The sequence below is a fragment of the Hyla sarda genome, chromosome 8, assembly GCF_029499605.1.
Source record: "Hyla sarda isolate aHylSar1 chromosome 8, aHylSar1.hap1, whole genome shotgun sequence".
NCBI classification, from domain to species: Eukaryota; Metazoa; Chordata; class Amphibia; order Anura; family Hylidae; genus Hyla; species Hyla sarda.
Window position 1 is genome coordinate 219,072,622 of NC_079196.1, and position 62,396 is coordinate 219,135,017.

The 62,396-nt window shown below is 46.7% G+C and overlaps 1 protein-coding gene across 1 annotated transcript; it reads right to left on the reverse strand.

Annotated features, from left to right (window-relative positions):
- Positions 1 to 40,609: 40,609 nt before the first annotated feature.
- LOC130285329 (NXPE family member 4-like) lies at positions 40,610 to 60,649 on the reverse strand. Its single transcript, XM_056536687.1, has 5 exons — positions 60,629 to 60,649; positions 59,307 to 60,046; positions 58,335 to 58,396; positions 53,405 to 53,623; positions 40,610 to 42,296 (listed from the first exon to the last, which is right to left on the reverse strand). The coding sequence occupies exons 1-5, from the start codon at positions 60,647 to 60,649 to the stop codon at positions 41,752 to 41,754; spliced, it is 1,587 nt and encodes a 528-aa protein (XP_056392662.1). The 3' UTR covers positions 40,610 to 41,751.
- Positions 60,650 to 62,396: the final 1,747 nt, after the last annotated feature.

Below are 62,396 nucleotides of genomic sequence, written 5' to 3' on the forward strand. Positions count from 1 at the left end.
GTCAGGAGTGTACCCCTATCCTCTCATGTGATGTATATATATATACCCAGCACTGTCAGGAGTGTACCCTTATCCTCTCATGTGATGTATATATACCCAGCACTGTCAGGAGTGTACCCCTATCCCCTCATGTGATGTATATATACCCAGCACTGTCAGGAGTGTACCCCTATCCTCTCATGTGATGTATATATATACCCAGCACTGTCAGGAGTGTACCCCTATCCTCTCATGTGATGTATATATACCCAGCACTGTCAGGAGTGTACCCCTATCCTCTCATGTGATGTGTATATACCCAGTACTGTCAGGAGTGTACCCCTATCCTCTCATGTGATGTGTATATACCCAGTACTGTCAGGAGTGTACCCCTATCCTCTCATGTGATGTATATATATATACCCAGCACTGTCAGGAGTGTACCCCTATCCTCTCATGTGATGTATATATACCCAGTACTGTCAGGAGTGTACCCCTATCCCCTCATGTGATGTATATATATACCCAGCACTGTCAGGAGTGTACCCCTATCCTCTCATGTGATGTATATATACCCAGCACTATCAGGAGTGTACCCCTATCCTCTCATGTGATGTATATTTATACCCAGCACTGTCAGGAGTGTACCCCTTTTCTCTCATGTGATGTATATATATACCCAGCACTGTCAGGAGTGTACCCCTATCCTCTCATGTGATGTATATATACCCAGCACTGTCATGAGTGTACCCCTATCCTCTCACGTGATGTATATATACCCAGCACTGTCAGGAGTGTACCCTTATCCTCTCATGTGATGTGTATATCTACCCAGCACTGTCAGGAGTGTACCCCTATCCTCTCATGTGATGTATATATATACCCAGCACTGTCAGGAGTGTACCCCTATCCTCTCATGTGATGTGTATATATATACCCAGCACTGTCAGGAGTGTACCCCTATCCTCTCATGTGATGTATATATACCCAGCACTGTCAGGAGTGTACCCCTATCCTCTCATGTGATGTGTATATATATACCCAGCACTGTCAGGAGTGTACCCCTATCCTCTCATGTGATGTATATATACCCAGCACTGTCAGGAGTGTACCCCTATCCTCTCATGTGATGTGTATATACCCAGCACTGTCAGGAGTGTACCCTTATCCTCTCATGTGATGTGTATATACCCAGTACTGTCAGGAGTGTACCCCTATCCCCTCATGTGATGTATATATATACCCAGCACTGTCAGGAGTGTACCCCTATCCCCTCATGTGATGTATATATACCCAGCACTGTCAGGAGTGTACCCCTATCCTCTCATGTGATGTGTATATACCCAGTACTGTCAGGAGTGTACCCCTATCCTCTCATGTGATGTATATATATACCCAGCACTGTCAGGAGTGTACCCCTATCCTCTCATGTGATGTATATATATACCCAGCACTGTCAGGAGTGTACCCCTATCCTCTCATGTGATGTATATATATACCCAGTACTGTCAGGAGTGTACCCCTATCCTCTCATGTGATGTATATATATACCCAGCACTGTCAGGAGTGTACCCCTATCCTCTCATGTGATGTATATATACCCAGCACTGTCAGGAGTGTACCCCTATCCTCTCATGTGATGTATATATACCCAGCACTGTCAGGAGTGTACCCCTATCCTCTCATGTGATGTATATATACCCAGCACTGTCAGGAGTGTACCCCTATCCTCTCATGTGATGTATATATACCCAGCACTGTCAGGAGTGTACCCCTATCCTCTCATGTGATGTATATATATACCCAGCACTGTCAGGAGTGTACCCCTATCCTCTCATGTGATGTATATATATACCCAGCACTGTCAGGAGTGTACCCCTATCCTCTCATGTGATGTATATATACCCAGCACTGTCAGGAGTGTACCCCTATCCTCTCATGTGATGTATATATATACCCAGCACTGTCAGGAGTGTACCCTTATCCCCTCATGTGATGTGTATATACCCAGTACTGTCAGGAGTGTACCCCTATCCTCTCATGTGATGTATATATATACCCAGTACTGTCAGGAGTGTACCCCTATCCTCTCATGTGATGTATATATATACCCAGCACTGTCAGGAGTGTACCCCTATCCTCTCATGTGATGTATATATCCCCAGCACTGTCAGGAGTGTACCCCTATCCCCTCATGTGATGTATATATATACCCAGCACTGTCAGGAGTGTACCCCTATCCTCTCATGTGATGTATATATACCCAGCACTATCAGGAGTGTACCCCTATCCTCTCATGTGATGTATATATACCCAGCACTGTCAGGAGTGTACCCCTATCCCCTCATGTGATGTATATTTATACCCAGCACTGTCAGGAGTGTACCCCTATCCTCTCATGTGATGTGTATATACCCAGCACTGTCAGGAGTGTACCCCTATCCTCTCATGTCATGTATATATACCCAGCACTGTCAGGAGTGTACCCTTATCCTCTCATGTGATGTATATACCCAGCACTGTCAGGAGTGTACCCCTATCCTCTCATGTGATGTGTATATATACCCAGCACTGTCAGGAGTGTACCCCTATCCTCTCATGTGATGTGTATATATACCCAGCACTGTCAGGAGTGTACCCCTATCCTCTCATGTGATGTGTATACCCAGTACTGTCAGGAGTGTACCCCTATCCTCTCATGTGATGTATATATACCCAGTACTGTCAGGAGTGTACCCCTATCCTCTCATGTGATGTATATATACCCAGTACTGTCAGGAGTGTACCCTTATCCTCTCATGTGATGTATATATACCCAGCACTGTCAGGAGTGTACCCCTATCCTCTCATGTGATGTATATATACCCAGCACTGTCAGGAGTGTACCCCTATCCTCTCATGTGATGTATATATATATATACCCAGCACTGTCAGGAGTGTACCCCTATCCTCTCATGTGATGTATATATACGCAGTACTGTCAGGAGTGTACCCCTATCCTCTCATGTGATGTATATATATACCCAGCACTGTCAGGAGTGTACCCCTATCCCCTCATGTGATGTGTATATACCCAGTACTGTCAGTAGTGTACCCTTATCCTCTCATGTGATGTATATATACCCAGTACTGTCAGGAGTGTACCCCTATCCTCTCATGTGATGTATATATATACCCAGTACTGTCAGGAGTGTACCCCTATCCCCTCATGTGATGTGTATATACCCAGTACTGTCAGGAGTGTACCCTTATCCTCTCATGTGATGTATATATACCCAGTACTGTCAGGAGTGTACCCCTATCCTCTCATGTGATGTATATATATACCCAGCACTGTCAGGAGTGTACCCCTATCCTCTCATGTGATGTATATGTATACCCAGCACTGTCAGGAGTGTACCCCTATCCCCTCATGTGATGTGTATATATACCCAGCACTGTCAGGAGTGTACCCCTATCCTCTCATGTGATGTATATATACCCAGCACTGTCAGGAGTGTACCCCTATCCTCTCATGTGATGTATATATATACCCAGTACTGTCAGGAGTGTACCCCTATCCCCTCATGTGATGTATATTTATACCCAGCACTGTCAGGAGTGTACCCCTATCCTCTCATGTGATGTATATATACCCAGTACTGTCAGGAGTGAACCCCTATCCTCTCATGTGATGTATATATATCCAGCACTGTCAGGAGTGTACCCCTATCCTCTCATGTGATGTGTATATACCCAGCACTGTCAGGAGTGTACCCCTATCCTCTCATGTGATGTGTATATACCCAGTACTGTCAGGAGTGTACCCCTATCCTCTCATGTGATGTATATACCCAGCACTGTCAGGAGTGTACCCCTATCCTCTCATGTGATGTATATATATATACCCAGCACTGTCAGGAGTGTACCCTTATCCTCTCATGTGATGTATATATACCCAGCACTGTCAGGAGTGTACCCCTATCCTCTCATGTGATGTATATATACCCAGCACTGTCAGGAGTGTACCCCTATCCCCTCATGTGATGTATATATATACCCAGCACTGTCAGGAGTGTACCCCTATCCTCTCATGTGATGTATATATACCCAGTACTGTCAGGAGTGTACCCCTATCCCCTCATGTGATGTATATATACCCAGCACTGTCAGGAGTGTACCCTTATCCTCTCATGTGATGTATATATACGCAGTACTGTCAGGAGTGTACCCCTATCCTCTCATGTGATGTATATATACCCAGCACTGTCAGGAGTGTACCCCTATCCTCTCATGTGATGTATATATACCCAGCACTGTCAGGAGTGTACCCCTATCCTCTCATGTGATGTATATATACCCAGCACTGTCAGGAGTGTACCCCTATCCCCTCATGTGATGTATATATACCCAGCACTGTCAGGAGTGTACCCCTATCCTCTCATGTGATGTATATATACCCAGTACTGTCAGGAGTGTACCCCTATCCCCTCATGTGATGTATATATACCCAGCACTGTCAGGAGTGTACCCCTATCCCCTCATGTGATGTGTATATATACCCAGCACTGTCAGGAGTGTACCCCTATCCTCTCATGTGATGTATATATATACCCAGCACTGTCAGGAGTGTACACCTATCCTCTCATGTGATGTATATATAAACAGCACTGTCAGGAGTGTACCCCTATCCCCTCATGTGATGTATATATACCCAGTACTGTCAGGAGTGTACCCCTATCCTCTCATGTGATGTATATATACCAAGCACTGCCAGGAGTGTACCCCTATCCCCTCATGTGATGTATATATACCCAGCACTGTCAGGAGTGTACCCCTATCCTCTCATGTGATGTATATATATCCAGCACTGTCAGGAGTGTACCCCTATCCTCTCATGTGATGTATATATACCCAGCACTGTCAGGAGTGTACCCCTATCCTCTCATGTGATGTATATATATACCCAGCACTGTCAGGAGTGTACCCCTATCCCCTCATGTGATGTATATATATACCCAGCACTGTCAGGAGTGTACCCCTATCCTCTCATGTGATGTGTATATACCCAGCACTGTCAGGAGTGTACCCCTATCCCCTCATGTGATGTATATATATACCCAGTACTGTCAGGAGTGTACCCCTATCCTCTCATGTGATGTATATATATACCCAGCACTGTCAGGAGTGTACCCCTATCCTCTCATGTGATGTGTATATACCCAGCACTGTCAGGAGTGTAGCCCTATCCTCTCATGTGATGTGTATATACCCAGCACTGTCAGGAGTGTACCCCTATCCCCTCATGTGATGTATATATACCCAGCACTGTCAGGAGTGTACCCCTATCCTCTCATGTGATGTATATATACCCAGCACTGTCAGGAGTGTACCCCTATCCTCTCATGTGATGTATATATACCCAGCACTGTCAGGAGTGTACCCCTATCCTCTCATGTGATGTATATATACCCAGCACTGTCAGGAGTGTACCCCTATCCCCTCATGTGATGTATATATACCCAGTACTGTCAGGAGTGTACCCCTATCCTCTCATGTGATGTGTATATACCCAGCACTGTCAGGAGTGTACCCTTATCCTCTCATGTGATGTATATATACCCAGCACTGTCAGGAGTGTACCCCTATCCTCTCATGTGATGTATATATACCCAGCACTGTCAGGAGTGTACCCCTATCCTCTCATGTGATGTATATATACCCAGCACTGTCAGGAGTGTACCCCTATCCTCTCATGTGATGTATATATATCCAGCACTGTCAGGAGTGTACCCCTATCCTCTCATGTGATGTGTATATACCCAGTACTGTCAGGAGTGTACCCCTATCCTCTCATGTGATGTATATATATATACCCAGCACTGTCAGGAGTGTACCCTTATCCTCTCATGTGATGTATATATACCCAGCACTGTCAGGAGTGTACCCCTATCCCCTCATGTTATGTATATATACCCAGCACTGTCAGGAGTGTACCCCTATCCTCTCATGTGATGTGTATATACCCAGCACTGTCAGGAGTGTACCCCTATCCTCTCATGTGATGTATATATACCCAGTACTGTCAGGAGTGTACCCCTTTTCTCTCATGTGATGTATATATATACCCAGCACTGTCAGGAGTGTACCCCTATCCTCTCATGTGATGTATATATACCCAGCACTGTCAGGAGTGTACCCCTATCCTCTCACGTGATGTATATATACCCAGCACTGTCAGGAGTGTACCCTTATCCTCTCATGTGATGTGTATATACCCAGTACTGTCAGGAGTGTACCCCTATCCTCTCATGTGATGTATATATATATACCCAGCACTGTCAGGAGTGTACCCTTATCCTCTCATGTGATGTATATATACCCAGCACTGTCAGGAGTGTACCCCTATCCTCTCATGTGATGTGTATATATACCCAGTACTGTCAGGAGTGTACCCCTTTTCTCTCATGTGATGTATATATATACCCAGCACTGTCAGGAGTGTACCCCTATCCTCTCATGTGATGTATATATACCCAGCACTGTCAGGAGTGTACCCCTATCCTCTCACGTGATGTATATATACCCAGCACTGTCAGGAGTGTACCCTTATCCTCTCATGTGATGTGTATATCTACCCAGCACTGTCAGGAGTGTACCCCTATCCTCTCATGTGATGTATATATATACCCAGCACTGTCAGGAGTGTACCCCTATCCTCTCATGTGATGTGTATATATATACCCAGCACTGTCAGGAGTGTACCCCTATCCTCTCATGTGATGTATATATACCCAGCACTGTCAGGAGTGTACCCCTATCCTCTCATGTGATGTGTATATACCCAGCACTGTCAGGAGTGTACCCCTATCCCCTCATGTGATGTATATATACTCAGCACTGTCAGGAGTGTACCCTTATCCTCTCATGTGATGTGTATATACCCAGTACTGTCAGGAGTGTACCCCTATCCCCTCATGTGATGTATATATATACCCAGCACTGTCAGGAGTGTACCCCTATCCCCTCATGTGATGTATATATACCCAGCACTGTCAGGAGTGTACCCCTATCCTCTCATGTGATGTGTATATACCCAGTACTGTCAGGAGTGTACCCCTATCCTCTCATGTGATGTATATATATACCCAGCACTGTCAGGAGTGTACCCCTATCCTCTCATGTGATGTATATATATACCCAGTACTGTCAGGAGTGTACCCCTATCCTCTCATGTGATGTATATATATACCCAGCACTGTCAGGAGTGTACCCCTATCCTCTCATGTGATGTATATATACCCAGCACTGTCAGGAGTGTACCCCTATCCTCTCATGTGATGTATATATATACCCAGCACTGTCAGGAGTGTACCCCTATCCTCTCATGTGATGTATATATACCCAGCACTGTCAGGAGTGTACCCCTATCCTCTCATGTGATGTGTATATATACCCAGCACTGTCAGGAGTGTACCCCTATCCTCTCATGTGATGTGTATATACCCAGCACTGTCAGGAGTGTACCCCTATCCCCTCATGTGATGTATATATACTCAGCACTGTCAGGAGTGTACCCTTATCCTCTCATGTGATGTGTATATACCCAGTACTGTCAGGAGTGTACCCCTATCCCCTCATGTGATGTATATATATACCCAGCACTGTCAGGAGTGTACCCCTATCCCCTCATGTGATGTATATATACCCAGCACTGTCAGGAGTGTACCCCTATCCTCTCATGTGATGTGTATATACCCAGTACTGTCAGGAGTGTACCCCTATCCTCTCATGTGATGTGTATATATACCCAGCACTGTCAGGAGTGTACCCTTATCCCCTCATGTGATGTGTATATACCCAGTACTGTCAGGAGTGTACCCCTATCCTCTCATGTGATGTATATATATACCCAGTACTGTCAGGAGTGTACCCCTATCCTCTCATGTGATGTATATATATACCCAGCACTGTCAGGAGTGTACCCCTATCCTCTCATGTGATGTATATATCCCCAGCACTGTCAGGAGTGTACCCCTATCCCCTCATGTGATGTATATATATACCCAGCACTGTCAGGAGTGTACCCCTATCCTCTCATGTGATGTATATATACCCAGCACTATCAGGAGTGTACCCCTATCCTCTCATGTGATGTATATATACCCAGCACTGTCAGGAGTGTACCCCTATCCCCTCATGTGATGTATATTTATACCCAGCACTGTCAGGAGTGTACCCCTATCCTCTCATGTGATGTGTATATACCCAGCACTGTCAGGAGTGTACCCCTATCCTCTCATGTCATGTATATATACCCAGCACTGTCAGGAGTGTACCCTTATCCTCTCATGTGATGTATATACCCAGCACTGTCAGGAGTGTACCCCTATCCTCTCATGTGATGTGTATATATACCCAGCACTGTCAGGAGTGTACCCCTATCCTCTCATGTGATGTGTATATATACCCAGCACTGTCAGGAGTGTACCCCTATCCTCTCATGTGATGTGTATACCCAGTACTGTCAGGAGTGTACCCCTATCCTCTCATGTGATGTATATATACCCAGTACTGTCAGGAGTGTACCCCTATCCTCTCATGTGATGTATATATACCCAGTACTGTCAGGAGTGTACCCTTATCCTCTCATGTGATGTATATATACCCAGCACTGTCAGGAGTGTACCCCTATCCTCTCATGTGATGTATATATACCCAGCACTGTCAGGAGTGTACCCCTATCCTCTCATGTGATGTATATATATATATACCCAGCACTGTCAGGAGTGTACCCCAATCCTCTCATGTGATGTATATATACCCAGCACTGTCAGGAGTGTACCCCTATCCTCTCATGTGATGTATATATATACCCAGCACTGTCAGGAGTGTACCCCTATCCCCTCATGTGATGTGTATATACCCAGTACTGTCAGTAGTGTACCCTTATCCTCTCATGTGATGTATATATACCCAGTACTGTCAGGAGTGTACCCCTATCCTCTCATGTGATGTATATATATACCCAGTACTGTCAGGAGTGTACCCCTATCCCCTCATGTGATGTGTATATACCCAGTACTGTCAGGAGTGTACCCTTATCCTCTCATGTGATGTATATATACCCAGTACTGTCAGGAGTGTACCCCTATCCTCTCATGTGATGTATATATATACCCAGCACTGTCAGAAGTGTACCCCTATCCTCTCATGGGATGTATATATATACCCAGCACTGTCAGGAGTGTACCCCTATCCTCTCATGTGATGTGTATATACCCAGTACTGTCAGGAGTGTACCCTTATCCTCTCATGTGATGTATATATATACCCAGTACTGTCAGGAGTGTACCCCTATCCTCTCATGTGATGTATATATATACCCAGTACTGTCAGGAGTGTACCCCTATCCCCTCATGTGATGTATATATACCCAGCACTGTCAGGAGTGTACCCCTATCCTCTCATGTGATGTATATGTATACCCAGCACTGTCAGGAGTGTACCCCTATCCTCTCATGTGATGTATATATACCCAGCACTGTCAGGAGTGTACCCCTATCCTCTCATGTGATGTGTATATATATACCCAGTACTGTCAGGAGTGTACCCCTATCCCCTCATGTGATGTATATTTATACCCAGCACTGTCAGGAGTGTACCCCTATCCTCTCATGTGATGTATATATACCCAGTACTGTCAGGAGTGTACCCCTATCCTCTCATGTGATGTATATATATCCAGCACTGTCAGGAGTGTACCCCTATCCTCTCATGTGATGTGTATATACCCAGCACTGTCAGGAGTGTACCCCTATCCTCTCATGTGATGTGTATATACCCAGTACTGTCAGGAGTGTACCCCTATCCTCTCATGTGATGTATATATATATACCCAGCACTGTCAGGAGTGTACCCCTATCCTCTCATGTGATGTATATATATATACCCAGCACTGTCAGGAGTGTACCCCTATCCTCTCATGTGATGTATATACCCAGCACTGTCAGGAGTGTACCCCTATCCTCTCATGTGATGTATATATATATACCCAGCACTGTCAGGAGTGTACCCTTATCCTCTCATGTGATGTATATATACCCAGCACTGTCAGGAGTGTACCCCTATCCTCTCATGTGATGTATATATACCCAGCACTGTCAGGAGTGTACCCCTATCCCCTCATGTGATGTATATATATACCCAGCACTGTCAGGAGTGTACCCCTATCCTCTCATGTGATGTATATATATATATACCCAGCACTGTCAGGAGTGTACCCCTATCCTCTCATGTGATGTGTATATACCCAGCACTGTCAGGAGTGTACCCCTATCCTCTCATGTGATGTATATATACCCAGCACTGTCAGGAGTGTACCCCTATCCTCTCATGTGATGTGTATATACCCAGCACTGTCAGGAGTGTACCCCTATCCCCTCATGTGATGTATATATACCCAGCACTGTCAGGAGTGTACCCCTATCCTCTCATGTGATGTATATATATCCAGCACTGTCAGGAGTGTACCCCTATCCTCTCATGTGATGTATATATACCCAGCACTGTCAGGAGTGTACCCTTATCCTCTCATGTGATGTATATATATACCCAGCACTGTCAGGAGTGTACCCCTATCCCCTCATGTGATGTGTATATACCCAGTACTGTCAGGAGTGTACCCTTATCCCCTCATGTGATGTGTATATACCCAGTACTGTCAGGAGTGTACCCCTATCCTCTCATGTGATGTATATATACCCAGTACTGTCAGGAGTGTACCCCTATCCTCTCATGTGATGTATATATACCCAGCACTGTCAGGAGTGTACCCCTATCCCCTCATGTGATGTGTATATACCCAGTACTGTCAGGAGTGTACCCCTATCCTCTCATGTGATGTATATATATCCAGTACTGTCAGGAGTGTACCCCTATCCTCTCATGTGATGTATATATATACCCAGTACTGTCAGGAGTGTACCCCTATCCCCTCATGTGATGTGTATATACCCAGTACTGTCAGGAGTGTATCCCTATCCTCTCATGTGATGTGTATATACCCAGTACTGTCAGGAGTGTACCCCTATCCTCTCATGTGATGTATATATACCCAGCACTGTCAGGAGTGTACCCTTATCCTCTCATGTGATGTATATATACCCAGTACTGTCAGGAGTGTACCCCTATCCTCTCATGTGATGTATATATCCAGCACTGTCAGGAGTGTACCCCTATCCTCTCATGTGATATATATATACCCAGTACTGTCAGGAGTGTACCCCTATCCCCTCATGTGATGTGTATATACCCAGCACTGTCAGGAGTGTACCCCTATCCTCTCATGTGATGTATATATACCCAGTACTGTCAGGAGTGTACCCCTATCCCCTCATGTGATGTGTATATACCCAGCACTGTCAGGAGTGTACCCCTATCCTCTCATGTGATGTGTATATACCCAGTACTGTCAGGAGTGTACCCCTATCCTCTCATGTGATGTATATATATACCCAGCACTGTCAGGAGTGTACCCCTATCCTCTCATGTGATGTATATATACCCAGTACTGTCAGGAGTGTACCCCTATCCTCTCATGTGATGTGTATATACCCAGTACTGTCAGGAGTGTACCCTTATCCTCTCATGTGATGTATATATATACCCAGTACTGTCAGGAGTGTACCCCTATCCTCTCATGTGATGTATATATACCCAGCACTGTCAGGAGTGTACCCCTATCCCCTCATGTGATGTATATATATACCCAGTACTGTCAGGAGTGTACCCCTATCCCCTCATGTGATGTATATATACCCAGCACTGTCAGGAGTGTACCCCTATCCTCTCATGTGATGTATATATACGCAGTACTGTCAGGAGTGTACCCCTATCCTCTCATGTGATGTATATATATACCCAGCACTGTCAGGAGTGTACCCCTATCCTCTCATGTGATGTGTATATACCCAGCACTGTCAGGAGTGTACCCTTATCCTCTCATGTGATGTATATATACCCAGTACTGTCAGGAGTGTACCCCTATCCTCTCATGTGATGTATATATATACCCAGCACTGTCAGGAGTGTATCCCTATCCTCTCATGTGATGTATATATACCCAGCACTGTCAGGAGTGTACCCCTATCCCCTCATGTGATGTATATATATCCAGCACTGTCAGGAGTGTACCCCTATCCCCTCATGTGATGTATATATACCCAGCACTGTCAGGAGTGTACCCCTATCCCCTCATGTGATGTGTATATATATACCCAGTACTGTCAGGAGTGTACCCCTATCCTCTCATGTGATGTGTATATACCCAGCACTGTCAGGAGTGTACCCTTATCCTCTCATGTGATGTATATATACCCAGTACTGTCAGGAGTGTACCCCTATCCTCTCATGTGATGTATATATATACCCAGCACTGTCAGGAGTGTACCCCTATCCCCTCATGTGATGTATATATACCCAGCACTGTCAGGAGTGTACCCCTATCCCCTCATGTGATGTATATATACCCAGTACTGTCAGGAGTGTACCCCTATCCTCTCATGTGATGTGTATATACCCAGTACTGTCAGGAGTGTACCCCTATCCCCTCATGTGATGTGTATATATACCCAGCACTGTCAGGAGTGTACCCCTATCCCCTCATGTGATGTATATATACCCAGCACTGTCAGGAGTGTACCCCTATCCTCTCATGTGATGTATATATCCAGCACTGTCAGGAGTGTACCCCTATCCCCTCATGTGATGTGTATATATACCCAGCACTGTCAGGAGTGTACCCCTATCCCCTCATGTTATGTATATATACCCAGTACTGTCAGGAGTGTACCCCTATCCTCTCATGTGATGTGTATATATACCCAGCACTGTCAGGAGTGTACCCCTATCCTCTCATGTGATGTGTATATACCCAGTACTGTCAGGAGTGTACCCCTATCCCCTCATGTGATGTGTATATATATACCCAGTACTGTCAGGAGTGTACCCCTATCCTCTCATGTGATGTGTATATATACCCAGCACTGTCAGGAGTGTACCCCTATCCCCTCATGTGATGTATATATACCCAGTACTGTCAGGAGTGTACCCCTATCCTCTCATGTGATGTATATACCCAGTACTGTCAGGAGTGTACCCCTATCCTCTCATGTGATGTATATATACGCAGTACTGTCAGGAGTGTACCCTTATCCTCTCATGTGATGTATATATATACCCAGCACTGTCAGGAGTGTACCCCTATCCCCTCATGTCATGTGTATATACCCAGTACTGTCAGGAGTGTACCCCTATCCTCTCATGTGATGTATATATACCCAGTACTGTCAGGAGTGTACCCCTATCCTCTCATGTGATGTATATATACCCAGCACTGTCAGGAGTGTACCCCTATCCTCTCATGTGATGTATATACCCAGTACTGTCAGGAGTGTACCCCTATCCTCTCATGTGATGTATATATACGCAGTACTGTCAGGAGTGTACCCCTATCCTCTCATGTGATGTATATATATCCAGCACTGTCAGGAGTGTACCCCTATCCCCTCATGTGATGTATATATACCCAGCACTGTCAGGAGTGTACCCCTATCCCCTCATGTGATGTATATATACCCAGTACTGTCAGGAGTGTACCCCTATCCCCTCATGTGATGTGTATATACCCAGCACTGTCAGGAGTGTACCCCTATCCTCTCATGTGATGTGTATATACCCAGTACTGTCAGGAGTGTACCCTTATCCTCTCATGTGATGTATATATACTCAGCACTGTCAGGAGTGTACCCCTATCCCCTCATGTGATGTGTATATACCCAGTACTGTCAGGAGTGTACCCCTATCCTCTCATGTGATGTGTATATATACCCAGCACTGTCAGGAGTGTACCCCTATCCTCTCATGTGATGTATATATACCCAGCACTGTCAGGAGTGTACCCCTATCCCCTCATGTGATGTATATATACCCAGCACTGTCAGGAGTGTACCCCTATCCTCTCATGTGATGTATATATACCCAGCACTGTCAGGAGTGTACCCCTATCCTCTCATGTGATGTATATATATATATATATATATATCTATACCCAGCACTGTCAGGAGTGTACCCCTATCCTCTCATGTGATGTATATATACCCAGCACTGTCAGGAGTGTACCCCTATCCTCTCATGTGATGTGTATATATCTACCCAGTGTTGTTTTGCTGAACTAACCATGTACCTCGAAAGCAAGTGCTGCCAAGATGCTGGGTGTATGATCTTTAGCCTGTGTTATGGCGCGAGGAGTGTGGCCATCATTGCAGCCATTGACATTTTCGGTTGCTTCAAATATGAACTTTGCATCTTTTCCCTGCAGCGCTGACTATTCACATAGAAGATACAGCGTTGGCAGATACATACACGCGTGCCTCCAGCTGTCTAACCACAAAAACAGTTTATCTGTACCGAGGGTGCAAAGACTACCCTATCTGTGACCAATGCATATAGGGCAAGGGGTAAAATAATGGGGAGCTTATTGTACAAGCAGGACGCTCCATGATCAGGTTGAAGGCCGGTGTGCGTAGGTTTGCTGTGCTGCTGTTCACGCTGGCCGGAAATGAACCAGAGATGGCGGTCACGTGATGCAGGAGGGGGGGGAGGTGTTAAATGGGCTCCTTCTCTCCCACAAATACAGGTTAATAATTTAATTGATTAATCTTAAACACACCACATGTACATCGTGCATATACCGCCATACAGGGAGCACCACCCTCCCAGGAAGGAAGCCTATGGCTTGGCCACTGCTGTTTCAGGTGACTCAGATGAAAGCTATAGAGGCAACCTACTGGCAGCCAGTCGGGGTAAAGAGACTTGGTGGCAGTGCCACCACCATCAGACCACCATAGTAATCAGATTTTTAAGGCTCAGATCTTACTGCACAGAGCTGAAGATGTTCTGAGCTTTGTATGAGATAAATCATTCGTCACAATAAGGAAAAGGTCATGGACAATAAAATAATTACCAAAAAATGTCAAACCAATAAATGACGTCTTTTCTGTCGATGCGTTTCCTAGTTACACTTATATAGGTGCACAGTAAATCATTTACAGCATTACTGTTGACACTTCTTACCTGCATAAAGAGAATGTAATGGGTAGTTACACGTACATATATTTAAATACCCACCCTACTTGTCTAAAAGTATGTGCACCCCAAACATCACATTTATAGGTTCTAAGTGAACATGGTAATAAGAAAACAACATATTGATTATCAATCTATCACTATGTTTTCACTTTTTTCACACTTAAAGGGGTATTCCGGCTTTATACATCTTATCCCCTATCCAAAGGATAGAGGGGATAAGATGTATAATCGCAGGGGTCCTGCCGATGGGACCCCCGCGATTTCGGTGCAGCTCCCGGCATTCAGTCTTGGAGTCAGCGCTCGGCACAGAATGCCAGGGGCTGCACCGAGATCGCGGGGTCCCAGCAACGGAACCCCTGCGATTATACATCTTATCCCCTTGCCTTTGGATAGGGCATAAATGTATTTTTACATTTTAATTTTTTCCTCCTCGTCTTCCGTCTTCTAAAAAATCATAACTCTCTTATATCTCCATCCACTGACCTATATGAGGGCTTGTTTTTTGCGTGACCAATTGTCCTATGTAATGACACCTCTCATTTTACCGTTTAATGTATGGCAAAGCCAAAAATATTATCTTTGTGGGTAGATTGAGAAGAACCTCAATTTGGCAAATTTTGGAGAGTTTTGTTTTCACGCTGTACACTTTACAATAAAAATGACATGTTTTCTTTATTCTGTGGGTCAATACGATTAAATTAAAATGATCCCATGTAATTTTACTTTTATATTATTGCGCTTCTAGTAAAACAAAAAAACAAAAAAACATAAATCACTTAATTTTAACCACCTATAACTTTCACATTTTTCCGTATTCTGGGCTGTATGAGGACTCCTTTTTTGTGCCATGATATGTAGTTTTTATCGATACCACTTTTGCATATATGTGATGTGACGGATCCTAGAGTCACCCTACTTACTTGGATGGACTTTAGGATTTCGCTATTTGTACCCCTCAGTTGAGGTTGTCTAGTGACATAAAGCTCAGAGTTAAAATACTTTTATTTACTGTTTTCATACACTTTTTGCACATGGTCTACCTTTTGCACACTGTCGACCTTTTGCACACTGTCCACCTCCTTTACACAATACACCTTTTGCACATGGTTCACATTTTGCACACGGTTCACCTTTGTACAATGCACTAATTCTACACATGCTTCTCCTTTTTTGCACACAGTCCAACTTCTGCACACCTCCACCTTTTGCACTCAAGGCACTCTATAGGGAGAGCTAATCCCCTTTATTGGATTATCTCCCAGACTCACTGTGACCTGTATTGTCTTTACTGGCCCTTCCCCCTGTGATGTCCTTCCTATTAAAGAAGACACTTGTTCCACAATAAAGACTTCTGATTTTATACCTGAAGACTGGTGTTGCCGGGTACAAGGATGCAATAATCTCTAGTTACACAGTATGCCATGGAATAGATGTCCATGCAAGAGAGAGCCTTAATTCATTTGCAGATTTGGGAAGTTGTTCTTGAGGAGTCGGTGAGAAGCCGAGCACAAGCCCTGCCCACCCCAGAACAGCGCTTCAGGGAACAGGTCCACTTGCGGCTTTGCTACCTCAGAGAGCAACCCACGGGCAGCGAAATGGTTGAGTTGCACAGATTGGTGCAGAAAGAAATGGAGCTTGAGGCTCATTACCGTGCCCTGTACTGGTGGGCAAGCTGCAGGTAGTCGGAGCCAAACACAGCCTGTTCTCCGGAAGGGATAGACTTCAGCTGGCCTGGTCTATTGTGGGATGCATTCGAGGAGCATACAGACTCGGGGACATCCAGGACAAGTGGAGAGAGATGCTGCCGCAGTCGGAGGTGCCAGACCTGGAACCGGATCTATCTTGGCTGACGTATCAGGAATGGTACCTTGAGGAAGACTACCTGTCCTTGTTTGAGGGGGATTTCTACGGTCACAAGCCATGTACAGCAGAGGAAACCAGCACAGATGAGACGGCTGGTCTCTGTCTTCCCCTTCCCCTGGATTGCACCCGGGACCGCGACGCTCTAGCAGTATCCGGTCAGGACACCAGGGTGGAAGCGCCGGCATTAGGGCTGAGTTCTGCTACACTCTGTCCAGCATCAGACACCAGTGCCAGCTCTACAGCTACAGAGGGGTCAGTGAACCCTGTACCAGTCCACCCTGGATCGCCGACAGTTGGCCTGGATCCACAGAGACTGTTAAACAGCACAGGAGCAAGCACAGATAGTGTGGCTCCCCAGATGGAGAATTTTACGCCGGAAGATGGAGCGGTCAGCTCATCCCCCCCCCCCCCAGCGCAAGAGGTTGCAACCGGATGAGAAGGCAGTTGACCTCCCTCTCCACCTACTGAGCACAGCCCAGGCTGAAGCGTCGGCTTCAGGGCAGAGTCCTACTATACTCTGCTCAACAACGAATACGGCAGCTACAGAGGGAACCATGATCCCTACACTGGTACAGCCAGGATCGTAGGCAGTCGGCCTGGATCCCCAGCGGCTGTTTAACGGTACTGGTGAAAGCACAGTTGGTGCAGCTCCCCCGCTGCAGAATTCCATATTTGGAGATGGAGTGGTCAGTTTACATCCCCAGCGCCAGACATTGCAAACAGGTGAGAAGGTAGTCGACCTTCCTCCCCACCTAGCGATCACTTCTCCGGCTGAAGTGCCGGCATCAGGCAGAGTTTTGCTACAATCTGCCTAGCACTGAAGACTGCCGGCAGGTCTGCAGTTACAGATGGGACTAAGGTCCCTGCATCGGTCCAGTCAGGATCCCAGACGGTTTGACCCGGATCCCCAGTGGCTGTGGAACAGTACAGGGCTGGCACAGTCAGTGCGGCTTCTCAGTGGCAGATATTGCGACCGAGTGAGGAAGCCCCTGCCCCTTCAACGGGTGACAGATTTGCTTGGGAGTGTTGCTTGGGAGGGGCTCGGAAGCTAGCCTCCTTCCCACAGACTACGGGCCAGGCCAGGCCTTCCCCCTCCCCTTGCCGGGGAGGGGAGGAAAAGCAGAATTTTTTTTGAGGGGAGCCCCAGTAAGCTTCATACAGGGTTTTCTGGTATTGGATTAAATTTTTGCCGCACACCCCCAACCAAGAGGAGGACCAGGACAACTGCGTCTGGTGGTTGAAGCCCGGACAGCCCCAAGTGGATCTGTTGGGATCGCACCGGGTCTGCCGTTTTATTAGGGGGAGCTCTGTGATGGATCCTAGAGTCACCCTACCTACTTGGATGGACTTTAGGACATCGCTATTTGTACCCCTCAGTTGAGGTTGTCCAATGACATAAAGCTCAGAGTTAAAATACTTTTATTTACTGTTTTCATACACTTTTTGCACATGGTCTACCTTTTGCACACTGTCCACCTCCTTTACACAATACACCTTTTGCACATGGTTCACATTTTGCACACGGTCCACTTTTGCACATGGTTCACCTTTGCACAATGCACTAATTCTACACATGCTTCTCCTTTTTGCACACAGTCCAACTTCTGCACACCTCCACCTTTTGCACTCAAGGCACTGTATAGGGAGAGCTAATCACCTTCATTGGATTATCTCCCAGACTCACTGTCATCTGTATTGTTACATAGTTAGTACGGTTGAAAAAAGACATATGTCCATCAAGTTCAACCAGGGAATTGAAGGGTAGGGGTGTGGCGCGATATTGGGGAAGGGATGGGATTTTATATTTCTTCATAAGCATTAATGTTATTTTTTTTCCAGGAATGTATCTAACCCTGTTTTAAAGCTGTTAATTTTTCTCCATACTTTTTGTATGGGCCATTAATATACTTATATACATTTATCATATCCCCCCCTTAAACGTCTCTTCTCAAGACTAAACAATTGTAACTCCTTTAATCGCTCCTCATAGCTAAGATGTTCCATGCCCCAAATTAGTTTAGTTGCACGTCTCTGCACCCTTTCCAGCTCCACAGTGTCCCTTAGTTTAGTTGCGCGTCTCTGCACCCTTTCCAGCTCCACAGTGTCCCTTTTATGGACTGGTGCCCAAAACTGAACAGTCTTTACTGACCCTTCCCCCTGTGATGTCCTTCCTATAAAAGACACTTGTTCCACAATGAAGAGTTCTGATTTTATACCTGAAGACTGGTGTTGCCTGGTTCTTTGGGTACAAGGATGCAATAAGCTCTAGTTCTGCCTGGGGATATTGCCTGTGATAGGCTGGGGCTTGTCATCCGGAAGGAGAAGTCACGTTTGGCGGAGTCAGTCCGTCACATGTGACTTTTTTTTATTGCTTTTAATTAAAAAAAAATGTAAATATGATGTGACAAAATAGCAGCAATATTGGACAGGATCTTTTATGCACGCGCCGATAAAAAAATAAAAAATGAAATTATAAACCTATTTGGTAACACTTTTTTGGGGAAAAGGTGCTGTTTAAACTTTTATTGGGGGAGGAGATTTTTCACATTTTTAAAAAACTTTATTTTTTCGCATTTTTTTTAACCTTTTTTTTTGTCTAGGGGACTATTTATAGCAATCTTTTAGATTGCTAATACTGTTCAGGTCTATGCATATGCATAGCACCGATCAGTATTATTGGCGATCTTCTTCTCTGGTCTGCTTGTGCATTAAGTACCAGGACACCAGAACGTACATTTATTTCCTATGTCGTTAAGAGGTTAATGTTGCTTTTTGCACAAAAATTTTTTTAAATCAAGTTTTTCCTATCATGCTGCACTCATTACCCTATAATGAAAACATAAGAGAATTTTCCAAAATTTCCCATGACCATAAGTATTCAGACCCTTTACTATGACACGTGATATTTAGCTCTGGCTCTTCCTATTTCTGTTGATCATCTCTGAGATGTTTCTCCACTTTGAATTGTCACCTGTGGTAAATTTAGATGATTGGACACAATATGGAAAGACACAGCCCTGTCTATATAGCTGACAATGTACTGTATATAAGAACAAAAATCAAGCCATGAGGAGAAAGAACTGCCTGTAGAGAACAGAATTTTGTGAAGGTACAGATCTTGGAAAGGGACAAAAACAAACATTTCTGCTGCATTGAACATTCCCAAGAGCTCAGTGACCTCCATAATTCTTACATTGAAGGGTTTTTGGAACAAGAGTCTTCCTAGAGCTGGCCTCCCCACTAAGTAGGGCATAGCTAAGAAAGGTGACCAAGAACCCAATGGTCATTTTGGCTGAGCTTCATACATCCTGTATGGTGATGGGATAAAGTTCCAGAAGGTCAACATCACTGCGGCCTCCTCCAATCTAGACTTTATGACAACCATAGCAATCAATCAGATCGCTGCTTTCAGTTTTGAAAAAGGCCTCTGAAAAATATAAGAAGCTATCTGATTGGTTGCTATGGGCAACTCAGCAACTTTTTCTCTGGACAGGTCTTGATAGATCTCCCCCATAGAGTTAAAAAAAAAACCCTAAAGGACTATGAGACATAACATTGACCTTTTTTTTGCCTAGTGAAAACCAGGTACTACCCATCACCTGTCCAATACCATCCCTACAGTAATCATGGTGGTGGGCAGCATCATGTCTGGGGGGGAAACCAGGCACTGCCCATCACCTGCCCAATACCATCCCTACAATGAAGTATAGTGGGGGCAGCATCATGTCTGGGGGAAACCAGGCACTGCCCATCACCTGCCCAATACCATCCCTACAGTGATCATGGTGGGGGCAGCATCATGTCTGGAGGAAACCAGGCACTGCCCATCCCCTGCCCAATACCATCCCTACAGGGAAGAATGGTGGAGGCAGTATCATGTCTGGAGGAAACCAGGTACTACCCATCACCTGCCCAATACCATCTCTACAGTGATCATGGTGGGGGCAGCATCATGTCTGGGGGAAACCAGGCACTGCCCATCCCCTGCCCAATACCATCCCTACAGTGATCATGGTGGGGGCAGCATCATGTCTGGAGGAAACCAGGCACTGCCCATCCCCTGCCCAATACCATTCCTACAGTGATCATGGTGGGGGCAGCATCATGTCTGGGGGAAACCAGGCACTGCCCATCACCTGCCCAATACCATCCCTACAGGGAAGAATGGTGGAGGCAACATCATGCTGTGAAGAAAGGGAAACTGGTTATGGTTGAGAGAAAGCTGAATGGAGCAAAGTACAAATACTCTGGATCTCAGAATGAACAAGGGAATGGGTGAGATTTTTCAAAGGAATAGTGAAGTTGCCCATAGCAGGCAATCTGGTTGCAGGTTTTATAATTTCAGAGGCCTTTTTAAACATTAAAGCTGAAATCTGGTTGCCATGGGCAACTGCACCACTGTTCTTCTGCACAAGGCTTGCTAAATTTCCACCAATAACTGTAAGCACACAGCCGTGACAACACAGGAGCGGCTTAAGGACAACTCTTTAAATGTCCTTGAGTGTCCCAGCCAGAGCCCAAAGCCAATGAACCATCTCTAGAGAGACCTGAAAATGTCTTCCACCGACCATCCCCATCCAACCTGACAGAGCTGAGAGAATCTGCCGAGAAGAATGGCAGAAAATCCCCAAATCCAGGTGTGTAAACCTTGTGGCCTCATCCCAAAGATGGCAGGAGGCCGGAATCACTGCCAAAGGGCCTTCACCTAAGTCCTAAGTAAAGGGTATGAATACTTATGTCACTGCAGAGTTTTAAGTCCTATGTTTGTAACCGCAAAAAAAATAAAATAAATGTGTGTGTGATATCCCAGTATGGGATATAGTCCCATACAGTACCTAGGCCCTGTCGGGTTGAGTCCCTCTGTGTCCTAGGGGCTCTCCTGCAGTGTCTCCCCCATAGTATTAAGTGTATTAGGTGTTAAGGACCTTTGAGTTAGTTATATGATATTGTTAGACACCTGGTAATGTTATCACATGTTTGTTACCCAGAGAACACCAGCTAACCCGGTGACCTGCAGCTTGACCTATCGCTCCTTGCTCAGCCCCCCTTTATAAGAGGGGGAGCCATTACAATCTCTCTCTTACACCAGACTTCTGCTGAGGCACAGGGAAGTCCAGATGTCTCAGAGTCAGTGTCCAGCACATCTGGAGGCCTCAAGCCTATATTCCAGCCACAAGTCAGTAAGTCATCTCTGTCTGCTGTCACTATCTTCAGTCAAGTCTATTATAGTCAGTGTGGCTGAGCTAAAGTCTGTCAAGTCACTGCAAGTCCCAGCAAGCTGCAAGGTCCCCTCCGTTTTACTGGCCACCTCTCTGGCATTCTGACCTAGCTGTAAAGACTGTTCCCATCTGTCTACCTCAGTAAAGCTACTGTTAATCCTAACCTGGCCTTGGACTATTCTTTGCCCTGCTTACCGTTCGGGTGGTTATCGGTTAAAACCACACCCCGGCGTCACGAACAAGAAGGGTTTAACGCCATCCCCCACCATCTCACTTCACACCCCGTGGCTCACCACAGTATGCATTGCACCAATCTGTACTAAATCTGTACACTGATTCCCAGCATTCAATAATGACAACAGTAAGTACTGGGATCCACCATAGAAAAAAAAACTTTTTAATGTTCATGGGTAAAAATATAACAAAAACCCAGAAAATACACATTTAATATTGCCTCTATACATAATTATTTAGATAATATTTCTTTTCTTTTGTACCAATTTGCACATACATAGCATTGGAGGCCTCAAGCCTAAAGTCCGGCAACCACAAGTCGGTCATCAGTAAGTAAAGTCATCTTATTGTCAGTCACCATCTCTGTAAAGTCCATCTGTAGTCACCGTGGCCTGCACAAAAAGTCAGTCTAACTACTGCAAGTCCCTGCAAGCCTGCCGACACGGGGGAACCATCTTAGTGAACTGGAGGGCAGTACAGAGAGACTATCTTCCCCCAGCCATGCATTCTCTTGAGATCGGGGAGTACACGCCTGTGCAGAGCATGAGAGGAGAGGGGGCGGCTGCGGTGCCCCGACCAAGAAATCCTACCCAAATTTGCCTACTTCCTATCTGACGACCCGGATTACTATCATCACAAGTCAGAGACCCCGTCCGAGAGGAGGAAGCCTTGCCTGCTATGGCTCCATAGTACATGCCCAAGTCATCTGATCACGTGCCCAGGCCTACTCCTATGGTCGAGGAGGTTTGGCCTAACCAGCAGGCACCAGCGCAAGTACCTTGGCCTACTCCAACTGTTGCGGAGGTTTGGCCCGCCCAACAGGCACCGACAGTTCTCTAAAGTGAACTCTATAATGTGTGTGGACTGTTGAGCAGTACAATGGACACTAATGTATATTTTGTTGAAAATAACTGGTACTTATGTTAAGTGTATTATAGTTGCCATATAATAAAATGTCTAACTTGTTGTACAGAAAAGTCAAGGTGTACAATGTTTTCTTGGTATCTAGCAATTTTTATAGGAGGTATCCTGATCTATTCGGGAGAGACGACATTTCCACCTCACAGCCAGTACTATGTACAGTTAAGGTATCATACCAAGATCAAGTGTATCAAGTAAAGTCTAGTACTACACAAAGTTACTCAGTACATCTGTAGTCCAGTACACAAATCCGTCCCTCCACTAGGGCTGTAGCATTGACCATATAGCAGTCCACACAAATTGTCATAAGTCTAATGTATAATGTTCTCTTGTGTCTATGTGCCCAGGATGCTTTCCTGGCCACAAGGTATTCCCGTCATCCTGCTATGCACGTATCCAAAAAGTCAAAGATAACAAGTATCCAATGTTGTCTAGAAATGTCTAGTCTAATCTACATATCTAGTGTTCTGGGGAGAAGTGTGTTATACCGACAACGACTTCATAAAAATGGGGGAGTTTGTGGTGTTCCAGTACGGGATGATGTGGCCCCGTACTGTCCTCCTGCCCTGTCAGGCAGAGTCACTGAATGTCTCCAGGGCCCCCCTTACAGTTCACCATGTTGTACATAGGTTTTGTATATATAATCTACTGTTGCTTTAATGTTCGGATCACATGATTGTTACCCAGGAGGCTCCAGGAGCTGCAATCTCTCTCTTAGCACATTGCTTCTGCTGAGGTCCAGTCCAGTCCAGTTGTTCCGGTGTCTGTGTCCAGAACATTGGAGGCCTCAAGCCTAAAGTCCTGCAGCCACAAGTCGGTCATCAGTAAGTCAAGTCATCTTATTGTCAGTCGCCATCTCTGTCAAGTCCATCTGTCGTCACCGTGGCCTGCACTAAAGTCAGTCTAACTACTGCAAGTCATAGCAAACCTGCGAGGCCCCCCTGTGTCACTGGTCACCTCCCTGGGATATTTGGCTGTACGGCAAAGACGATATCACCTGTCTGGCCTCAGTAAAGCTGCCGTTATCCTTAATCTGGTGTTGGTGTCTTCATTGCCCCTGCCTAAACCAGGATCAGCGGTATTACCTTCGGGTGGTTAAGGCTAAACCAAGCCCTGGCGTCACGACAAGAAGGCGTTAATACCACCTGCCCCTTGGGCCATAACATCTGCCCCGCATCTACCTTGCATTGCACCCCCGACACCACACATTGTTTGCACTATCCCTCAGTCTTGGGGTTCGCCCTGACTGTCTGGCACTAGAAAGTGTGACCCCCTGTTCCTCTGGTACTTATCCCTAACCTAGAGTGCTCCTAGACTTGTAAAGTGTCAGAGAGAAAAACTAAATGCTTTGTACGAATAAAGTGCCAATTAAGATATATAACCACAGACGGAACAAACTTGTCTCCAGTGCAGCATTTCACACTCAGATAATTAGTGGCTCTGTTAGTAAGGCGCCACTGCTTCTACCTTGATGAACTACAAATACCAGCTTTTACCTACACTCCTATATATATATTTTCAAATTGGTACTTAAGAAATATGATGAGCGGTATGCACATTTGGACAAAGGTGTGTGCAAGTGCTTAGAAGAAACATTATCTCAATATTTATGCATAGAGGCAATATTATACAGTGGTCCCTCAACATACGATGGTAATCCGTTCCAAATGGACCATCGTTTGTTGAAACCATCGTATGTTGAGGGATCCGTGCAATGTAAAGTATAGGACAGTGGTCTACAACCTGCGGACCTCCAGATGCAACGGCTGTCCGGGCATGCTGGGTGTTGTAGTTTTGCAACATCTGGAGGTCCGCAGGTTGTAGACCACTGTTAGAGGAAGTTGTACTCACCTGCCCCTGCCGCTCCGGACCGTCACCGCTCGTCACCGCTGCCCGGGATGTCTCTTTCCATCGCTGTCGCCACATCCCCGGGGTGTCCCCGACGCTCCGGCAAGGCCTCTGCTTCCCCGGCATCCCCGCTCTGCGTCGCTGCCATCACGTCGCTACGCACGCTGCTCCTATTGGATGACGGGACGGCGTGCGCAGCAACGTGATGACGACGATGCAGGGGATCCCGAAGAGGACGCGCCGGAGCCCAGAGGACAGGTAATTGATCGTACGGGGCACCGTAAACAGCTATCCGGGGGCAGCTGAAGCAGTCTGCGCTGCCGGATAGCCGTTTATGCGATGGCCCCGACATACAAAAGCATCGTATGTTGATGCTGCCTTCAACATGCGATGGCCTCTGAGAGTGATCGTATGCTGAAATGATCGTATGTCGGGGCCATCGTAGGTCGAGGGGTCACTGTACTTGTATTTTGTTATATTTTTACTCGGCACTTTAAAATTAAAAGTTGCGTTTTATCTTCTAAGTCTAATCTCAGTATTTACTGTTGACAATGTATGCATTAACGGACGTTTTTCCATTGAAAGCGATAACTGGAAAAATACAGCAGTTTTTTGTCGGTCTTCTGAGCACATAAAATGGACAAATAACAGCAGTTTTTTTTTTTTTTTTGGTACAGCATAGGGCTGATGTGTGAAAACAATGTGTGAAAATAGCCTCATGCTCTTTTTGAAGACAAACCTATTAACAAATCCTACATAGAGAACATATATAAGGAAAGTACTACTATCTGACATGCATTTCTTGCTTTTCCTTCAAAAACTGCATTAAAAAAATTGAGTGACAACACATCTAAAAGGATATTAGATAGATATGAGATGGATGGGTAGATATGAGATACAAGAAAAATGCAGCAGCACTCCGGTTCAGATGAAAAAGATATGTTAGGCTTTATTCATCAGGTGAAAAATACACAACGTTTCGACTGTCTCTCACAGTCTTGACAAAGACACGACGTTTCGACTGTCTCTCACAGTCTTTGTCAAGACTATGAGAGACAGTCGAAACGTCGTGTATTTTTCACCTGATGAATAAAGCCTAACATATCTTTTTCATCTGAACCGGAGTGCTGCTGCATTTTTCTTGTATCTGGGGGGACCCTCACCAGGGTCAGACCAGCTTGCACCTGGATCATACTACTACGGGAGTGCGGTTCTCCTACAAGACTCTAGATATGAGATAGATATGAGATGGATGGATAGATATGAGATAGATATTGGATGGATAGATATGAGATAGATATGAGATCATCAGAGTAATAATTTCTGCACTTCTGTAGGTGATTTACCTATGTTCCTGGCTCAGCTCTCCTCTCTCCGTGTCCACCTTCTGCCCTGGCTTTCCCTGTGCTCTGTGCCCGTGTACATAGAGATTGTACTTTGTGACTGTATTGTTATAGCACTAAAGATTACAACCTGTTCACGCAGCATCTACATCTCTTTGAGATCACAGGGCTGCTTAATCATTACAGGAGAGATCATACCTAGTCACACACCTGCATTAGATGAACAATCCACCTTCATAGGGATCCCCGCTTCTTAAAGGAGCACTGCAGTGTAAGACGCTTCCGCGACTTCCAGTATTAGCTGTGCGCGGCTAATGCACGTGTCATCGACCTCACTGAGGTTGACGACACGCCCCCTCTATACAGCTCTATGGGAGAGGCGGGGATACATGAATTCTGCATCTCAACCTCTCCCATAGAGATACATGTAGGGGGCGTGTCAACCACGGTGTCATCCTACAACTGGCACGCCTTCAAACATGGGAGAGCCACGGCAAAGCCGTGCCCCATACAGGAGATCACGGGGGGTCCCAGGTAGCATGTAAAACACTTTATACCCAAAGGCTTGAAACCAAATATTGCCAGACAAAGCTACATAATACTTCATAGTTACATAGTTCATAAGGTTGAAAAAAGTCCATCAAGTTCAACCTATATTCTGCTGTGTCTCTTCTGTGTTGATCCAGAAGAAGGCAAAAAAACCTTATGAGGCTGATGCCAATTCCTTCCTGACTCCAATATGGCATCAGAATAAATCCCTGGATGAGGATAAACATTCTGTCCCTATAGCTCTGGTGACCATAACCTGTAATGTTATTACTCTCTACAAATGTATCCAGGTCCCTCCTCCTCTATTCCTCTTATTCAACTTTATTGCGTTCACCTTGACCACTGCTCTTACAGTAAAGAACCCCTGTCTGTGCTGGTGTAGAAACCTTCTTTCCTCCAGCTGTAGAGGATGCCCCCTTGTTATAGATACAGTCCTGGATGTAAATAGATCATGGGCGAGATCTCTGTACTGTCCCCTGATATAGTTATTTTGTCGCTCCAACTGAATAACCCTAATTATGACCCTAAAAATCTTTAAATCCCTGGGTCACTTTTTGTCTCCTTTTTTGACTATTGGCCCCACATTTTGCTGTGCACCTGTCCTGGGGAACAGATCCTGTCACCATAGAGTCCTTGAATATAGTGGTCTGGCTATTACATTATTTAACTCCCTTATAAAGCAGGCCTGAAACCATCTGGACCTGGTGATTTTTTTCAGGCAGCACTGTACTTCTTCCTGGGTTAGACAGGTGACCTGTACTTCTTCCTGAGTTAGACATGTGACATGCACCGGGGAATTTACCTTATCCCACTGTATTTTACCTGGCATTTCATTTTCCTCTGTGAATACAGTGGAGAAGAATGTGTGTAATATATTCTTTTTCCTCATGACAGTCTATATTTATCCTGTAAAACTGCTGTATGGTCTTGCCCATTGTGCTGCGGCTCAGTTTCAGGGTCTTGGCAATCTTCTTATAGCCTAGGCCAGGGGTAGGCAACCTTTTGGTAGTGCTATGTCAAAAAATTCAAAGTCACTTGGTGTGGCGGCAACATGGGTTTGACTTATGGGTTTGGTTTATTGTGGGTGGGATTTGTGGAGTTTGGCTTGTCACACAGTAGTTTTTTTTTATTTTTTTATTTCCAAAATGTTTCCAATATATTCTCCACAATACAGAGGAAGGGGATTGCCACAACAGCCAATAAAGTTTTTTTTGTTCAGCAAGGATAAAGATTTTAATTCAGACCTGCATATACAGACCCCAGAATCAGACCCCACCATAATACAGATCCCAGAATTGTACCCCACCATAATACAGACCCCAGAATTGGACCCCACCATAATACAGACCCCAGAATCGGACCCCACCATAATACAGACCCCAGAATCAGACCCCTCCATAATCCAGACCCCAGAATCAGACCCCTCCATAATCCAGACCCCAGAATCAGACCCCACCATAATCCAGACCCCAGAATCAGACCCCACCATAATACAGACCCCAGAATAAGACCCCACCATAATACAGACCCCAGAATCACACCCTACCATAATACCGACCCCAGAATCAGACCCCTCCATAATCCAGACCCCAGAATCAGACCCCACCATAATCAAGACCCCAGAATCAGACCCCACTATAATCCAGACCCCAGAATCAGACACCACCATAATATAGACCCCAGAATCAGACCCCAGAATCAGTCCCCACCATAATGCAGACCCCAGAATCAGACTCCACCATAATACAGACCCCAGAATCACCACCCACCATAATACAGACCCCAAAATCACCACCCACCATAATACAGACCACAGAATCACCACCTGCCATAATACAGACCACAGAATCACCACCCGCCATAATACAGACCCCAGAATCACCACCTACCGTAATACAGACCCCAGAATCACCACCCGCCATAATACAGACCTTATAATCACAACCTACCATAATACAGACCCCAGAATCACCACCCGCCATAATACAGACCCTAGAATCACAACCCACCATAATACAGACCCCAGAATCACCACCCGCCATAATACAGACCCTAGAATCAGACTTCAGCATTTGCAAAACTACAATTCTCCCTCCCAGCCAGCGGTCGCTCTACCCATTGAAGCAAGGACAGACTCACCCTGAATACTTGACTAGGGATGTAGTGTCTCGGGCTGCACTGCAACCTGGGAAAATCTGAGACCACATTTTGTATGCTGTTAAAAATAAACTTTGGGGCAAAGATGACATAAGAATTGTGAGACACCATATATTATGAACTACACTAACTTTACAGCCCCTGTAGAACAGACAAAAAAAATCCTGGAATGCCCCTTTAACAGCATTTGCAAACATAGTAGCATTTTTCATACTTATTTCCCTCTTCTAACTGGTGTGTAACTTACTTTAAAATAGAATTCTTCTGTCATTAAAGGGGTACTCCGCAGCTACCTGCTGCATTCGGAATTTTTGTTTCTAAATGCTGTGTGCAGAGAGGAGTGGCCATGATGTCACGTCATGCCCCCTCGTGGCTTCATGCCACGCCCCCTCTCATAGACATGAATGGAGGTGTCACGATGCCGGCTGGCAGGTAGTGGATCCTCTGTGCCAGAGAGGGATTGGCGTGGACCGTGCTAGTGGATCGGTTCTAAGTCACTACTGGTTTTCACCAGAGCCCGCCGCAAAGCGGGATGGTCTTGCTGCGGCGGTAGTGACCAGGTCGTATCCACTAGCAACGGCTCAACCTCTCTGACTGCTGAAGATAGGCGCGGTACAAGGGAGTAGACAGAAGCAAGGTCGGACGTAGCAGAAGGTCGGGGCAGGCAGCAAGGATCGTAGTCGGGGGCAACGGCAGGAGGTCTGGAACACAGGCTAGGAACACACAAGGAAACGCTTTCACTGGCACAATGGCAACAAGATCCGGCGAGGGAGTGAAGGGGAAGTGAGGTATAAATAGGGAGTGCACAGGTGAACACACTAATTGGAACCACTGCGCCAATCAGCAGCGCAGTGGCCCTTTAAATCGCAGAGACCCGGCGCGCGCGCGCCCTAGGGAGCGGGGCCGCGCGCGCCGGGACAGGACAGACGGAGAGCGAGTCAGGTACGGGAGCCGGGATGCGCATCGCGAGCGGGCGCTACCCGCATCGCGAATCGCATCCCGGCTGGAGACGGTATCGCAGCGCACCGGGTCAGTGGAGCTGCCCGGAGCGCTGCGGTAGCGAGAGAGAAGCGAGCGCTCCGGGGAGGAGCGGGGACCCAGAGCGCTCGGCGTAACAGTACCCCCCCCCTTGGGTCTCCCCCTCTTCTTAGAGCCTGAGAACCTGAGGAGCAGACTTTTGTCTAGGATGTTGTCCTCAGGTTCCCAGGATCTCTCTTCAGGTCCACAGCCCTCCCAATCCACCAAAAAGAACCTTTTTCCTCTGACCGTCTTGGAGGCCAGTATCTCTTTCACTGAGAAGACGTCAGAAGAACCGGAGACAGGAGTGGGAGAAACTAATTTGGGAGAGAAACGGTTGATGATGAGTGGTTTAAGAAGAGAGACATGAAAGGCATTAGGAATACGGAGAGAAGGAGGAAGAAGAAGTTTGTAAGAGACAGGATTAATTTGGCACAAGACTTTGAAAGGACCAAGATAGCGTGGACCCAGTTTGTAACTGGGGACACGAAAGCGGACATATTTAGCGGAGAGCCATACCTTGTCTCCTGGAGCAAAATTGGGGGGAGCTCTTCTTTTCTTATCGGCAAACTTTTTCATGCGAGATGAAGCCTGTAAAAGAGAATCTTGGGTCTCTTTCCATATGGTGGAAAGATCACGAGTCACTTCATCTACAGCGGGCAAACCAGAGGGCAAGGGAGTAGGGAGGGGGGGAAGAGGGTGACGGCCGTACACCACGAAAAATGGGGATTTGGAGGAAGATTCAGAGACTCTAAAGTTATACGAGAATTCGGCCCATGGTAGAAGATCTGCCCAATCATCCTGGCGGGAGGAAACAAAATGTCGTAAATAATCACCCAAGACCTGGTTAATTCTTTCTACTTGTCCATTGGATTGAGGATGATATGCAGAAGAAAAGTTTAATTTAATCTTGAGTTGTTTACAGAGAGCCCTCCAGAATTTTGACAGGAATTGGACGCCTCTATCCGAGACTATCTGTGTGGGCAACCCGTGAAGACGAAAAATGTGTACAAAAAATTGTTTAGCCAACTGAGGCGCTGAAGGAAGACCAGGAAGAGGGATGAAATGTGCCATCTTGGAGAATCGATCAACGACCACCCAAACAACAGTGTTGCCACGGGATGGGGGTAGGTCTGAAATAAAATCCATACCAATCAGAGACCAAGGCTGTTCGGGGACAGGCAGAGGATGAAGAAAACCAGCGGGCTTCTGGCGAGGAGTCTTATCCCGGGCACAGACAGTGCAGGCTCGCACAAAGTCCACAACATCCGTCTCCAGAGTCGGCCACCAATAGAAGCGAGAGATGAGTTGCACAGATTTCTTGATGCCTGCATGACCTGCGAGATGGGAGGAATGACCCCATTTGAGGATTCCGAGGCGTTGGCGTGGAGAGACGAAGGTCTTTCCTGGAGGAGTTTGCCTGATGGAGGCTGGAGAAGTGGAAATCAGGCAGTCAGGAGGAATGATGTGTTGCGGAGAGAGTTCAACTTCCGAGGAACGAGAGAGAGCATCGGCCCTAATGTTCTTATCGGCAGGCCGAAAGTGAATTTCAAAATTAAATCGGGCAAAGAACAGAGACCACCTGGCCTGGCGAGGATTCAGCCGTTGGGCAGACTGGAGATAGGAGAGGTTCTTGTGATCGGTGTAAATAATAACTGGAAATCTTGATCCCTCCAGCAGATGCCTCCATTCCTCAAGTGCTAATTTAATGGCTAGAAGCTCTCGATCCCCGATGGAGTAGTTCCTCTCCGCCGGAGAGAAGGTCCTAGAAAAAAAACCACAAGTAACAGCATGCCCGGAAGAATTTTTTTGTAGAAGGACCGCTCCAGCTCCTACAGAGGAGGCATCAACCTCCAATAGGAAGGGTTTAGATGGGTCAGGTCTGGAGAGCACGGGAGCCGAAGAAAAGGCAGACTTGAGCCGTTTAAAGGCGTCTTCCGCTTGAGGAGGCCAAGACTTGGGATTGGCATTTTTTTTGGTTAAAGCCACGATAGGGGCCACAACGGTAGAAAAATGTGGAATAAATTGCCTGTAATAATTGGCGAACCCCAAAAAACGTTGGATAGCACGGAGTCCGGAGGGGCGTGGCCAATCTAAGACGGCAGAGAGTTTGTCTGGATCCATTTGTAGTCCCTGGCCAGAGACCAAGTATCCTAGGAAAGGAAGAGATTGGCATTCAAACAGACATTTCTCTATCTTGGCATAAAGTTGATTGTCACGAAGTCTCTGAAGAACCATGCGGACATGCTGGCGGTGTTCTTCTAGATTGGCAGAAAAAATCAGGATATCGTCCAGATATACAACAACACAGGAGTATAAGAGATCACGAAAAATTTCATTAACAAAGTCTTGGAAGACGGCAGGGGCGTTGCACAGGCCAAAGGGCATGACCAGATACTCAAAGTGTCCATCTCTAGTGTTAAATGCCGTTTTCCATTCATCCCCCTCTCTGATGCGGATGAGATTATAAGCACCTCTTAAGTCCAGTTTGGTAAAGATGTGGGCACCTTGGAGGCGATCAAAGAGTTCAGAGATGAGGGGTAGGGGGTAGCGGTTCTTTACCGTGATTTTATTAAGACCGCGGTAGTCAATGCAAGGACGTAGAGAGCCATCTTTTTTGGACACAAAGAAAAATCCGGCTCCGGCAGGAGAGGAGGATTTACGGATAAAGCCTTTTTTTAAATTTTCCTGGATGTACTCCGACATAGCAAGAGTCTCTGGGGCGGACAGAGGATAGATTCTGCCCCGGGGTGGAGTAGTGCCCGGGAGGAGGTCAATAGGACAATCATAAGGCCTGTGAGGAGGTAGAGTCTCAGCTTGTTTTTTGCAAAAAACATCTGCAAAGTCCATATAGGCCTTAGGGAGACCGGTTACAGGGGGAACCACAGAGTCACGGCAAGGGGTACTGGGAACCGGTTTTAGGCAGTCCTTGAAACAAGAGGGCCCCCAACTCTTGATCTCCCCAGTGGACCAATCCAGGGTTGGGGAATGGAGTTGAAGCCAGGGTAGTCCAAGGAGGATTTCGGAAGTGCAATTGGGGAGGACCAAAAATTCAATCTTCTCGTGATGAGGTCCGATGCACATTAGAAGGGGCTCCGTGCGGAAACGTATGGTACAGTCCAATCTTTCATTGTTTACACAATTGATGTAGAGGGGTCTGGCGAGACTGGTCACTGGGATGTTGAACCTGTTGACGAGAGAGGCCAAAATAAAATTTCCTGCAGATCCGGAATCCAAGAAGGCCATAGTAGAGAAGGAGAAGGCAGAGGCAGATATCCGCACAGGCACAGTAAGACGTGGAGAAGCAGAGTAGACATCAAGGACTGTCTCACCTTTGTGCGGAGTCAGCGTACGTATTTCCAGGCGGGGAGGACGGATAGGACAATCCTTCAGGAAGTGTTCGGTACTAGCACAGTACAGGCAGAGATTCTCCATGCGGCGTCGTGTCCTCTCTTGAGGTGTCAGGCGAGACCGGTCGACCTGCATAGCCTCCACGGCGGGAGGCACAGGAACGGATTGCAGGGGACCAGAGGAGAGAGGAGCCGGGGAGAAAAAACGCCTTGTGCGAACAAAGTCCATATCCTGGCGGAGCTCCTGACGCCTTTCGGAAAAACGCATGTCAATGCGAGTGGCAAGATGGATGAGTTCATGTAGGTTAGCAGGGATTTCTCGTGCGGCCAGAACATCTTTAATGTTGCTGGATACGCCTTTTTTAAAGGTCGCGCAGAGGGCCTCATTATTCCAGGATAATTCTGAAGCAAGAGTACGGAATTGTACGGCGTACTCGCCAACGGAAGAATTACCCTGGACCAGGTTCAACAGGGCAGTCTCAGCAGAAGAGGCTCGGGCAGGTTCCTCAAAGACACTTCGAATTTCCGAGAAGGAGTGTATAGAGGCAGTGACGGGGTCATTGCGGTCCCAGAGCGGTGTGGCCCATGACAGAGCTTTTCCAGACAGAAGGCTGACTACGAAAGCCACCTTAGACCTTTCAGTAGGAAACTGGTCCGACATCATCTCCAAGTGCAGGGAACATTGGGAAAGAAAGCCACGGCAGAATTTAGAGTCCCCATCAAATTTATCCGGCAAGGATAGTCGTAGACCAGAAGCGGCCACTCGCTGCGGAGGAGGTGCAGGAGCTGGCGGAGGAGATGAATGCTGAAGCTGTGGTAGTAGCTGCTGTAGCATCACGGTCAGTTGAGACAGCTGTTGGCCTTGTTGCGCTATCTGTTGTGACTGCTGGGCGACCACCGTGGTGAGGTCGGCGACAACTGGCAGAGGAACTTCAGCGGGATCCATGGCCGGATCTACTGTCACGATGCCGGCTGGCAGGTAGTGGATCCTCTGTGCCAGAGAGGGATTGGCGTGGACCGTGCTAGTGGATCGGTTCTAAGTCACTACTGGTTTTCACCAGAGCCCGCCGCAAAGCGGGATGGTCTTGCTGCGGCGGTAGTGACCAGGTCGTATCCACTAGCAACAGCTCAACCTCTCTGACTGCTGAAGATAGGCGCGGTACAAGGGAGTAGACAGAAGCAAGGTCGGACGTAGCAGAAGGTCGGGGCAGGCAGCAAGGATCGTAGTCGGGGGCAACGGCAGGAGGTCTGGAACACAGGCTAGGAACACACAAGGAAACGCTTTCACTGGCACAATGGCAACAAGATCCGGCGAGGGAGTGAAGGGGAAGTGAGGTATAAATAGGGAGTGCACAGGTGAACACACTAATTGGAACCACTGCGCCAATCAGCGGCGCAGTGGCCCTTTAAATCGCAGAGACCCGGCGCGCGCGCGCCCTAGGGAGCGGGGCCGCGCGCGCCGGGACAGGACAGACGGAGAGCGAGTCAGGTACGGGAGCCGGGATGCGCATCGCGAGCGGGCGCTACCCGCATCGCGAATCGCATCCCGGCTGGAGACGGTATCGCAGCGCACCGGGTCAGTGGAGCTGCCCGGAGCGCTGCGGTAGCGAGAGAGAAGCGAGCGCTCCGGGGAGGAGCGGGGACCCGGAGCGCTCGGCGTAACAGGAGGGAGCATGGTGTGACGTTATGGCAACCGCCATCCGCACGCAGCATTTAGAAACAAAAATTCTGAACGCCAGGAACAGCGGAGTACCCTTTTAATACTGTCCCTCCCCCCCCCCCTTTGTCAGATTTCTTAATTACTATCTCATCCAGTGACCTCCGCCAAGACAAAGCTTTTCTTCTCGTCTCTTATTGAATAGTAATGAGCAGCATTGCCCATATTCAAATTTGCGATATTTCGCGAATATATAGATGAATATTCGTCTTAGATTTGCGAATTTCGCGTATTCGTCATATTCGCATATGCGAATATTCGCGTATTCAAGGTGGAAAACAGTGAGGGGGTGGGCAACTTTACTATTGGTTGCTAGGGATGTTGTTGATAACATCTGACAAGTGTATTTGCATCATTCTAATTGGCCGACAAATGAACAGAAGGAATATGCGAATAAAAGTGAATATTCGTAATTTCGAATATATAGCGATAAAAATTCAAAATGCGAATATTCGCGCCCAACACTAGTATTGAATTAGGGGCATCTATAGGGTACTTCAAAGCCCTCACTTCTACAATTTTATTCTGCAAAAGGTCTAAATTACTGCCTGGGTTGAAGGGGGGTTGTAGATTTTAACCCTTCTGTGAAAGCATTTTCCTGTGATGTGACAGCTATCTGGACAAAATAATTTGGTGAAATCAACAAGACATTCAAATTCAGTCTCCCTAGCTTCTTCTAAGGGGTTAAAGCCCAAGGAACCTATGGAGATAGGAAGCTTTACTAACATCAAAACAAACTTATATAGATTTGAATAGATCAATTTCAAAATCTACCATGTCAAACTCCTTATGGAAAGCAAAAATAATTTTATGTTGCTGTTTGCTCCTCCTCATATGTCCCCTTCGAGTCTTCTTCCTAAAGTGACCTCCTCTGGGTTTCTCTTTGTATTAGTTCATGTAGTAAGTTTGGGGCCTCCTCATACCTCCATTTCTTTTTTGATAGATCCGCTAGATTCGGACTCAAGGTATTCAGACTTGACAGACAGGCTGGAACTAGACCAACCAGAGGCCAATAGAGAAACCAGTGAAACCGCAGAAAGGCCCTTGTTCAGCTTTCTCCTTGCTAAACCTCTTGAAGAAATGCAGAAATATCCTTGCAGCAGGACTTGCAGCTAGGCTCAGCTATAACTAGAGATGTCACGAATAGTTCTGCCGCAAACAGTTCGTGGCGAATTTCGCATGTTCGCGTTCGCCGCGAACGGCGAACATATGTGAAGTTCGATCCGCCCCCTATTCATTAACATTGCGGTAAACTTTGACCCTGTGAGTCAGAGTCAGCAGACACATTACAGCCAATCAGCAGCAGTCCCTCCCTTCCAGACCCTCCTACCTTCTGCACGGATGCCATTTTAGCTTCATTCAGCATGCTGTAGGCTTAGAGAGAGGAGGGATAGTGAAGCTGCTCTTGCTGTAATAGGGAAAGCGATAGTTAGGTGGTTAATTCAGGGTCCACTACACTCCTAAACCACTAATATAACATCTGCTTTAAGGACAGCACCCAAAAAAGTCCTTTTTAGGGCTCAAATATCAGTCCGTTTCTCTTGCAACAGCTGGAGGCACCCTGGTTGGCTAACCACTGTTTAAAAGGGGTACTCCGCTGGCAAACTTTTCTCCAGTCCAGCAACTACAGTATTAGAAGGGCTCAAACATCAGTCCGTGTCTCTTGCAACAGGTGGAGACACCCTGGTTGGGTAACCTCTGGTTAAGGGGTACTCTGCTGGCAAACTTTTTTTCAGTCCTGCAACTACAGTACTAAAAGGGCTCAAACATCAGTCTGTGTGTTTTGCAACAGCTGGAGGCACCCTGGTTGGCTAACCACTGTTTAAAAGGGGTACTCCGCTGGCAAACTTTTTTCCAGTCCAGCAACTAGTGCAAATCATCTTTGGGTGACCTTAGTGTAAATTTTCAAAAAAAATTACCTTTTTTGCTGTTAAATAAAGCCAGTCACTGTCAGTTCACTTCACAATTCAATTTTTTTTGCTTGCAGGGCAAATTGTGTCACCCTAGTGCAAATCGCATTTGGTGTGAGACTTGTGCAAATTTAACCAATAAAATGACAGGCAGAGGAAGGCCACCCCGCAGGGGCCGTCGTGGTGCTGGGATTCTTTTTGGCCCTAGAATGGCCAGTGTTCAGAGGCCACGTACCCTGAACCCCTAAAGTTCAGAGGACTTAGTTGACTGGCTAGCACAAGACACCCAATCTACTACAGCTTCCGCTGGGAACCTTTGACGCACCATCCTTCTCCTCTAGCTTAGCTTCTGGCACCTCTCATGCTACCACTTGCCCGCCTGTCGCCACCAACACTAGCACCACAGCAGCTTTACTTGATCCGTCAGAGTAGTTATTTACACATCAGTTTGACATGAGTGATGCACAACCATTATTGCCAGAGGATGTAGTTAACAGGGATATGTCTCAGTCAGGCAGCATTACACACATGGACGTACGGTGTGATGATGATGTTGTACCCGCTGCTGCTTCCTTTCTTGAGGTGTCAGATAGCGGTGAAGGTGTTGATGATGACGATGTGTCCGTGGATGCCACGTAGGTGCCCTCTAGAAGAGAAGAAGAGGGGGAAAGTTCAGATGGGGAGAACGAGAGGAGGAGGAGACGAGTTGGATGCAGGGGAGGTCGTCGCAAGGAGCTATTGGCACAGTCAGACAGCATGCATCGGCACCCGGGGTCAGCCAGACGGGACGCCAATCAACGCATGCTGTTGCCGCCACCAGAATGCCGTCATCGCAGAGCTCAGCAGTGTGGCATTTCTTTGGTGTGTCTGCCTCTGACAACAGCGAGGCCATTTGCAACCTGTGCCAGAAGAAACTGAGTCGTGGGAAGTCCAACACCCACCTAGGCACAACTGCTTTGCGAAGGCACATGATGTCACATCACAAACGCCTATGGGATCAACACGTCAGTACAAGCAGCACACAAAGTCAAAGCCGCCATCCTCCTTCTGGTCCAGCATCTTCAGCCAGGTCAACCACTGCTGCCCTCCTTGCCCCCTCTCAACCATTCGCCTCACCGTCTCTCGCCTTGAGCAGTTCCTGCTCATCTGCCCACAGTCAGGTGTCTGTCAAGGAGATGTTTGAGCGCAAGAAGACAATGTCTCAAAGTCACCCCCTAGCCCGGCGTCTGACAGCTGGCTTGTCGGAACTCCTAGCCCGCCAGCTTTTACCATACAAGCTGGTGGAGTCTGAGGCCTTTAAAAAATTTGTAGCCATTGGGACACCGCACTGGAAGGTACCCGGACGAAATTTTTTGCCACAAAAGACAATCCCCAACCTTTACTCCATTGTGCAAAAGGAAATTGTGGCATGTCTGGCACACAGTGTAGGGGCAAGGGTCCATCTGACCACTGATACCTGGTCTGCAAAGCATGGTCAGGGCAGGTATATCACCTACACTGCGCATTGGGTAAACCTGGTGACTGCTGCCAAGCATGGAATGTGTGGCTCTGCAGAGGAGTTGGTGCTACCGCCACGACTTGCAGGCAGGCCTGCTGCCACCTCCTCTACTCCTCCTACTTCATCCTCTTCCATAACATCCTCGGTCGAGTCCTCTTCCACTGCTGCGTCTTGCTCCACATCACCGGCACCCCCCCAGCTCCCCAGGTGCTATTCCACTTCCCGGATACGGCAGTGTCACACCATCTTGGGGTTGACTTGCCTCAAAGCGGAGAGTCACACCGCAACAGCGCTTCTGTCGGCCCTGAACGCACAGGTGGACCAGTGGCTGACTCCGCACCCACTGGAGATCGGCAAGGTGGTTTGTGACAAGGGAACAAATTTGTTGGCGGCATTGAGGTTGGGCAAGTGGACACACGTGCTGTGCATGGCACATGTGTAATCTGATTGTACAACGCTTTGTGCTCAAATACCCAGGCTTACAGGATGTCTTGACGCAGTCCAGGAAGGTGTGTGGCAATTTCAGGCGTTCCTACACGGCCATGGCGCACTTTTGAAAAGGATTTCTCTGTGATTTTCACCGTCCTGCATCATAGAGTCTTCTGGACTTTCTGATAATTTAAACTTGAATTTTCCACAGTACTAACCATTACACCAAGGAACGCTTGTTGCGTGTGATTTTTAAACTTAAATTTTCAAAAATTAAATACAGAGAGGGATGAACTTTGTTTCTTTTATTTGATGAAAAATTTTATTTAGAAAAGAATTTGTCTGTTTCTCCGTCCTGCATTATAGAGTCTACTGGACTCTTGGATATGCGCTTGTTCCTATTTTTCAGCCATGTGTACATGCCTATTTTTTCTGGCCTCTGGTGCTGCACTTTTTATGCTACCGCAATTTTTCTGGGCGCTGCTACAGCTGCAGCTGCAACAATACCAAATTTTTGAGCCATGTGTACATGCCTAATTTTTCTGGTACTCTCTGCTGACATCTCTGTCCATTTTAGCAACCGTGCGTATTAGATGTGTGGTAAGGGTAGCATGGTGGCTCAGAGGTTAGCACTGCTGACCTGCAGTGCTGGGGCCTTGGGTTCAAATCCCACTATGTGCTGCCTAAAGGGGGGCTCTAACTATGTGCTGCCTAATATGGGGGATTCTATGTGCTGTCTAAAGTGGGGATCTAACTATGTTAGGGGGCTAAAGCATGTTATTCCACGTTATTCCAAATTTAGGAATGTTAGGTGATTTATGCCCTTTATGGATTAAAACCAGACTCTGCATCAACTATGTAATTTTCCATGGGAGTTTTGCCATGGATCCCACTCCGGCACGCCACAGTCCAGGTGTTAGTCCCCTTGAAACAACATTTAAATCACTATTGTGGCCAGAAAGAGTCCCTGTGGGTTTTAAAATTCGCCTGCCCATTGAAGTCAATGGCGGTTCGCCCGATTCGCCGGTTCGTGAACTTTTGCGGAAGTTCGCGTTCGCGAACCGAAAATGTTATGTTCACGACATCACTAGCTATAACATGATTGCAGACAGAACAAGTAAATATGTGACCTATATAAAGGAGGTATGCATGACATTAGCAGTACCTAGGCTTCTAAACTTGCCTTAGTATGTAACAGGATGAAGAAGCAAGACGTGCACTTAGCTAGGCAAAGCTAGAACTTACTAAATAGGGCAATATTGTGTCTATCCCTATTTCCCATGAGAGAAGATCAGACTCATGTGACTTGTGACTAAATCCTTATTCATTATATACCAAAAACACATGAGCCATATTCTCAAGTAAATAAAATCAACACTTTATTATATAAACAATTTAAAACATGTATATGTACTCTCACTATATTAATTTTGTATAATCAGAACTATAGCTCAGATCAATAAACCAGATTCACACCATAGGTATCAAAAGTATATACAAATATATATAAATTAAATATATCACAGGAAAAATCACAAGACCATATATATTGTGCAAAATACAATATTCTATCCGTACAGGAAAGTTGACAGTAAATATGCACCAGTCTCAACAAATTATACAGTATATCCAAAGTAGGACTAAGAGAGCACTGGGGCCATTATTGTAAACATTGCCAAAATCCTCCCTACAAGTATATTGCCCATAGTAAGACACTCACTCACCCATGATATATTGGTGCTAATCCTTGACTCCGAATGCCATTTTGCTCCTTCTTCAGGGGGGCTCCCTGAAGAAGGAGAGAAAACGGCAAGAGCTTCTCTGTATAACAGTCCGTTACAAAGCCCAGCAATATGCAGTTACTTAGTAGTGGGCAGAAACGGCGTTTCCGATTGGAACAATTGGAATTTAAAGGGGTATTCCGGGCAAAAACATTTTATCCCGTATGCAAAGGATAGGGGATAAGATGTCTGATTGCGGGTGCATGAATTGCTAGACATGAATGGAGGGGTCTTAGTGTGGCATCACATACCCAGTCCCGGAAATCCTCTGCACACTGTAGACCTCAGTGTATGCTTGACTGTTGGAGTAAACCGAAAAAACTTTTCGGGTGCATTCAAACACACCGGATCTGCTGCGTATTTGAAGTTGTAATATTCTTAGTTGCCAATTTTAGGCAAGAATACATAAGAATTACCTTGAAGAATCTGCAGTTGCACATCCGAAACTGTGGATTTGACAACATAAATCTGTAGCAGATCTGGTGTGTGTGAATGAACCCTTAGGGCACATCCACTTGTGCGTATTTTGCGGGCAGATTTCCTGCTGCTGATTTTCTTACCCATTGTCTTCACAATGGAGAACATCATGCTCTGGTTGCATTCCAAGGTGTGGGGAGTAGGCTCCCAACCCTTCGTTTTAAAGTTTTTTTATTTTTATTATAGTTCTTGAAGATCAGATTCATGGTGTTTTTTGTCTACCTGACCTTCATCAGATCATATATAGATGGTGTGCTCAGTTTTAGGGTGACTAGTTTTAAATAGTATCATATCTTTTACTAGTCTCAGTAAAAAAATAAAATAAAATTCTTAACACACAAAGGAGAACGTCATGCTCATTATACTGTCGAATGTGTATCCAAACGGATGAACAGACTCCGTAGAGGAGGCCACCGTCATGTCCCAAGCATCTACAAAGCCAACATTCATCCCTTGAAAGACTTCTCTTAGCACCAGATATTGGGTATAACCATGGAAGTCACCAATTCTCTCTGGAGGAGCATAGAACTCTCTGGTGTTTTCTGTCTTGATGATGACTTTGGTATCTGGACTCCGCATGAAGAGACGTTCCACCGCTCTGCGGATGTTGATAGCTCGTCTGATGTAGAGTGTTAGTGGAAACTGTCTAAAATGTTGTCCCATAGTAATAACAAAGATGGTGTCCTTCCCCCCACCGCGTAGATCGATCTGACGACTCGTGTACATGTCCTCTTTGAAGTTATAGAACATGAAGTTCTCGAGTGGAAAGCCGTGCCTCTTGTAGGACACATAAATGTCTTTATCCATGTTCAAAGCTTCAAGTGTTTTATCCCAGAACTTCCATCCACCTTCATGATACTGGAGATAATTCACAACTGGTGGAGACAAAACGTGGTGGAAATAGATTTCAGATTATGTCTACTTATTAACCCTTTAAGGACACAGCCTATTTTTTACTGTTAGTGGCCATCCTTTACTGCATATGAAGTAAGCTCGGCTTCTCTGCTTGCTCCATAGGCAATGAACGATCCAGGTATCGCTATGCCTTGTGACATCTAGAGGTTAAATGTCACAATTTATTCCATTTTTCATTCATATAATAAAATCGAATTATATTACACCATTAATTACTAACTATTAACCCTTCTCTTATCTCTATTTCATCTCTAAATGCCAGGATTTCCGGGTCTACTTCCATGTAATCCCTTATCTCTCTGATAACTCTCTTCTCCACCCTGTACAGTTCTGGTTTTAACACTTTACAGTCTGCAGAATCTGCTCTTACTAAAGTTACAAATTATGTCCTGGCAACTAAATGTATTTGCAACTACTCTCTGGAGATTCTTCTCAAACTCTTCGTAACTCCTCCTCAGTATGCTCCTCTCTATTGGTCTTAAAGGGGTACTCCGGTGAAAAACAATTTTTTTTTTAAATCAACTGGTGCCAGAAAGTTAAACAGATTTGTAAATTACTTCTATTAAAAAATCTTAATCCTTCCTGTACTTATTAGCTGTTGAATACTACAGCGGAAATTATTTTCTCTTTGAAACACCGAGCTCTCTGCTGACATCATGAGCACAGTGCTCTCTGCTGACATCTCTGTGCATTTTATGAACTGTCCAGAACAGCATATGTTTGCTATGGGGATTTCCTTTTACTCTGGACAGTTCCTAAAAATGGACAGAGATGTCAGCAGAGAGCACTGTGCTCGTGATGTCAGCAGTGAGCTCTGTGTTTCAAACGGAAAAGAATTTCCACTGTAGTATTCAGCAGCTAATAAGTACACGAAGGATTAAGATTTTTTAATAGAAGTAATATATAAAGCTGTTTAACTTTCTGGCACCAGTTGATTAAAAAAAAAAAAAAAGTTTTTCACCGGAGTACCCCTTTAACCCCTTAAGGACCAAGGACGTACCGGTACGTCCTTGGTCCTGCTCTTCTGATATAACGCGGGGTTACACAGTAACCCCGCGTCATATCATGGCGGGCCCGGCGTCATAGTGAAGCCGGGACCCGCCTCTAATAGCGCGCAGCGCCGATCGCGGCGCCGCGCGCTATTAACCCTTTAGCCGCGCGCTCAAAGCTGAGCCGCGCGGCTAAAAGTGAAAGTGAAAGTTCCCGGCTAGCTCAGTCGGGCTGTTCGGGATAGCCGCGGCTAATCGCGGCATCCCGAACAGCTGACAGGACAGCGGGAGGGCCCCTTCCTGCCTCCTCGCTGTCCGATCGCCGAATGACTGCTCAGTGCCTGAGATCCAGACATGAGCAGTCATCTGGCAGAATCGTTGATCACTGGTTTCTTATGAGAAACCAGTGATCAACATAGAAGATCAGTGTGTGCAGTGTTATAGGTCCCTATGGGATAACAATGATCAGTATAAGAGATCAGTGTGTGCAGTGTTATAGGTCCCTATGGGATAACAATGATCAGTATAAGAGATCAGTGTGTGCAGTGTTATAGGTCCCTATGGGACCTATAACACTGCAAAAAAAAAGTGAAAAAAAAAAGTGAATAAAGATCATTTAACTCCTCCCCTATTAAAAGTTTGAATCACCCCCCTTTTCCAATAAAAAAAAAAAACACAGTGTAAATAAAAATAAACATATGTGGTATCACCGCGTGCGGAAATGTCCGAATTATAAAAATATATCATTAATTAAACCGCTCGGTCAATGGCGTGCGCGCAAAAAAATTCCAAAGTCAAAAATAGTGAATTTTTGGTCACTTTTTATATCATTTAAAAATGAATGAAAAGTGATCAATAAGTCCTATCAATGCAAAAATGGTACCGTTAAAAACTTCAGATCACGGCGCAAAAAATGAGCCCTCATACCGCCCCATACACAGAAAAATAAAAAAGTTATAGGGGTCAGAAGATGACAATTTTAAACGTATTAATTTTCCTGCATGTAGTTATGATTTTTTCCAGAAGTCCGACAAAATCAAACCTATATAAGTAGGGTATCATTTTAATCGTATGGACCTACAGAATACATATCAGGTGTCATTTTTACCGAAAAATGTACTATGTAGAAACGGAAGCCCCCAAAAGTTACAAAACAGCGTTTTTTTTTCAATTTTGTCGCACAATGATTTTTTTTCCCGCTTCACCATAGATTTTTGGGCAAAATGACTGAAGTCATTACAAAGTAGAATTGGTGGCGCAAAAAATAAGCCATCATATGGATTTTTAGGTGTAAATTTGAAAGAGTTATGATTTTTTAAAGGCAAGGAGCAAAAAACGAAAATGCAAAAACGGAAAAACCTCCGGTCCTTAAGGGGTTAAGGACTCTGCTCTCCTGGTTCTCTTTGTATGCTGTTAACTACTTGTCCAGAGTATGATTTGCCTGCTTTATGTCTTCTCTTTACTGTTTGGGCTCCTCGAGGATCAGCCCTGGGTCCTCTTCTATCCACAGTTTATATTGGAAAAACTAAGTGTATCATCAGACTCTGCTTTTAGCCCAATATCTAGGCTGATGACACACAGCTATATACCTCATCCTGTGACATCACTCCTGTAATGTCCAAACCTGATATTTCACCAAAACTCCTAGGTAGCGCTCTCTCTCTCTATTTATTTATTTATATATATATATATATATATATATATATATATATATATATATATATATATATATATACACAGTGGTCCCTCAACATACGATGGTAATCCATTCCAAATGGACCATCGTTTGTTGAAACCATCGCATGTTGAGGGATCCGTGCAATGTAAAGTATAGGACAGTGGTCTACAACCTGCGGACCTCCAGATGTTGCAAAACTACAACACCCAGCATGCCCGGACAGCCAACGGCTGTCCGGGCATGCTGGGTGTTGTAGTTTTGCAACATCTGGAGGTGCGCAGGTTGAAGACCACTGATGGAGAAAGTAGTATTCACCTGTCCCCGCCGCTCCGGACCGTCACCGCTGCCCGGGATGTCGCCGTCCATCGCTGTCGCCGCGTCCCTGGGGTGTCCCCGATGCTCCGGCAAGCCCTCTGCTTCCCCGGCATCCTCGCTCTCCATCATCACGTCGCTACGCACGCCGCTCCTATTGGATGACAGGACGGCGTGCGCAGCGACATGATGATGACGATGGAGAGCGCCGACGATGCAGGGGATCCCGAAGAAGACGCGCCGGAGCCCCGAGGACAGGTAAGTGATCGTCAGCGGAGCACACGGGGCACCGTAAACAGCTATCCGGTGGCAGCTGAAGCAGTCTGCGCTGCCAGATAGCCGTTTATGCGATGGCCCCGACATACAAAAGCATCGTATGTTGATGCTGCCTTCAACATGCGATGGCCTCTGAGAGTGATCGTATGCTGAAATGATCGTATGTCGGGGCCATCGTATGTCGGGGGGGGGGGGGGGTGTCACTGTACAACCAGTGGCTCCTCTTCTCGCCTGCACCTCAAAACATTTCAGAATCTACCCTGTTCATAACAGCTAAAACTTTTTATGAGATCCAGTTTAATGGCGTAGTATGGAGGTATATACCATCCAGGAGACCCTGTGACATATGTCCCAAATGGAGGCCAAAAGGACAAACTTTTGGCCTCCATCAGGCACAGTATATGGGTCATTTATGGGTCAGTTTAATACGGAGACCAGTCCAGGTGTTTTGGGTTAAACGGAATTGGCCGGACCGCAGTGTGAAACCAGACTTGATGTTCTGATACATTCCCGCCTTGATCACTGTAATTCTTTATGTTCCTCACTCTATCCTGAAAATGTTCCCTCCCTAGTTTATCCAGAAGGCTCATCTTTCTGACCAACCACTAGACTGATGCCCCCCCCCCGAATCCAAGCCACTGCCATGGTTGCCCATTCACTATAAAATACGATTTACACTCCTCGCCCACAAAGCTCTCCCCCGTGCTGCCTCTACCTACATTTCCTACCTCCCCTCTTTATTCCACCCTACATAGGCTCTGCTTCCTATGAATGATAGAAGACGAACATCCCCCATAATCTTAACCTCTCCTGTCTCCAAGACGTCTATTGTGCGGCACCAGTTCTTTGGAGTGCTTTACCCTAGTTGGCGCATTTATTCACAACTGCAATGTATTTTAGCATGTCCCATAAACACATCTGGTAAGGCCGGCCTCTCACATTTCAGAAACTTCCCTCCCCTTTTATCACCATTATTTCCTAATACAGTGATCCCCCGACCTACGATGGCCCCGACATACGATCATTTCAGCATACGATCACTCTGAGTCCATCGCATGTTGAAGGCAGCATCAACATACGATGCTTTTGTATGTCGGGGCCATCGCATAAACGGCTATCCGGCAGCGCAGACTGCTTCAGCTGCCCCTGGATAGCCGTTTACGGTGCCCCGTGTGGTCCGCTGACGATCACTTACCTGTCCTCGGGGCTCCGGCGCGTCCTCTTCGGGATCCCCTGCATCGTGGGCGCTCTCCATCGTCGTCATCACGTCGCTGCGCACGCTGTCCCGTCATCCAATAGGAGCGGCGTGTGTAAGGACGTGATGGAGGCGACGGAGCGTGCGGATGCCGGGGAAGCAGAGGCCTTGCTGGAGCGTCAGGGACGCCGCGACAGCGATGAAAGGCGACATCCCGGGCAGCGGTGACGAGCGGTGACGGTCCGGAGCGGCGGGGACAGGTGAGTATAACTTCCTATACCAGTGGTCTTCAACCTGCGGACCTCCAGATGTTGCAAAACTACAACTCCCAGCATGCCCGGACAGCCGTTGGCTGTCCGGGCATGCTGGGTGTTGTAGTTTTGCAACATCTGGAGGTCCGCAGGTTGTAGACCACTGTCCTATACTTTACATTGCACGGATCCCTCAACATACAATGGTTTCAAGACTGTTGAGACCCAATTAGCTCCTAGCAGGCTATAACTACCCCTCCCCCTTATTACAATAATTAATTAAATAATAACTGACACAACAACAATTTAACTTTTCCGTGGGTGGGAATCGGCCACAGCTTTATTTATAAAATTACTTATATATAAATAACAATTTAACTGTAACAAAGACACCGATTGGCTTCTTACCAACCCGAGAGGTGCTGCCACACCGTCCTGTGTGGAGGTCTACCCCGGGTTGACCCCGCTTTCACCGTCTTCTTACCGCCAAGCTGTGACTTACAATAAACAAAGATACAAAAAGGGAGGGAGGGAGGGCAAAACTCCGGGTCCTGGGCAGATTGAGGGGGGAAGGGAGGCACCACAGCTATAAATACCCAGGGGAGGGCCCCTGAAAGCCCGGGAAACTATTAAACCCCTGATTGGTGCACTCCTTCCCCCCTACCCATGGGACATACCACTGTAGCCACTGGCAAGTTTTACAGGCGGGGGAGGGGGCTAAAAAACCTTGCCTGTACATTTCTTAACCCCTTAACTGCTCACCAGTCAGGGGGCAAGCTAATTATGCACAGCTTGCCCCTCCAGACTGTTGAGACCCAATTAGCTCCTAGCAGGCTATAACTACCCCTCCCCCTTACTAAAATAATTAATTAAATAATAACTGACACAACAACAATTTAACTTTTCCGTGGGTGGGAATCGGCCACAGCTTTATTTATAAAATTACTTATATAAATAACAATTTAACTGTAACAAAGACACCGATTGGCTTCTTACCAACCCGAGAGGTGCTGCCACACTGTCCTGTGTGGAGGTCTACCCCGGGTTGACCCCGCTTTCACCGTCTTCTTACCGCCACGGAGGAGACCAGTTAGCCCTACACTGGGCTCCGACCCCCACCCAAGAGAAACTGGATAGCCAACACCTGGGGCCACCTCAGCCCCCCGGCACACCCAAAACATTTCCTCTCCAGGAAATCCGCCCAACACATTTCCTCTCCAGGAAATCCGCTCAACACATTTCCTCTCCAGGAAATCCGAGGTACCTGCCACCAGGACCATTTTTTTAAATTTTTTTATTTTTTTATTTTATTTTTTTATTTTATTTTTTTTTTTAATTTTAAATAACCCGTGTGAACTTCTCTCTCAGACTCGCCCATACACCGAAGAGTGCTGCAGCACTCGCACCACCTTGCGGAAAGCCGCTCTTAAAACAAAAACACACATGGGAAAGATCAAACTGGGCGAAAATAGCAACATAACATGCAGAACGCCCGCGCCCCACGTGCAGCGCTACCCTCTCCGGAAACCCCATCCACCTCCGCCGGCCCCGATACAAAAAGAGAGCAAATCCCGAACTCACAAAACAGTCATGCACGGACCCTCATGGAGCACGAGCTGCGTCTCCCGGATCGCCTAAACAGTCTCGGACCGACGGGCCTTTTTATTTATTTATTTATTTATTTTTATTGTCTTTTTTAAACTTTTTCCATGAAACGCAAAAAATAGGCACCCAAAAACACGGACACCCAAGTCCCATGGAAGGAGACGAGGAGAAAGAAAAAGTGCCCCATCCACATAGCCCTGAAAAAAGCTAGCGCAAAATCTCGGTTCAGAAAAATTACGCAAAACGACAACCAAAAACCCGACCCGCAGCCGCCACCAAGCGACCCAAAAATGATAGGAAAAAAAAAACGGTCGCCGACAGCAAGGCCACCCACTCGTGGGCCCAGCCCCTAGGTATACACCACCTGCAAAGCAGAAAGAAAATCACCCCCTGCCATGTGCCGTGCGCCAACCGCACCCCACTGGATCGCAGCACAGCGGGAAAGCCAACCAACTTTTTTATTTTTTTATTTTTTTTTAGGTGATTCACATTAACAGGTGAAGATCCCAGCATCACATACTCAGAATGTTATTTGGATACACTGAGAACACTGCCCAAATCTCGAAACTCCTAGGAGAGGTGACACAGCAGATAACTTCCGTTATCACATCCTATTAAAACGAAACAGTAAATCAAACATCAGAGCCTTATAAGGTTACATCAAGGGGCATTCCAGGTATGGAAACCAATATTTTTATTTTTTTATTTTTTTAAGTTTTTATCCGCCGTCCACAGACCCTCTGGAACCTCCGGGACCCTCCTCGACTGTAGACATCCCGGCCTCCACACCAACACTAACCACTCGCAAGCGCCGTACCGTGAGTGCGACCAAACCGCAGGAGCCACCAAAGCGGACCAAGAATTACACCACTCTCCCCAAGGACCCACGGGCCAGCCGCACAAGCAAACCTTCCGGAACTACAGCCAGAGAAAACGGGACAAAACGTCAACACCCAATACCGACCACAGGGAGCGTAGCCCTGAAAGAAATCGTAACTCCAAACAGCGAAGCACTAGATGCAACAGGCAGAGCACAGGAAGAAAACACGCCCCCTGATCACTCAAATCACACACCAGAAAAGAAGAAAAGCATCACAAAAGTAGCGCGCAACCAAGCACAGGGGCCATGCCAACCCACACAGTAACGTTACAAGTCTAAAACATGAGCTGCCGAAGCAAGCACCCAAAGTCCCACAACCAACACCAAGGGAAAAGCTCAAACAAAACCCCAAGCATGGCAGAAACCCACCGCAGCACCACTGAAAAACCAAACACCACACCAACAACCGACCCAACCAGCCACAACAGAGAACAGAGCGAACTCCCCGTGCGCTGCAATGGGGAACTGAAAGCAGGCCAGTCCACTGCCCAACTCCTGAAAAAACCCCAACCAACCGAAATGTCAGCCCATAGCGTAACAGGGGCACATATGCGGGGGCACAAATACCAGACACCCTCGGTGGCCAGAGACAACCTGCAGGAAAAAACTCCGCCCAGAACCATAATCCATGCGGAACATACAGTAAACCAGCAAGGACCGGAACAGGGGCACCTAGCGAGCCCCGAGGAAACCAAAACAGAGAAAACGCAAACACTCCCCGTACACAGGAAAACTGCAGACCAACGCCACACGGCATGCGGAAGACTACAACAAACCACACCCCAACAAGCGTAGAGCACAGGAGAAACCCCCACTGGAAAAACCACCACAAACAGAAGAACCCACAAGGAAAGACAAACTGAAACCCAAGCAAAACCTACCCACCGCCACATCAGCTAAAGCACCCAGCACGACATACAGGAGTCCCATGCCTACCAGAGATCGGGAGCAAAACAGGAGAAAATATCAGACAATACACTAGGACAAACAGAGCAGCGGAGAGGAACTACAACTAGTGACGGAGAGAAACACCAAACCAAGGGGGGAGAAAACCAAAAGAAACAAAACCGTAACTGGGTGCCACCGATTCAGGATAAGGAACAAGCCTCAGGAGCTAAGTCCACAAAACCCGGTCATCCAGAGCGTAAGGCCAAAAGACCACTCACCTAAGTGAGCACCGCAGAAAATGATACCACACCAAAGCACCCCGTCAAGAAGAGACGTACCCAACTCACAACCAGAGACCAACATAGACATACACCTATATCCGAGACCCAAACCCACCAAACACACAGGAACAAAAGGCGGATACTACCCTGAACAGCCATAAGCACACTAACCGGGGAAGGAGAGGCCACCAACCTAACCTAGCCAGCTGAAGACAACTGGCCTGCCAAAGCCCCAAGAGCAGGCACGAAAATAGAGCCACCACTGCCCCCCGCAACAGAACGCTCACTAAGTCCAGAAGATGGAGAAGGCACAAAAGATGGAGGAACCACTTCACCACCGCAGGCGTGGGACAAGGCACGCTGGAGACCACCTGGTTGCGGGTACTCTGCCGCCGCCCGGAATGGCGCCGGGAAACCAGCAGCAGAGGAGAGGTGATGGAGGGTTTGGGGTGCAGTGGCTGCAAGAACCATGCGCCGTGATCTAAAGTTTACAGCGGTACCATTGTCGTGTCAATTAGAGTTGTGATTATTTATTCATTTTTTTAATTTTTTTTTATTTATTTATTTATTTATTTATTTTTTTATACGTATAAAAAGCGACCAAAATACGCTATATGGGACTGTAGAATATATATATATGTAATTATTAATTTGCGCTTACACCGCAAACCGTGCAATCAAATGAGGATATATAACTTGATAGTTCGGACATTGACGCACGTGGCCTTTGATACCACATGCGTATGTGCATTGAAATCTACATAGTTTGTACTTTTTCATATCATTGTAATTTATTATTTATAATTTTTTATTTATCTATTTATATATTTATTTATTTATTCATTTATTTTTTTTTTATTTTTTTTTGTTAATTCAGTTATTTATTCATGAATTTTTATTTATTTATTTATTTTTTTGGCGCGTACGCCATTGAAGGAGTACTGCAATCAAAGATATATTTAAATAGTACGGACATGTACGCAAGCAGCGATACTGTATAGGTGCATATGCTTGATGTAATACAGATATTTATATTTAATTATTTTATTTTATTTATTCAGTTATTTAGTAATTTATTTATTCATTTATTTTTTTATTATAATTTTTTTTTTTTTTTATGTATGGGGGGGGGGGAGTAGTGATCCAACGTTTAATGGCAAGGGTTAAATTGATCTTCATAATTTTTTTATTTTTTTTTTGTGTGTGTGTGTGTGCAATGCTATAGCTCCCATAGGGAGCCACAACACTGCACACACAGTACCTAACACAGATCACTTGCCATGTGTTAACATGGCAATGATCTGGGTCATCGGTGATTGATTGCTCAAGCCTGAATTTCAGGCTTGGAGCAATCAATCCACGAGCGGACGCGCAGGAGGCAGGTAAGAGACCCTCCTGCTGCGTTCCAGCTGATCGGGACATCGCGATTAATCGCGATGGTCCCGATCAGCCCAACTGAGCAGCCGGGACGCCCGTACATACATTCAGATGCGGCGATCAACTTTGATCGACGCATCCAAAAAGGTAATGCCGGACATCTGCCCGATCGGCGATGTCCGGCATTAGCATGGGTCCTGGTTGCTAATAGCAACCGGGACCCCGCGGCTATGATGCGCGCTCAACTTGTGAGCGCGCAGCATAGCTAGGGACACGCAAATGGACGTTAATAAACGTCCATTTGCGCAAGCCCGCAAAAAACAGCAGCAGCCACCCAGGGGGCCGCCACCGCAGCGGAGGGGACAGTAACGGGGGAAAGAGGCAAAGCGCGCTCAAAAGGAGCACGCATGAGAAAGGGGCTCGGGCCAGGTAAGAGGATTGAAGGAACGGGCAGGACATTAAGGGAACGGGCAGGAGATGAAAGGAACGGGACAGGGAAGGGGATTAAAGGAACGGGCAGGACAGGGGGAAGGAGAGCGGGACTGTGAGAGGTCCGCCAGCCTCCCGAACCCAACGCCAGGGTGCAACAGCCAGGGTGCAACAGCCAGGGTGCAACAGGAGGGGAGGCCAGCTCAGCCACAAACGAGCATGCCAGCCCTCACCCTCCTGCTCCATCCGGGCCATAATATAAGGGGCAGATACATACCAACCGGCAGACAAAACTCCGGGTCCTGGGCAGATTGAGGGGGGAAGGGAGGCACCACAGCTATAAATACCCAGGGGAGGGCCTCTGAAAGCCCGGGAAACTATTAAACCCCTGATTGGTGCACTCCTTCCCCCCTACCCATGGGACATACCACTGTAGCCACTGGCAAGTTTTACAGGCGGGGGAGGGGGCTAAAAAACCTTGCCTGTACATTTCTTAACCCCTTAACTGCTCACCAGTCAGGGGGCAAGCTAGTTATGCACAGCTTGCCCCTCCACAAACGATGGTCCGTTTGGAGCGGATTACCATCGTATGTTGAGGGACCACTGTAGATTGTAAGCTCCTGTGAGCAGAACCCTCTCTCCTATTGTTTGAATTGATAGATGTTTGTTAGAATGTATCGTTGGATTTAATCTGTATATTTGCCCTCCCCATTGTATAGTGCTACTGAATACATTGTCTCTATAGAAATAAAGATTATTATCATTATCATGGTTCATCTGGTATACAATAGACTGCCTCTCTATGCTGCACACACTTGTTATAGAATCCATCTACACAGGCAAACGAAAGCCCAAACATCATAGCTCACATTAACCCTTCAATAAAGGGGACACGGAGGACACTTACTCTTGATTCCCTCGGTGAAGTGCATGATGTACTGACGTAACGTGGAGTCTCCGATCAAGAAGAGCTTCTTCCCCTTTAGACATTTGGTGAAGTCTTCCTTTGTTTTATAGACGGTCATGTCACAATAAGCCGGATGCCAGGTGTAGTTGTAGAAGTGTCCACTGGGGACAGGAGAGCTCATCCCCGTCTGACATTTTGTTTTCGATATTGACGAATGATCTAAAAAATATATTATATATATATATATATATAATGATCTCTGTCATCTATCTATCTGTCAATCAGGGCGGGTCCTGGTGGCTGCTCCCCACATGGTCAGATTGAGTGATGTCTCTCCTTGTACACAGATAGGGAGATATGTGTCACTCAAGTGGGCCAGGCAGGGAGTAGAAGCCAGGACCCACCCCATGGACTGGTTACAGGGGTCCCAGCCCCATTGTTAAACTTTGATTACTCTGCAACATCCGAGCATGCAGGAACATGCAGAGACATTTGGGGGGGCAGGGGCTCAAGCCCCCCTCTTCTAGTCTGCACATCCCTGCGAGCGTGCCGGGGACACCCTGGATCACACTGCCTGCACCAGTTTTATGCTGCCCCTGGTTAAAGCAGCATAAATCTCAATGACCGGTCCCCTTTAAATAAATATTCCAGGCAAAACTAACCAGGTTTTGGCCAGATTCAAGGTGCCCAACACCTGAAGCATTATCTACAAAAAAGAAAGTTGCAACAGCGCTCTTGGTCAAAAAATGGAGGCTCTTAGTGCACTTTTTGATCAAAATGTGTCACCCCAAGAGGGCTGATCCAACATGTCACACAGTCAGAGGCTATATGCACAGCAGAGGTGAGTTATCATGTTAGGGTCCCATCCAATATGAGGCCACCTCCGCGTGGTGGATGGGGGGACACATTTTGATCAAAAAGTGTGCTAAGAGCCTCCATTTTTTGACCAAGAGTGCTGTTGCAACTTTCTTTTTTGTACATTTTATATTTGCCACAGCAGCGGGCACCTGTGTATTAGGTTGTTGTGCTGGCTATTTTTCCTTTTGTTTTTACTTTGTAAGTTGGGGGGTGTGGCACCCTCTTTAGCCGTGCACCCCACCCCTCTCAGACTGGAGGTGGTTTAGTCCATGGCTGATCCAACATGTCACACAGTCAGAGGCTATATGCACAGCAGAGGTGAGTTATCATGTTAGGGTCCCATCCGATATGAGGCCACCTCCGCGTGGTGGATGGGGGGACACATTTTGATCAAAAAGTGCGCTAAGAGCCTCCATTTTTTGACTAAGAGTGCTATTGCAACTTTCTCTTTTGTACATTTTGTATTTGTCCCAGCAGCGGGCACCTGTGTATTAGGTTGTTGTGCTGGCTATTTTTCCTTTTGTTTTTACTCTGAAGCATTATTGTTACGCCGAGCGCTCCGGGTCCCCGCTCCTCCCCGGAGCGCTCACGGCGTCTCTCTCCCTGCAGCGCCCCGGTCAGTCCCGCTGACCGGGAGCGCTGCACTGACATGGCCGTCGGGGATGCGATTCGCACAGCGGGACGCGCCCGCTCGCGAATCGCATCCCAAGTCACTTACCTGTCCCGGTCCCCGGCTGTCATGCTCTGGCGCGCGCGGCTCCGCTCTCTAGGGCGCGCGCGCGCCAGCTCTCTGAGATTTAAAGGGCCAGTGCACCAATGATGGTGCCTGGCCCAATCTTCCTGATTAGCTTGCACCTGTGCACTCCCTACTTATACCTCACTTCCCCTGCACTCCCTTACCGGATCTTGTTGCCCTTGTGCCAGAGAAAGCCTTTCCTTGAGTGTTCCTAGCCTGTGTTCCAGACCTCCTTCCGTTGCCCCTGACTACGATCCTTGCTGCCTGCCCTGACCTTCTGCTACGTCCGACCTTGCTCTTGCCTTATCCTTTGTACCATGCCTATCTCAGCAGTCAGAGAGGTTGAGCCGTTGCCGGTGGATACGACCTGGTTGCTACCGCCGCTGCAAGACCATCCCGCTTTGCGGCGGGCTCTGGTGAAAACCAGTAGCTACTTAGAACCGGTCCACCGACACGGTCCACGCCAAACCCTCTCTGACACAGAGGATCCACCTCCTGCCTGCCGAATCGGGACAGTAGATCCGGCCATGGATTCCGCTGAGGTGCCGCTGTCAAGTCTTGCCGACATTTCCACGGTGATTGCCCAGCAATCCCTAATGATCACCCAACGAAATCACCAGCTGGCATACTTGACCACCGTGACACAGCAACTTCAGTCACAGATACAGCAGCTGCTGCCGCAGATGCAGCAACTTCAGTCTCAGACACAGCAGCTGCAACAGCAACAACCATCTCCTCCGCCGGCTCCTGCAACTCCTCCGCAGCGACCGGCCGCTCCTAACCCCTGCTTGTCCCTGCCGGACAAATTTGATGGGGACTCTAGACTCTGCCGTGGTCTCCTGCCTGGGAAGGCCCTGCCATGTGCCACACCGCTCGGAGCACCTCTCTCACAGTATCCTTTGCAATCCACCCCTGTGCCTCCCGCCGAGGAGGCTATGCAAGTGGATCGGTCTCGCCTGACCCCTGAAGAGAGGACTCGCCGCAGAAAGAAAGATTTACTTCTATACTGCACTGTGCGTTACCGCACAGAACCCCTGCTCTTGAGCATGGAACTTTTTGTTTTGCCCAAATGCTCCTCTGAACTCCTCCTCGGTCTGCCATGGCTCCAACGCCACTCCTCTACCCTTGTCTGGACCACCGGGGAGATCTTGAGCGGGGGTGCTTCTTGCCACAGAAAATGCCTCACGTCTGCTCCCAGTCCCGTCAGTCAAACCTCTGTGTCTCCTCCTTTACCTGGTCTCCCCAAGGCCTATCTGGACTATGCTGTGTCTCCTCCTCACAGCCCCCGTCCTGTTAACACTCTGCCCCGTGCCAAGCTTGACCCTCTTCCCTCCCTCCCCACCCCCACGCCTTCTTGTGTGCCCGCTGTTGATGTGGTTTCCCGGGGCTTCGCCACCATCTGGAAAAAGACTCTAAAATTCCTCATACTAGCCTCATCCCGGGTGAAGAAGCTTGCCGGAAAAAAGAGAAGAGCTCCTCCTGTTTTTGTGTGGCTCTCCGCCAAGTATATCCGCTTCCGTGTCCCCAGTTTTTATCTGGGACCACGTTACCTTGGACCCTTTGAAATTAAATGCCTAGAGGAAGCTACTCCGGTCTCCGGGTCCTCAGACGTCTTCCGGATTAAAGAATTTTCAGGTCCCAAAAAGAGGGGGAGACCCAAGGGGGGGGGGGTACTGTTACGCCGAGCGCTCCGGGTCCCCGCTCCTCCCCGGAGCGCTCACGGCGTCTCTCTCCCTGCAGCGCCCCGGTCAGTCCCGCTGACCGGGAGCGCTGCACTGACATGGCCGTCGGAGATGCGATTCGCACAGCGGGACGCGCCCGCTCGCGAATCGCATCCCAAGTCACTTACCTGTCCCGGTCCCCGGCTGTCATGCTCTGGCGCGCGCGGCTCCGCTCTCTAGGGCGCGCGCGCGCCAGCTCTCTGAGATTTAAAGGGCCAGTGCACCAATGATGGTGCCTGGCCCAATCTTCCTGATTAGCTTGCACCTGTGCACTCCCTACTTATACCTCACTTCCCCTGCACTCCCTTGCCGGATCTTGTTGCCCTTGTGCCAGAGAAAGCCTTTCCTTGAGTGTTCCTAGCCTGTTTTCCAGACCTCCTGCCGTTGCCCCTGACTACGATCCTTGCTGCCTGCCCTGACCTTCTGCTACGTCCGACCTTGCTCTTGCCTTATCCTTTGTACCATGCCTATCTCAGCAGTCAGAGAGGTTGAGCCGTTGCCGGTGGATACGACCTGGTTGCTACCGCCGCTGCAAGACCATCCCGCTTTGCGGCGGGCTCTGGTGAAAACCAGTAGCTACTTAGAACCGGTCCACCGACACGGTCCACGCCAAACCCTCTCTGACACAGAGGATCCACCTCCTGCCTGCCGAATCGTGACAATTATCTAGTTTGGTAGCTTTTCAGGTACACTTATTCGAAAAACAAAACAAAAAATGTGGCAGGTTCAGTCGTGTCACATCATGAAAATATTTGTCACTTCTTTAGTGGTGATATTGGTCTGTGTGTAGTGGTTTGTATTCTGTATCAGTATGATGGTATTATCCAGTCACCTTGTGATGGTTATGCTAGTGCTCATGGTTTGGTGCAGTTATGTATCCCTTTTGTAGTGATGTTATTGGTGATATTGGTCTGTGTATAGTGGTTCTTATTTCAGAAGAGTATGATGATATAATTTAGTTACTGCAGTATATATATGTTGTCCTGGACGGCGCTCAGCACCGTCCATCTCTGCAACCCGTTTCCCCGGTCAGCCCCGGTGGAGGAGCATCGAATCACATATTGAGCGGTGAGTGCGGATATATTTCGGATCTATTTCCATACTCCACATGTTGATAACTACTTTATTCTATTGTATCCCAGCACCTCCGCCAACTCCATTTTGGATAGATGACTGGCCAGAGCTACCATCACACCGCACCCGGTCACCCAATATTAGCCATATTGAGCGGTGCTGCCTGAATCTACTGTTTGTATCGGTATATTTTTGAGGTTTCTAAACCCCAATCTATGATCAAATCCAGCGTGATCCCCTGGTGAGCGGCGATGCATACACTGTATGCATCACCGCTCACTACCTGGGGCAGTAGCTTACTAGGGGCCACTGGGTAGTGCTGGGCAGTGTGACATCATTATGTGGGCATTTTTCACACGGATTCCACATAGTTTTCAATGCCCTCAGTAGTAATTTAAAGCTATCTGATTTTATGAACAAAAATCTTACGACTTCTGTTGCGCAGAGGTCGTGTCTAAAATGCAGAGGCCGGGTTCCTCTATGTGGACAAAGCGGCCTCTAAAGTAGGATAGACACTAGTGACGTATAGGACACAACTTACCCCCACAATCTGTAATGACTATGGTCTTCAAACTTTGGGCCATTTCCACACCAACATTGGATCTTTAAGAAATTACACAAATAACAATTATCTAGGAAGTATTGCACATAAATTGTAAATAGAAAAAAAAAAAGTTAATAATTTTTAATGGTTCTCCAACCATTTGATGAGCTAAAAGTGACTTTCTTAAAGGGGTTCTCTGGTGCTTACACATCTTTTCCCCTATACAAAGGATAGGGGATAAGATGCCTGATCGCGTGAATCCCGCCGCTGGGGACCCCCAGGATCTTGCACGCAGCACACCGTTTGTAATCAGTCCCCGGAGCGTGTTCGCTCCGGGTCTGATTACGGACGACCACAAGGCCGGCGGAGTGTGACGCCATGCCTCCGCCCCCGTGTGATGTCACGCTCCGCCCCTCAATGCAAGCCTACAGGAGGGGGCGTGATAGCTGTCACGCCCCCTCCCGTGGGCTTGCATTGAGGGGGGGGAGCATGACGTCACATGGGGCGGAGGCGTGACGTCACACGCCGCCGGCCTTGTGGTCGTCCGTAATCAGACCCGGAGCGAACACGCTCCGGGGACTGATTACAAACGGGTGCCGCGTGCAAGATCCCGGGGGTCCCCAGCGGCGGGATTCACGCGATCAGGCATCTTATCCCCTATCCTTTGGATAGGGGAAAAGATGTGTAAGCACCGGAGAACCCCTTTAATAACTGACTTTACCCTATGTATGCCACTAACAATGTCTTTTTTAGGATACAAGAGCTACATCTGAGCTATGGAAGGGTTGGGTGATCACCAATCCATGTACATTTTATAACACGTGAGCTATGAATTATTCTTGTCTAAGGGACTGGACTTCTGGTCAGCTGACTGGAATTTGGAATTGGCATTTATTAGGCACAATTGCATCTATTAACCTAGTTCTAAATGGCATTATGCAGAACTTGGACTGAGATTTTAGACCCTACCGTTTAAATAGTGGCTTCTCCTCCTCGGTAAGGTGGGACTCGTGAAGATCCACAGCTCTCATTTCATTCAAACATTCGCAGGGAATGTCCTTTGGTTTAATACAGTAGAAGGCCTCTTCATAGAACTTGTCTTTGTACTCGCAAACCTCTTCGGCTGTGTTCAATTGAAAGTGACAATTAGTGATAGCCTCCTTGCCAAGGTATTTATATCTTCCATTGAAACCAAGTACCCCTAGACTGGCATGTCGTGCCCTCCAGAGGACTGCAGTGCCTTCACTGGGATGCCACAGTCGAATGGACACCTTGGTTTCACCCCTGCTAACCCAGCGCAATGGAAAGTAGACATGGTAGGATCCATTATGAAAGTCTTCAACCCTACCAGACACAGCAGCTCCAAGTTTAGGAGAAAAGAGTCGTGACCTTATGAAGTCTCCTCCATAGGTTTTCCTGTTACCCAGGTGATCGTACATATCAACCTGTACCACAAGGTCTTCTCCAGGACAGTAACGCTTCCTCCTGTTGACTATGGACACCTTACTGTTTTTTGCACTTGTGCTTCCATGAAAGAATGTGAATGTAACATTTGGGATGATTCTTTGGATTTTGTTAAAGTTTGAATTTATTTCAGACTGAAGATCATATGTTCTTGGCTGTGGAGTCGTCAGTTCATGCGGTTGGAAGTTGACATTAATCTCTGTGATCGGACCAAAACATTTTCCCATCAAGTGTTTAAGAGAATCCTGAAAATATGAAAGAAGAAGGCTTAGACACTACAGAAAATCTTAGCTAAGGATGTACATGATGTCATACAATCTAATTGTACAGATTTTAATCTGGATCCACAAGTATCTTGACCTGCACATTTAGAAGTTTAAAGCAAATTTGTATAGGAATGTGCCAGGAAGTAGCTAAACTTTTTTTAACAGATATACAACAGAAATGTTTCAGCCTTAATACAAATGCCATGTGTGCCAAACATCCTTCCTTTCTTTTTAAGTTCACCACAAAATCAGTGTACCTGCAGTGATATATGGCCACCATTGAATAAACAATGGCAGAGGTGGTCTTAGTGTCTGGGGCAGCATGATAGAAACATAGAATGTGTTGGCAGATAAGAACCATTTGGCCCATCTAGTCTGCCCAATAATCTGAATCCTATCAATAGTCCCTGGCCCTATCTTATATGAAGTATAGAATTATGCCTATCTCTATCTTATATGAAGGATAGCCTTATGCTTATCTCATGCATGCTTAGACTCTTTCAATGCATTTGCAGCGACCACTTCTGCAGGAAGGCTATTTCATGCATCCACTACTCTTACCGAAAACACCTCAGATGGCATGTAGAATTGCAGGCAGCTACGGTGTCCTGTCCAGGTGATTCCAGATCAGCCGGAAAATGCAGATAGAGTACGTGGATAAAATGCCATAAAAGTCAGGACTTCACTGTCTGCGCTTCTCCTCACGAAATTATGCATAAGCAGCACTCCGCAGTAGAATAAAAACCCTCTGTTGTCTGTCACTCAGCCACTGCCTAATCCACTCAACAATATGGGAGTCCAAGCTCAATGACTGTAGTTTATTGATAAGTCTTCTATGTGGGACAGTGTCAAAAGCCTTACTAAAATCTAGATATGTGATGTCCCTCCGCCATCTATTATTTTAGTCACCCAATCAAAAAAATCAAGAAGATTTGTTTGACATGATCTCCCTGAAGTAAACCCATGTTGTTTTTCATCTTGCAATCCATTAATTTCCCCACTATTAATGTCAGACTTACTGGCCTATAGTTGCTTGATTCCTCCTACTACCTTTCTTGTGAATAGGCACGACATTTGCTAATTTCCAATCTCCAGGATGACTCCTGTTTCCAGTGATTGGTTAAATAAATCTGTTAACGGTTTTTCTAGTTCACCTCTAAGCACTTTTAATAATTTGGGTGTATCCCATCAGTCCCCTGTGACTTATTTGTCTTCACTTTAGACAGCAAATGTAGAACCTCTTCCTCTGTAAAGACACATGCATCAAATGATTCATTAGTCTTCCTCCCTAATTGAGGTCCTTTTCCTACTTTTTTCTTCTGTAAAAACTGAACAGAAGTATTCATTAACCTGTTAAGGACCAAGGGCGTACCTTTACGCCCTGCATCCCCTCCCGTTCTATAACACGGGGCCGGCCTCTAACAACGGCCGGGACCTGTGGCTGCGTCTAAAGTGAAAGTAAATCACTGCCAGTTAGCTCAGGGGGCTGTTCAAGATGTCCGCGGAGAAATCGCGGCATCCCGAACAGCTCTGGGACACGAGGAGGGTCTCCTACCTTGCCTCCTGGTGTCCGATCGCCGAATGACTGCTCCAGTGCTTGAGATCCAGGCATGAGCAGTAAAGTGACAGAATCATTGATCACTGGTTACCCATGAGAAACCGCTGATCAATGTAAAAGATCAGTGTGTGCAGCGTTATAGCCCCCTATGAGAGCTATAAAATTGGCGGGAAAAAAGTGAATAAAGATCATTTAACCCTCCCCTAATAAAGTTTGAATCACCCCCCTTTTCCCATTTAAAAAAAAAAAACAGTGTAAGTAAAACTAAACATATGTGTGTATCGCCGTGTGCGGAAATGTCCGAATTTTAAAAATATATCATTAATTAAACCGCACAGTCAATGGCGTACGCGCCAAAAATTCCAAAGTCCAAATTGTGTCTTTTTGGTCACTTTTTATATCATGAAAAAAATGAATAAAAAGCGATCAATAAGTCCGATCAATACAAAAATGGTACCGGCCCCTACGCAGCAGAAAATGAAAAAGTTATAGGGGTCAGAAGATGACCATTTTAAACATATACATTTTCCTGCATGTAGTTATGTTTTTTTTCAGAAGTCCGACAAAATCAAACCTATAAAGTAGGGTATCATTTAATTGTATGGACCTACAGAATAAAGAAAATGTGTAATTTTTACCGAAAAATGTACGGCGTAGAAACAGAAGCCCCCAAAATTTACAAAATGGTTGTTTTTTTGTTTTTTACATTTTGTCTCTCAATGATTGTTGTTCCGTTCGAGTAGAGATTTGGGTAAAATGACTGATGTCATT

Coding starts and splice junctions, on each gene's coding strand:
- LOC130285329 (XM_056536687.1), bottom strand. CDS start 60,649: ATGCCATCTGAGGTGTTTTCG. Junction 58,397..59,306: donor GAGAAGCCACTATTTAAACG/GTAGGGTCTAAA, acceptor AATTTCTTAAAG/ATCCAATGTTGGTGTGGAAA. Junction 42,297..53,404: donor CTTCACCGAGGGAATCAAGA/GTAAGTGTCCTC, acceptor TGTCTCCACCAG/TTGTGAATTATCTCCAGTAT.